Consider the following 72,089-nt stretch of genomic DNA (forward strand, 5'->3'; position numbering starts at 1 on the left):
TCCCATATTTGCTTTCTGGCTTCAGTACTTCATGGTTGTTGTATAAAACTTCAGTAGGTGAATTCAGTCTTTAAGCTTCAGTTTCTCCTCTAAGGATAGTAATGCCAACTGCCACTGGTAAGTTGAAAGAACAGAACTCAACAGGGCGCAATCATTAAGCATTATTTTCCTCCCACATCCATTGATGACCTTGGTGAATTAGTTGTTTATCTCTCCTAGCATGAAATCTCAAGAGAAGTCCCATGACTTTGTAGTCACTCTCTGATTTAAAAAAAAAAAAAAAAAAAGTCCCGAGGGCACTTCTAGTCAAAAGAGTATTTGCTCTCATTTCACGAAAATGTTGGTGCAGTTGAACAATCCAAATTCTGAACTTAAATTGAGGTTAAAACACCTCCCCTCTCACACCTTGAATATTTTGCAGGGTGAAAACCAGCGATAGGGAAGGCAGGTGTGGTCAGCTTCTTGATTTACTGTTCCACTAATTTTCCTCTTCTTCCTATCCCCTAACATTTCATCTCCTCACTTGTTTGCTTCTGGCTCCTCCAGTATTAGGATGGGTTCAGGGAGAGAGGAGATGTGAGAAACTGTCTTCTTAACAAATGGCATTTGTGTTTTCTAAGCTTGGTAGATATTGAATGTTGATTCTTTCCTTGGGTGTTTTAATTTCTCAGAGGTTCCTCTAACTGTACTCCCTCTTTGAGCTCCTGGTTATCCTTTTCTACTTGACCTCTTTTATCCTTGTTCATGGCTTTTTTTTTTTTTTCTCCAAAGTACTTTTCATAATTTGATATATTTGTTTATTGTCTGTCTTTCCTCATGAGATTTTAGAAGGCAAATATTACCTATTTTATTTATTTTTGTATCTCCTATGCCTAAAAAGATGCAGTAGACATTCAGTAAGTGTTTTTTGGAGGAATGAGTGAATAAATGAACATTTGGAGGGAGATCCCCTACAGTAGTTTCGTTATCTCTTTATGTATCTTATTTGCTGAGATTCAAAAGAAGCTCCTGTTGGCTCCTGTCAAAATATCCACAGTTAGTTCCCTTGAAACACTGTGGTTGACAAGTGAAAGTGCAGCTACTTCCCAACTCACCCTTGGAGCAACTATATACATTTGGACCTTTTAAGAGATCAGTCTGGCAGTGTCTCAATATCTCATGAAGGACAAAGTCAAGTTCTCTGAGTCTTAATATACCCTCTATGTGTCTTAAAATGAGGAGTATCTCTTTTCACACATGGATTCCATGCCTCTTTACCACCTCCAAAGAAATTCCCTCCAAAACTCCTCTTTATCAATAGTATTGATTTAGATGTTGAACAAGGATTTGCAAAATTGTATGGCAGATGCTCTTTTGCATGCTCTGTGTAGGTCAGGCAATTTGCCTCAGACCTATCTCTTTTCTCTCATGCCATCAGGGCCTCAGTCAAATCTGAGACAAGAATAGTTCTATTTTGGAATCCTATTACATCTGCCTTGAAAAGCTGTTGTAAATGTGTACTGAGATAAGGTAAATCAATCATTTAACAAAATGTGTAACGTAAAACAAATATTTATTTTTTTCTGTCATTATCTTTCCTAATGTCATTCCTTGCTGTTCCTACTAAAATAATAGGTAGAATCTTAGCCCATAATTACATTTCCATGGAAATTTTAAGCAGAGATAAAAGGAAAAGGGCTAATAAATTCCCTTGAAGATCTGAAGAAGGAAAAAAAAAAGGTGTACAAGAGAAAAGCCCAAAGTCATCATGAATATGTCACATATAAGTTAGAGTTACAGTATTTATTTTTTCCTGACAGAAGTATATCATTTCCTGTTGCTAATTTCTAAATTTCACTTTAGAGGTGCAAGCTAAGCAATTTCAAATTGTCAGAGACACATAAATTACTGACTTACTTTAGCAGCAAGGGCTATTTCCTGGTATCTAGTGATTAGACCTGAAATACATTTTATAGCAAAGTATAAGATTAAATAGTTTCACCTCTAAATGTGGTATGCATGTGATTCTTGTATCCTCCTTAAAAATTAAGTTTCATGTTTAGCAGAGAGTGAAATTCATCATTGACAAAGCATTGCAGGTGAGCTCATTCTCCTATTACCTTGATGTATGGAATTATTCCCTCAGGTTCATATCTAATCAAATGTGACCACAATTCATGTAATACTTTCCTTCAGATCTATGCAGCCTTAACAGTATTATCAGCTAATGAATTCTACAGAGACACCTATAGTAAAAATGTTCTCTAACCAAGTAATTCTTCAGTGAATTAGATTTTTATTCGGAGGTTAAAAGTAGTTTTATTTGAATTAGCAATACTTTGGAAACTTGGCAAATTACCTGGGTATAATAAGCTGTGATGAAAAATGAATTTAAAAATTTCCCCCCAAAAAATAATAAATAAATAAATAAATAAAATAAAAATAAAAATTTTCCCAAAAGCTGGGAACATTTACAAAGAGTTGAAATAAATAATTTGTATTAGAGCAAAAATATGGCTTAAGTTATTTGGAAATATCTTTGAAAACATAGTATTACCAATAAGAATTGTCTTATAAATCTTGTATCCAAAATGGCTTTATGACAAAGGCCGCCTCTTAGAGGTGTTCCAATTCCATCTGTTTTGAGCACCTATTTGAAGACCTGAGACAAACATCTTCATCAGGAGGTCAGGCAAATAGTCATCAAACTTCTTTCATTTCCACCTTTACCAAAACCAATCCATCCAAGGAAAGTTTTTATGAATCCTGACAGTACTTCTAAATCATTGAGGTACAGTAGTCTACAACATGTCTCATAGTGTACATTCTTCGAAACTCCCTTGGTGTCTTTGTGAAGGTTTAGTTTAATCAAGATTAAAATATCTATCCCCAGCCCTTCCAAACCCTAGGGTTAGCAGTCTGCTAACCCTAATCTGCTAATCTGGCAATCAGAATGGGTGAAATGCACTAAAGTGGCAGATACTCAGTTATAATGAGCTAAGTTGGTAGGGTTGACATGATGGTGAGTCTCTTGATGTGCTGAAATACCTGGAACTGAGTTTTAGATGGTGATATATCTTGTGTGTGTCACGTGGGGTAGGAGTGGGGAGAACATTAATCATAATTTCGAGAAAAGCATGTGTGTGGGGCCAGTTTCTTATATTCTGTAAAGAAAGTTTTTTTATTATATTGCTTTATAACTCCCGAGATCCAGAACTGCGACAGAGTAGGTTATCAATATTTTAAAAATTAAATATAGTTATCAAATATCTACCTACTTCTACCTGCATAAACTGGTCATGTTGACATAATATTAATCAGGACATAGAACTCAACCTTGACACCAGTTTCTAAAAGGAAATACACCAGGAAATTTGTGATTTTCTCTGATCTTTAGAACAACCAAGTATTTTCATGGTAAAAGAAGATATTGCATTGATCATGCAGAAATTTCCTAAGTTTTTCTTTACCTTGTCCTTTTTCTCTAGTGCTTTTATTTTTATGTTTATTTCTTCTTATGGTGATAAAATACATATGCAGTTTATCATTAGGCATAGTGTAACTCTCTCAACAAAGGTCTCCACAAAGAAAAGTTTTACACTAGCAACTTAGAAAATAAAGCATTCTTCATATTTTTTTTCAGGAATAAAAGTATCATATACAGATAATTCACTCTTTTACACAAAATGGTAAGTTTTGGTACTATAATATAGTTATTCCTAGCAAAAAAAAAATTGATTGTAATGGCTGTTTGTGAGTTTTAAAGAATTGGTGATTTGTCCCAGGAGCATTATCAACCATGTATAGGCACCCAGATATAATCCTTGTATGGTCAACTCTATGGGTAAATCCTCCTGTAGAAGAGTAGGCTTATTACAGAGTAGTTGTCCAGAAGTCTTGAACTATGTGGTGGAATTAAGCCAAGTATGAAATATTGGATACCTAGACCACTAAAAACAAGAGTGAATTAAAAATGTATTCTAGCTTGTATATTAACTCCAAACCAAGATAAATAATAAAAAAAATATGTTGACTTTATGATTCAAATTGAAAGCATGAGCAAACTTCATGTACTATCAAGAGATTTCCTCTAGTTTCAGAATACATTTAGGTTCATCTTATTCCTGTGCTATAAAAAAACAATTCTTTTTGACATGTCTCTATTTTAACATCATCTGTCTCTCAAATTTAGTTTGATGGTAAAATGTAAAGAACAGATATCTGATATCTTTTATAAACAGTGACAAAACGGTGAATGCAAATATAAACTCACCGTCCCCTTAAGTAGGGTTCATATTTGCATTCAGTTTGATAATCACTCCCCTGGGGGAAGATTTCTTTACATTTATTGACTTATTTTATTGAATACAGTATTTTTATCAGATACAAAAGAATGTCTTTAAAATGTAATATTGTATGTAACTTGAAGTTTAGCACCATTAGTAGATAAACTGCTGTACACTTTTGAATCCTACAAATCTGTAATCAGATTTATGTAGCTATAGGCTGTCTGTAGGTAAATACACATACACAATTCAATATAGTAGGTTGATTGGAGACCCTCAAAAATATTTGTCTGTCTTAACTTCTCATAACCACAAATGTGACCTTATTTGAAATAAACAGTCTTTACAGATGAATTAACCTAAGGATCTTGAAATGAAATCACCCGAGATTGCCTAGAAGGGCCAGATCCAAGCACAGGTGTCCTTACAAAAGTGAGTCTGATGTAGATTATACAGACAAGAAGAGAAGACACAGAGGAGAAGGTGATATAAAGACAGTCTTGAAGAGATTGTAATGATATGTCTGTTTGTCAGGAAATGCCAGGGATTGCTGGTAGCCACCAGCGCTGAAAGAGAAGAAAAAGTGTTGGCCCCTACATGGTTTGGAGGGAATGTAGCCCTGTTAGTACCTTGATTTCAGACTTTGCCCCCATAACTGTGACAATTTCTGTTGTTTTAAACCACTAAGTTTGGGGTAGTTCATTATAATGGCCCTAGGAAACTAATCGATTTTGGTAATGGGAAGTAAAATGTCACTGTAAAAATTACTTAAAAATATAGACGGTTTCAGAATTAGTTAATGGGTAGAGGCTGGAAGAATTTTGAGATACATAACAGAGAAAAGCTTAGATTTCCTTGAAAAGACTGTTGGTAGAAAGATGGACATTAAAAGATGCTTCTGGGGAGATCTCAGATGGAAATAAGAAACATGTTATTGGAAACTGAAGAGGTGTTCCATGTCATAAAGTGGCAGAAAAATTGGCTTATTTTCTATTATTGAGTGGAAAGCAGACCTTGTAAGCAATAAACTTGCATATTTAGCTGAAGAGATTACCATGCAAAGTGTCAGAAATACGGCGTGGGTTCTATTTGTTACATATGGCAAAATGTAAGAAGAAAGAGATAAATTAAGGAAAGAACTGTTGAACAATATGGAACCAGAACTTGAGTTTTTTAAGGAGCTTCTAGCTTACCCAGATTGCAAAGATGCTACTAGTAGGTGGTTTACTGGTAGGAAGCATGTTTGAAAGAGAGGTTCAAGGTTCAATTTTGTTGATTAATTGAGTATATGTATGATCATGGATCCAATTAGCCCTCTCGGCAGAAGTCAGGAATAGATAAAGGATTATTCTTGAAGGATATGTGGAGAACCCTGTGTCTATAGATCCCTTTGACATACATGAGAGGTTTTTTGAGACTGCTATACCAGCAGACACACTGCCAGCTTGGACAGAAGAGGACAGATACAGGATGAAATAAAGGATGGCTCTTGGACTTCTGAGGTTCTACAGATAGGAAATGGACTGATAGAGATCAGTGGCAGGAAATATATGCTACTTTTCAAAGAAAGAAAGAATGCCTCTAAGGGCAGAGTGGCAGAGGCCAGAGGCCAGAGAGGTGGGTGCAGAGGAAGATGGAGATATTGCCAGAGACTTTGAAAAAACACATTTCTATTGTTTTAAGCTACCAAGTTTATAGCAATTTGTTATGACAGCCTTAGGAAACAAATACATTCATATTTTCTGAAACTTGCAGGTATAATTTGCAACCTATTTTAATCATCTTTTCTAACAGTATATCTGGAATTCTCCTCTCTCTCTCTCTCCCCCCGCCCCTCCTCTTATCTACACATCAAAGCTATACAAAAGCAAAGTAGACTAGAAGATAGACTACCGTAATGGAAATCATATTGGGATTTAATTCAAACTAGGTTTAAAGTCTACTCCTCCACTAACTGTGACATTGAGCAGCTGAATTAACCTTTCTTTCTTTTTTTTTTTTTAACCTTTCTGAATCTACTTTAAGATAGAGATAATAAAGTTGACAAGAGATTTAGAATAGAAAATATATATAAATTGGAAGGCATGGTGCCTGCTAATTTTCCTCCTTTCCTTTATCCCAGTAGGAACATTAGGAATAAGCAATAGGAGTAGTAGCCCTGTAATGCTTGCAAATTTTGAACATCTAGAATGGTTTTAATTTGCATGATAATTTATGAGACTTATCAGAAAGTTTTATTTTTTTGTGGTCATTGTAAAGCCTGCTATTATATGGATACATATCTTTATGGCCCCAGGGAATTCATTTAAGGATTTTCCTCCCAAAGGCTACTTATTAAACATATGTACAAAAATGTTTTATGGTCTGAGAGAAAAAAAAAAAAACAACCTCATAAGAGAGGTTGAGAAAGGCTATATCTGCTATAGTCTTAGGGTTTTCTGTTACTTTATTAGTTCTGTCTGTTATATCTGATCCTAATTGTTAAAATGTACAAATTTATGTGTTCTTATAATGATCTTAATGATAGATAAATATCTGTATTTATACTCTGTGGTCAGATTTGAGGTTTTTAATTCTGAAGACACAGGGGACACATGCAGAGATTTTTCATCTCTCTTGAATTAAGTTTTCATTAGCCTCACATGAAGCATGATAAGAATGCTTTGAAAGGTTGTATCTATTTGTATTGATTGCTTCTCCAATTTTTATGTTCTGATCTTAATAGGTACCAAATTCTTAAGTTTGAAAAATTGATTCCTCAGTTAGAGTTATAATGAAAACTCAAATAAATTTGAAATAATTGTGTAGTAAAATTTCCTGAAGACTAAAGATTAGATTTCTACCTCTTTATACAATGTCTTTCAAATATTTCTATTTTCACTTAGAGCTCTTCCTAAAAGTTGGCTACATTATTTCCTCTTCCTAGGGATCTCAAACGAAGTTGCTCATTAGAGTTAGAATGACTGGAGTTGGAATGTGAGTTTTAAAATGAAAAGTATGTGGAAATTTTCTAGCATATTCAAGAGTAAAAAGAATAAGGTGAAGTGCTCTCACATGCCCATGACAGGCATCAACAATGGACTTATGGTCAACCTTGTTTTATCTGTACCTCCACCCAACTTTGGATTATGCTGAACCTAATCTAAGTTAACAGATAATTTCATCTGTAAATATTTTACATAAATATTTTAGATGGAAACTATTTTTAAATACAATCATAACATCCTTATCAGACACAAAGTAACACTAACTATTAATATCGTGAAATATAAGTGTTCACATTTGTCCCAATATTTAGTAATATAATTTTGTACAATGTCTTTTAATTAGAATCCAAAAACATTTATACATTGTAATTGGAAGACATGTTTTTGAGTCTTTTCAGTAAGATCCCCTTTTCTCTCTTGTTTTCCTTGTTAGTTACTGGAGAAATGTCCCAAAGAACTATCTGCTCTGATGTGGTAGCAACTAGCCACATGTAGTCATTTAAATTTTAATAATTAAATGAAAATTTAACATAGAGTTAAATAAAATTTAAAATATCACACTAAAATGCTTTCTAAGTGCTCAATAACCTCATGTAGCTACTATATTAAATAATGCAGGTATAGAACAATTCCATCGTTGTTAAAGGTTCTTCTGCAGATTTTCCCTCAGTAAAGATTTTTTTTTTAATACACCCCTATATGTCATTTGATACATTCTGGCACCTGTATTTCCTATAAATTGATAATTATATCTGACAGTCTTGATGGATTTATGTCCAGTGTGTTGCCAAAACTATATAGCTTTATCAAGAGATACGTAAAATCTTATGGTCTCTTTTTATGATGTTAGTAGCCACTGATGATCATTGCCTAGTTTTAAAAAAATGGTGTATTTTAATTACTCCATAACTTTCATAATTTTTCTCCTTTCCATGTCATTCTTACATGTATAAACATAGTAAGTTTATTGCAAGTGATGCTGCTTATTAGATTTTTCTCTTAGCCTCTAGTACTGTAGAACACTGTCTTCTGGGACAAAATTCAGCCAGTGATCTACCATTGTTGTAGATCTGAGTCAAGTCCACATTTTATAGTATTTCAATCAAGATCATAGCCTACCTTTCTGGGTTGAAAATTACTTTGTACAATAAAATTTCTCCTGAAAGTTTTATGCCTTGAAGACATATTAAATATACATATCTAATATTGATCCTTTCAAGCTTCAATAAAATTTTATTAAAGGGATTGTTTTTTTCAAAGATAAAGACCCACAAAGACAGGAGAGAAAATAATTGCAACAGCATTTTGGAAGTTAGAAGATGGATGAACCAGGACTACCCAGTTAGCAAACGCTAACCTGGAAATAGAAAAAGGAGCCAACAATTTAAAATTTCAAAAAATTCAGGAACTAGGAGTGAAGCAGTATGGTGTTAAAGAATATCTGATGATTAAAAACCAAAGTCCTAGATAATTTCTTCCATTCCATTAGACTGCTTCTCTGTTACATTGACAATATTCTGGAGATTTGTTTGCTAGAAAAAGTTAAACTATTCTTGAACTGGACTGTTGAGAATGAATGTACAATATTGTAACAAGAAAAGTGAATGGACCACATATATATTGCTGCAGGTTTTTGTGCCTTCACTTGACTCCTAAGATGTGGACAACCAGACTTCTCCCACAGGAGACTAGAATATCTGTCTCTGGGAAATTTGCCTCCCCATAAAATATGAAACAAAAAAGATTGACATCCAGGATTTTGTAAAAATTGTCCATATCTCCCTTCAGTGGGGTTCAAGTTTGCCAGTCCTTACCAGACACTCAGAGCTTTCAATTTGCTTTTTGAGCACCCTGTTCCTGCCACTCTCAATCATGAGTAAGCAAATAAATTATGAGATATCTTGAGGGAAAGTTTAAAAGGGAAGATAGAAATAGAAATAAATAAAAGAAAAAGCAACTTGTAAGGAACAAATACTATGCAGAAAGAAAGAAAATAACAGTATCCTAATAGTGATCATAGAGACTATTTATAAGATAAAAATTAGATGATATGGAGAGAAACATTCAAAGACTATCATAAAACTTAAAAAAATGATCACAAGAAAAAAAAAGTACTTTTGTAAGTGTTACAAAGTTGAAGGATTTCCTGGAAATTAAAACAGACCAAAAAAAAAAAAAAAAGAGGGGGTGCGTGCGAATCATAACAAATTAGAATACCAGTGAAAGTCTGGGATTTTTCATAAGCAACACTGGAAGCAAGAAACAATGTAATGCCTTCAGATTTTTGAAGAAAAATGATTTCTAACTGACAGTTCTTTTTTTTTTTTTTTTTAATTTTTATTTATCCATGAATAGTCACAGAGAGAGAGAGAGAGGCAGAGACATAGGCAGAGGGAGAAGCAGGCTCCATGCACCGGGAGCCCAACGTGGGATTCGATCCCGGGTCTCCAGGATCGCGCCCTGGGCCAAAGGCAGGCGCCAAACCGCTGCACCACCCAGGGATCCCCTAACTGACAGTTCTATACTAGGCCTAGCTCTCAAGTTTTATTTTAGATAAACAAGGGGAGATTTATTTGGAAGGTACTAGAAAATGTGTTCCCCAAAAATGTAGACTTTAACCATAAAAATGGGACAGGGCAGAAAACAGGAGATCCAACACAGAAAAAGACAAGGAATCTCTAGAATGAAAAGGATACCCCAGGTTGATTGTTTTGCTCTAGGCATACATGACAGTCTGTGAAGGTGGCAAGTTTGCAAAACTGGTGACCAAGTACAATGTAGAGCTTCATATTTTATAGCAGTCCGTCCCACAAAGTAAACTGATAGGCATAATAGACATCAGTGAAGCAAGCTGTCTCTTCTATTGATGTGATTCACAATATCGATGATATATAACTGAAACTGAATTAGAAGACAGTAAAGAAGTATGTTACTGTCACAGGTGGATATATTGAAACCTTGTGTCTCTTTCCACTAACATTGTGGTAAGACCCTCTGCTCCTCAAGTATTAAAATGCAGAAAAGTCGCCCACAATTATAGCTAAATATTTCTTTGAAAAAGAAAAACCTATTTGTACATGCATAAAATTTCCTCTAAATTAATACCCACCTGAAATCTCGAATATGACCCTATTTGGGAAAAGTCTTCGTAAATGTAATGTTCATTAATTAATATGAAGTCATACTGAATTAGGATGGACCCTAAATCCAGTGACTGGTGTCCTTTTATATGAAGAGAAGAGGACATAAATAAACACGGGAGGAAGGTCATGTGAAGACGGAGGCAGATTGGATTGATAAAGGTCTTAAAGACAAGGATTTGTCCAAGGATTGCCATCAACTACCAGAGTCTAGGAAGAGAAAGGAATCTTCCCTAGAGCTTCAGAGGGAGCATGGCCCTGTTGACACTTTGATGTCAGAAATTCAGCCCTCAGTACTGTGAGAGAATAAATTCCTATAGTTGTAAGCCATCCAGTTGTAGTAATTTAAATGCAGGTAATAAATTTATTTTCTAGAAGTTCAGAATTTCAAGCTTATAATACTGTGGTTATTTCTATAAAAGTTGGACACTGGACTTTTGGTCTATAAGCATTTTATTCGGGATCCCTGGGTGGCGCAGTGGTTTGGCGCCTGCCTTTGGCCTGGGGCGCGAACCTGGAGACCCGGGATTGAATCCCACATCGGGCTCCCGGTGCATGGAGCCTGCTTCTCCCTCCGCCTGTGTCTCTGCCTCTCTCTCTCTCTGTGACTATCATAAAAAAAAAAAAAAAAAATTTATAAGCATTTTATTCCCATTGTTTTGTTTGTTTTGTTTTTTAAAGATTGTATTTGTTTATTTGACACACAAAGAGAGCCAGCACAGGCAGGGGGAGTGGCAGGCAGAGGGAGAGGGAAAGCAGATTCCCTGTGGGGCCGAGGACCTGATGTGGGATGATCCCAGAACCCTGGGATCACAACCTGACCCAGAGGCAGACGCTTAACTGAGTCACCCCCAGGCACACTCCCATTGTTTTGTTTTGTTTTGTTTTAAGTGAAAATCAAATCAGCTAATTTCATTTCAACTTACAGTTGTAGTCACCAAAACATAGTCTTTGCTAAGTGTGAATTCTAGAAACTGGGTCTCTTTTTTATCAGACTTGCAATTCAGACTTTAATGGGATATGGTCAGTGAGAATTGATTGAGGAGGATTAATTTTGACTCATTCTTCCTGTCATTGCTCTCAAGGCCCCTCACAACTGCACACTACAGTATTACCCCCTTCATTTTCTTTCTATTGATAAGATGTAACTGATAAGGTTGCTTTACCTCTAAAACCTCCTGAAAGTTCACATTCCTTTTTTCCATTGTTCTGAGGATTTCACATTAAACATAGTCTACTTCTATGCTCTTAAAAATATTTTTATCTTTTAAAGAATAGAGAAAATAATCCATGAACTAATACCCTAAATGGTTCAGAATATTCACAAAGAATGGAACATTTATATTGTTTCCAAGAGTATATATTTTGAAGATTTTATTTATTTATTTGAGAGAGGGAGTGAGCATGAGAACAGGGAGGGGCAAAAGGTGAGGGGGAAAGAATCTGAAGCAGATTCTGCATTGAGCAGAGAGCCTGATGTGATCATGGGGCTGAAACCAAGTGGTGGGCGCTTAACTGAGCCACCCAGGCATTCCTATTTCCAAGAATATTCTTAATAAAAAATTTTAGGCACATCAGATGTGATTCAAAGGATAGCTTCCAGGTTTAAGCCAGTCTGCTGAATGGCAGCCTGATAGGGAATTAAGGAATTCTCATTCTCCTATTAGCACTTTGCATATCCTCAACTCTAAGTGTATTCCTTGGTGTTCCTTTCAGGAATAAAAGTATAATTATTTTTTCTCCTGCCTTGGGGAACATTAGGAAGCTTTAGAAAGGGAAAACTCTACAAATTCAAAGTGGCATAAGGGGGTTACTACTAAGCACAAATACATATTTTGCCAGTTTGGAATTCTACCAAATGCTGTAATTGGTTTCTGAAGATGCACAAGAATGGATTCTCTTTGTTTGTCTACAGTAGGATTTAGATGTCATGGAATCAATTTCATAATATATAATCCAGGCATAGGTGACAATAAAAGAACAAGAGGAAATATTCTTCTGTGAAATCCCACAGGTTGACATTCTCTTGACTTTGTCCCTGTGGTTCTGGCAGATATCTTTACCAAGCTGATAGAGTTGTTTCCTTTCCCAGATGAATGGATTTCCTGATAGCACTTTGCCAGAAAGTAAATTTTCCTCCATAGCCATAGTTTTGTTTTTATTGTTGTACTTTTTCCTGAAAAAGATAGGTAAGCACACCTGTTGTGAAGAAAAGAGATAAAGGAAGGTGTCATCAATGGAATCAGTGGATCAATTGGCCATGTGGTAGACTGGTATAGTTCTCTTTAGGGGCAGATGGCCCCAACAGATGCTATCTTAGGTGAAGTGTATGGAATGAAATGAGGAATGTAAATGACTACAGGCACATAGAGACACAATAGAGAAATTATAGCACACAGAAGAAATTGAAAAGGAATAGCCAGAGGCATAGGAGGTTAGTCAAAGGTGTCATGGAAATAGAAGTAAGAGAGAAATTCAAGAGAGAGTAATTAGCTGTTATTTGTTCCAGAGATCTTAAATAAGATAGCCTAAGTCTGCCTATGGGACTTGGTAATAAGGGCTCTTTTGATACAACATAAGATAATAACTAGTGTTGTTAATAAGAGGACTATTGAGACAGCAGAGGTAGATTGCTTTGGGCTAAGGGTTGAAGAAGGGGCCGAGAGAAAGTACAGAACAAATGTCAACTTCTGTTTCAGTGATGTATGTGGTGTGTGTGTGTGTGTGTGTGTGAGAAAGAGAGAGAAAGGAAGAATAGAGCCATCATAGTAAATAGATAAATAAGATTTTACTTTTGGCCTCTAGAGTGACTTATGGTGTTCAAGAGGGAGACAGAAGCATATTTAGATGTTGTAAACACAATATAGTAAAGTTCGGACAAATGTAAGCTTAAGAATCTTTGAGAATATGAATAGGAGAGACTATCATCCTGAGCAGGAAGCATTGGTGGTCAAGGAGAGTCTCTGGGTAGGGACAGGCTGGTCCACCTGGATGAGGCAAATTCAGTTTCTTCCACACAGTACTGTTCTAGACAATTTGCTTCATTTTTCATGGCAAGGTAGTTTGATAGAGTTAATTTGAGCATTTCCTTCCACCTTTACTTTCTCATATCGTTTTCCTCCCTTACTCTCACCCACCACAACCCACAATGAAATAGAAGCAAAGGTTAAAGGTAATTGCCAAATTAAATATGAGAATGATTCTCTCTTTAGATACTTTCTTATGGAGTTGATTTTTGGATACTAAAAAGAAGTGGCCTGAGGTAAGAGGAGGGATCATGCTGAGTGGGGACAAAATTTATAATTGGAGAGGGAATATATTTTAGAGCAAAAATAAAGAATTCCTATTGATTGGTATTAGTAGTAGCCTTAGTATCGTTGTCTGATTGCAGAAAACCAGGTTGGAAAATTAGAAGGAACCCAAATGATGAAATGGCCTCAGGAATGGATGTTACTTATCATAATCCAAGTGTAACATGGTTTAGCATTTCTGGACACTTAGGAGCCTCACTACTTATCATGGGGGCAAGAGGAACATGGGCGAATTGTCCCTTGAATAAGGAGGACTAAACCAGGGGGAATATATTATTTTTTTAAGATTTTATTTATTTATTCATGTGAGACAGAGAGAGAGAGAGAGAGATAAGCAGAGGGAGAAGCAGGCTCCACAGGGAGCCTGATGTGGGACTCGATCCCAGGACTCTGGGGTCACGCCCTGAGCCAAAGGCAGATGCTTAACCACTGAGCAACCCGGGGATCTGTAAACCAGGGAGAATATCTGTATAAGCAAGGGCAATAGTGAGTCAACTGCTGTTAGTTAAAACTTTGATGCTTTTATCTATAAAATGGGAATAATAATATTACCTACCACAGGGTATCATTTAGTACATCAAATGACATAATCAATACATCTGCTAGGAGAAATGGATGAATCCTATTTGGAAGTAATTAACGTTATCTGGAAACTTTATATTTTTTATGCTATTTCCAGTATTTAGTAAAAATGAAAACAAAACTCAAAATCCCCCAAAAACCTGACTATAAAAGGGACTTGACTATACAATTGAAATTAAGAGAAAAAATAGAAAGTAGAAACAGACCCATAACTGACCCAGATTTGGGAATTAGCTAAGTAGGATTAAGAAGAACTTTAATTTGTATGTTGAAGAAAATAGATTAACATATAAAGAATTTCATCAGAGAATGTGTAATTATTGAATGTGTATTTATTGAAGTATCAAATAAAATTGTACGCATGAAAAAGGAACTATCTAATACTAAGAATTTAGTACACTACCGGATTAGGGAACTAGAAGGCAGGCTAATAAAGAATATCCACACAAAAGTCCGGAAAGAATAAAAAGATGCAAAATAAAGAATACTGGAAAAGTAACATGTGAAAAATAGTGACAAGGTATTGTAGTTGGCAAAACAATGATAGCATTTCCATTCCTAAGTATATGCCCCAAAGAAATATCTGCATACAGATATGGCAATCAAAAAACATGCACAGTAAGGATGCCTGGGCGGCTCAGCAGTTAAGTGTTTGCTTTCGTCTCAGGGTGTGATCCTGGAGACCGGGGATCGAGTCCCACATCGGGCTCCCTGCATGGAGCCTGCTTCTCCTTCCATTCATGTCTCTGCCTCTCTCTCTCTCTTTCTCTCTCTGTGTCTCATGAATAAATAAATAAAGCCTTTTTAAAAAATGCACAATTAAGTTCATGTAAGAAGTATTTGTAATAGTCCCAAAGTGGAAATAACCCAAATGGTCATCAATAGCATAATACATAATACTAAACTGCACTGAAAATAAACTAAAACTAGACACAATATATTTTTCAAAAACATAATTTAAGCTACATCTTATGACTGTATCTATATGAAGCTCAAAATTACTCATAGCTTATCTATATCTATGTTGTTTTAAACCCAAAGAGTGGTTACCAATGGTGTCCTGTGGAAGAATCAGTGTGCAAAGGGAAGTTTCTGGGGGTCCTCATGAAATTTTGTTTATCACTGAGTTTTGGTTAAAATGGTTTACATAGTTTGTGAATTTATAGAGCTTTACATTTATGAATTATATACTTTTAATAATATAATGTTAGTATTACCATTATAGTCAATAGTGAATTCATATGAGTCTATGTGAAAAGTGGAATTATCAAAAGTTTTTTTAATTTAATAATTAGCAGCTTTGTTTTTCAGATTCTTATCCTGATACCAAACAAACAAAAGTAAAACACCTAAATTAAATCAAGGTATTGTACCAATTTTTCACCTAATCTCTATATTATTATTTACATCGAACACTAGATAGTATGATAGCAGGATATGTCAAAACAAGAGAAAATTTTAAAACAAAAGGAAACAGGGCCTCTTGAATAAAAGAACCGTAAGCATAGAGGCTTAGAAACAATAATATGCACATATTACGAAGCTGAGAAACAATATGTACATATTACGAAGATGAATATACATTTTTGTAAAGAAACCACTCAAGTCTGTCATTTAGCATCATTACTTTTCAACTGATTGATTTGCATTGTGAATTCACGTAGAGCTTGCCATTTTACTCTTTCATGAGCATTGTGTGTATGTTTCTGTCCCTTTATTGGAACATGCATCTCGATAAACCCTACTAGCTTCAAACTACCAGGAATGCTATATAAAATTTAACACTTTTTAAAATGCAGGCCGAGTTTAAATAAGAATGAAAAATCTGTTGGCAATAAATATGAAGACTGAGCTGTAGTAATAAGCTAACTCTCAACCTGGGCTTCTTCAGTATGTTGACTATCTACCACACTCAAAGACTGAGATCTTCATAGCTTCTAGGAAGGGCAAAAGTGGAATAGTTTGGAAGTGGGGATAGTTAAGACTCCTTAAGCGTTCACAACATAGAGAATTATGGGCTCAAAACTCTATACCTTAAGTAAAATAGGATTAAAACAAATCTACCAACCTATCAAAGGAAAGGAAACTGGAAATGGTTTAATTTAGTCTGAGCTCTGGGAGTTTAAGGAAAAGAACTTGTTTCAGAATGTCTAATCACAGGCCTGTCCTACTGCGAGTTTGTGTGGGAGGACGTGAGCGAGGCACCTACTGTTCTGCCATCTTGCATCACTCCAAATTTAAAGTTCAAATTTCTATTATCCATGTGGTCTGGAGATAATAACCTAAATGCTTCTAAGTAGTATTCCAACTTGTTGATAAAATATTTGGGATCAATCTTCAGAATGTATCTAGTGGTAAATCATTTCTCATGATATATCCTAGTACTGTTCTACTCTTAGCCACCACCATAATCTCTCCTCTGCATTATCATGATAACTGCATAACAAATTTCTTTGCTTCTATACTTGACTTTGCTGTTTATTCTCTACAAAGTCAGATCATGCCACTCATCTGCTCAAAACTCTCAGTGTTTTCCTTTATCACACAGAATAAATTCTGTGTCCTTAACCATAGTCTACCGGACACCTTGTGTCAGCCTCCCCCTGATCTGGTCTCCCACTCATTTCTGATCCACATCCTTCCCCTATCCCTTCCTTCATTTTGCACCACACACTGGATATACATTTTTCTTGGGAAATGCTGGATAAGCTTCTTTCTCATAGCCTTTGGCTACTCCCTCTGCGTGGAACACTCTTTTCCCCAGATATTCTTAGAATTGTCTTTCTTTCCTTATTCAGATCTCTACTGTGTTATCATCTGTTATGAGTTGAATTTTCCCTACCACCATTTCAGAAAAGAAAGAAAGAAAAGATTGATATGTTGAAGTCCTAACATCTGGTACCACGAAATTTGATCTTACTTGGAAATTGGGTCATTGCATCTGTAATTAATTATTACAATGGGCCCTAAATCAGTATGATTGGTATCCTTATAAAAAGGGCCAATTTGGACACAGACATGCATATAAAGAGAGCATCTTTGAACATGGAGATGGCATCTGTAAACCAAGAAGAGAAGCTTGAACAGATCCTTCCTTCATAGCCCTTAGAAGGAACTAATTGCTAGTAGCTTGATTTCTTATCTCTAGCCTCTAGAAATCTGAGAACATATTTGTTGTTTAAACTCTTCAGTTTGTAGGGGTGCCTGAGTGGCTCAGTTGGTTAAACGTCTACCTTTGGCTCAGGTCATGATCTCAGGGACTGGGATTGAGACCCAAATCAGGCTCTCTGATCAGGGGGAGCCTACTTCCCCCTCTCCCTCTGCCTGCTATTCCCCCTGCTTATGCTCTTTCTCTGTCAAATAAATAAAATCTTAAAAAAAAACCATTCAGTTTGTGGTACTTTGTTACAATACCCTAGGAAACTCTTACCACATTTAAACGAAGAGGACTTCACTTTGTACTTGATATAAAATAACTCTGTGATTTTCTTACTCTTTACCCCACTCTTGTATTATTTATTCTTGGCATCTGTATTCTTTGTCTCCTTGTCACAAAATGGAAGCTCCACAGGTAGGAGTACTTGATGTGTATTTTCTTATTTTATCAAAAACAATACAAGAAGAAATAGAAAACTTGAATAGAACTTCCAGAATTAAGAACTTGAAATAGTAATTCATATACCAACTTCCAAAAAAGCAAACAGACCAACAAACAAACCCCAAACTGGTCCATTGTTAAAATATTCAATTAATAGATAACTGACATCCTATTAAAATTCTTTCACAAAATAGGAAAACATTAATCTTACCGATCTCATTTTAGGAAGTTGATATATATTCAGTAATGAAGACAAGAATGCTATTTTTGTTTATTAACTTCATGTAGTTCTTAAGTGTTAAGCATTGTTTTAAGGACTTTATAAGTACTAATTCATTTAATCTTTTGCTAGCCAACTGAAGTAGGTACTATACTAATTTCACTTATGAGTAAATGTACAAATAACTTTAAATTATATTAGCAAACCAAGTATAGTAGTGTATTAAAAGAAAACATGATTGAGTGAGGCATATTCTGGTATTTCAAGAAGTATTAATATTTGAAAATAGTTACTATACAAATAATATTTTGTATGTATTTTGTAATAAAATATGTAACAGGGATCCCTGGGTGGCGCAGCGGTTTGGCGCCTGCCTTTGGCCCAGGGCGCAATCCTGGAGACCCGGGATTGAATCCCACGTCGGGCTCCGGGTGCATGGAGCCTGCTTCTCCCTCTGCCTGTGTCTCTGCCTCTCTCTCTCTATCTCTCTGTGACTATCATAAATAAATAAAAATTTAAAAAAATTAAAAAAAAATAAAATAAAATATGTAACAACATATTCATCATATCATTTGGAAATATTTTTATAAAATTTAATATTCATTCATGATTAAGAAAAAAATAAAACCTCATAGTAAATTTGGAGTTAGCTAGAGAAATACTCCTAAAATTTCAGCAAATTTCACACTTAATGGTGACAGGTAGAAGTGTTTTCAATTAAATCAGGAAAATGATGAGCATACCTGCTCTGACCATTGTTATTCAGCATTGTACTTGAGGCCCAAGCAGTGCTGGAATACAATAAAAATAATTAAAGTTGTATTATTTCAAAAGAAACAATCATCAGTATCCTCAGTACACATCAGTAAGTGTTTGTATACCTAGAAAACTTAAGAGAGAAATGTTTGGTATTAGTAGGTGGGTTCAGCAAGAGTGACATATATAAGATCATTAATCCATTGTATTACTATACACAGCAACAACAAGTAAGGTAACATTATAAAAACAATAAAAACTGTAAAGTACTAAGAAATTTTACTGAAAAGTGTTAAAGAATATAAATATAAAGGTATTCATATCCATGGCTGAAAAGTCTTAACTGTATGTATAGGTTAATTCAATTACATTAATTTAATGCAATCAAGATCTTTTCATAGTTTTTACAATATTGAGAGATTGTTTATCTTACTTACAAGGTTATTGAAATGGCCAAGGGTCATTAAGAGAAGATTTAAGAAGAGTAAGCTGAGAATATTTGCCATCCAGATCTCAAGAATAAAGTAGTGGTATTTGTGTAAGAGATAGATAAATGGAATAATGGAACAGAATAGAGAAAATACATTTTAAACCTTGCTTTACAATATATGAGGCACTACAGATAAGTGAGGGAAAGAATTAACTCTACATATATAATGATGGTGGAACAGGTTATCCATATGAACAAATAAAATATGTGCTAATCTCCTGCTATACCCAGAAAACAATTATACAGGGACCAATTCTAATCTGCAATTAGATAAAAAAATCTAATTAGGAAAAACGGAATTTTTGTTAAAATTGGAAACATCTGTGTTCTACAAGACAACAGTAAAATAGGTGAAATGGTAATCCAATGGTCCCTGGTCCAGGAGAAGTTAATTCCAAGATACACAAATGCTTAGCAATGGTAATTAGAATACATAAATTAAAAAAAAAAAAAACTCTTCAACCAAGATTTGCGTATAAAACTGGATAAAAGATGCAGAATAGCAATGCGCAGAAGAAAAAGATATTACATATAGATACATAGATGTAGATGTGGATACACACACACACATATATAGATAGAGTCAATTTACTGTAGTGTTTGCTCAAGATGAAAAGGAGAATGAGATCAAAAAGGAGGAGCACAGACTACTAAATAAATAATTAGTATTTTATTTCTAAGTGCCTGCTGAGCACATGGTATTTCTTATATTTATATATTTCATTTAAATGAAATATATTAACATACACTTTTTAAATGTAGACAAAAGGGTATTGCATGGTAAAAATGCCAAGTGAATGTTAACACTTCACTGGATGTATCATTTGCAAATATCTTCTCTTGTTCAGTTGGTTGCCTTTGTTTTCTTAATGATTTCCTTTACTGTGCAAAACCTTTTTATTTTCATGTAGTCTCAGTATTTTAATTTTGCTCTTATTTCCCTTGTCTGAGGAGACATATCTACAAAAATGTTTCTTTGGCTGATGTTAAAGAAATTACTGCCTCTGATTTCTTCTAGGGGTTTTATGGTTTTTGAGTCTCACATTTAGATCTTAGATCCATTTTGAGTTTATTTTTGTGTATGGTGTAAGAAACTTTTCCTGCGCTCCCCCCAGGACAGGCAGAGGCCGGGAGGGCCTCAGACAGTGAAGACGCTCCTGCCACTGGGTGCCCCCAAGCCATGCAGATCAGTGCCCCCTGCTGCCGGAGCATCCAGGCCAGTGCAGACTGGGAGCTGTGGTAGTTACTGTGGGAGCTGACTCCAGGGATAGAGAGCTGGCCACCATCAGTGGGGTTGTTCTCCTGGTGTCACCCTGTGCCTGGGACGGAGAGGGGCTGCCAGGGAGCAGAGGCCTCATGGGGTAAAAAGCTCCCACTGAGCTGAGCACTTGGCGGGAGGGGGGCAGCTCCCCCAGGTAGGTGCACACACCTGAGACACTGCATGCAGGCCCTCCCCCAGAAGACCAGCTTGAAGGACAGGGGAAGAGTAAGCTCTTGAGCTAGCAACACTGGAAAGCTCCAGGGAAAGTCTAGGGATTTACAGTATATAGAACCAGAGGATACCCCGCCTATTTTTTCTCTTTTATTTTTCTTCCATTTTCCAACACAACAAGTTTTTAGACACTGCACTGAGCAAAATTATTAGAAAAAAAAACTCACCACAAAAAGAATCAGGAACAGTACTCTCTGCCACAGAGTCACAGAATTTGGACTAAATTTCGATGTCAGAAAGCCAATTCAGAAGAACAATTATAAAGCTACTGGTGGCTCTGGAAAAAAGCATAAGGGATTCAAGAGACTTCATGACTGCAGAATTTAGATCTAATCAGGCCGAAATTTAAAATCAATTAAGTGAGATGCAATCCAAACTGGAGGTCCTAATGACTAGGGTCAATGAGGTAGAAGAAAGAGTGAGTGACATAGAAGACAAGTTGATGGCAAGGAAGGAAGCTGAGGAAAAAAACAAAAGATCATGAGGAAAGGTTAAGGGAAATAAATGACAGCCTCAGAAGGAAAAATCTATGTATAACTGGGGTTCCAGAGGGCGCTGAGAGGGACAGAGGACCAGAAACTGTATTTGAACAAATCATAGCTGGGAACATCCTTAACTTGGGAGGGAAACAGACATTCAGATGCAGGAGTTAGATCCCCACCCCCCAAAACCAATAAAAACCGTTCAACACCTGGACATCTAATAGTGAAACTTGCAAATTCTAGAGATAAGGAGAAAATCCTTAAAGCAGCAAGAGACAAGAGATCCCTAACTTATATGGGGAGAAAGATTAGATTAACAGAAGACTTTTCCACAGAGAGCTGGCAGGCCAGAAAAGGCTGGCAGGATATATTCAGGGTCCTAAATGAGAAGAACATGCAGTCAAGAGTACTTTATCCAGTAAGGCTCTCATTCAGAATAGAAGGAAAGATAAAGAAGTTCCAAGATAGGCAGAAACTGAAAGAATATTTGATCACCAAACCAGCTCTGCAAGAAATGTTAAGGGGAACTCTGTAAAAGAAAGAGGACGCCCAAAGAAATAATCCACAAAAACAGGGATTGAGTAGGTATTATAATGAAACCAATTCATATCTTTCAATAGTAGCTGTGAACGTGAATGGGCTTAATGATCCCATCAAAAGATGCAGAGTTTCAGACCAGATAAAAAAGCAAGACCCATCTATTTGCTGTCTACAAGAGACTTATTTATTTTATTTTATTTTATTTTATTTTATTTTTATTATTATTTTTTAAAGATTTTATTTATTCATGACACACACACACACACACACACACACACACACACACACAGAAACACAGGCAGAGGGAGAAGCAGGCTCCATGTAGGGAACCAACGTGGGACTAGATCCCAGGTCTCCAGATCACACCCTGGCCGAAGGCCGCACTAAACCGCTTGGCACCGGGGCTGCCCAAGAGATTCATTTTAGACCTAAGGACACCTACAGCCTGAAAATAAAAGGTTGAAGAACAATTTACCATTCAAATGGTCCTCAAGGGGATCCCTGGGCAGCTCAGCAGTTTAGCACTTGCCTTTGCCCCGGGGCTTATCCTGGAGATGCAGGATCGAGTCCCACGTCGGGCTCCCAGCGTGGAGCCTGCTTCTCCCTCCTCCTATGTCTCTGGCTCTCTCTCTCTCTCTCTCTCTCTCTCATAAATAAATAAATAAATAAATATTTTTAAAAAAATGGTCCTCAAAAGAAAGCAGGGGTAGCAATTGTCATATCAGATAGAGTTAATCCCAAAGACTATAGTAAGAGATGAAGAGGGACACTATATCATACTTAAAGGATCTATCCAGCAAGAGGACAAACATTCATGAATATTTATCCCCCTAATATGGGAGCTGCCAAGTATATCAATCAATTAATAACCAAACTAAAGATATACATAGATATTAATACATTTATACTGGGAGACTTTAACATGGCACTTTCTGCAAATGACAGAACTTCTAAGCACAACATATCCAAAGAAAAAAGAGCTTTAAATGATACACTGGACAAGATGGACTTCACAGATATTTATAGAACTTTACATCCAAATGCAACTGAATACACGTTCTTCTCAAGTGCACCTGGAACTTTCTCCAGAATAAACCACATACTGGGGCACAAATCAGGTCTTAACCGATACCAAAAGATTGGGATTGTCCCCTGCATATTTTCAGACCTTAATGCTTTGAAACTTGAACTCAATCACAAGAAGAAACTTGGAAGAAACTCAAACACGTGGTGGTTAAAGAGCATTCTGCTAAAAGATGAAAGGGTCAACCAGGAAATTAGAGAAGAATTTAAAAGATTCATGGAAACTAATGAGAATGAAGATACAACTGTTCAAAATCTTTGGGATACAGCAAAAGCAGTCCTGAGAGGGAAATACATCACAATACAAGCTTCCCTCAAAAAATTGGAAAAGAATTCAAATACACAAGCTAATCTCACACCTAAGGGACCTGGAGATAGAACAGCAAATGAAACTTACACCCAGCAGAAGAAGAGAGTTAATAAAGATTCGAGCAAAACTCAATGAAATAGAGACCAGAACTGTAGAACAGATCAACAAAGCCAGGAGTTGGTTCTTTGAAAGAATTAATAAAATAGATAAACCAATAGCCACCCTTATTAAAAAAGACTCGAATAAAATCTCAAATAAAAAAGGAGAGATCACCACCAATACCAAGGAAATAGAAATGATTTAAAAAATATTTTGAGCACTTACATGCTAATAAATTAGTCTAGAAAAATGATGCATTTCTAGTCTAGAAATGGATGCATTTCTGGAAAACCACAAGCTACCAAAACTGGAACAGGAAGAAAGAGAAAGCCTGAACAGGCCGATAACCAAGGAGGAAATTGAAGCAGTCTTCAAAAACCTCCCAAGGCACAAAAGTCCAGGGCCAGATGGCTTCCCAGGGGAATTCTATCAAATGTTTAAAGAAGAAACAATACCTCATCTACTAAAGCTGTTCTGAAATATAGAAAGAGATGAAATACTTCCAAACTTGTTTTATGAGGCCAGCATCACCTTAATTCCAAAACCAGACAAAGACCCCACCAAAAAGGAGAATTATAGACCAATATCCCTAATGAACACAGATTTAAAAATTCTCAACAAGATACTAGCCAAAAGGATCCAACAGGACATTAAGAAGATTATTCACCATGACCAAGTGGGATTTATTCCCAGGATGCAAGGCTGGTTCTACACTCATAAAGCAATCAGTGTGATTGATCATATCAACAAGAGGAAAAACAGGAACCAAATGATCCTCTCAATAGATGCAGAGAAAGCATTTGACAAAACACAGCATCCATTCCTGATCAAAACTCTTCAGAGTGTAGGGACAGAGGGACATTCCTCAGCATCTTAAAAGCCATCTACAAAAAGCCCACAGCAAATATCATTCTCAATGGGGAAACACTGGGAGCCTTTCCCCTAAGATCAGTAACACGACTGGGATGTCCACTCTCACCACTGCTATTCAACATAGTACTAGAAGTCCTAGCCTCAGCAATCAGACAACAAAAAGAAATAAAAGGCATTCAAGTTGGCAAAGAAGAAATCAAACTCTCCCTCCTTGCATATGACATGATACTGTACATAGAAAACCCAAAGACTGCACCCCAAGATTGCTAGAACTCATACAGCAATTTGGCAGTGTATCAGGATACAAAATCAATGCCCAGAAATCCATGGCATTTCCTACAGTAACAATGAGACTGAAGAAAAGGAAATTAAGGAGTCAATCCCATTACAATTGCACCCAAAAGCATAAGATACCTTGGAATAAACCTAACCAAAGAGGTAAAGGATCTATACCATACAAACTATAGAATACTTCTGAAAGAAATTGAGGAAGACACAAAAAGATGGAAAAATACTCCATGCTCATGGATTGGAATAAATACTATTGTGAAAATGTCAATGTTACCCAGGGCAATTTACATGTTTAATGCAATCCCTATCAAAATACCATGGACTTTCTTCAGAGAGTTGGAAGAAATCTTTTTAAGATTTGTGTGGAATCAAAAAAAAAAAAAAAAAAAAAAAGATTTGTGTGGAATCAGAAAAGACCCCGAATAGCCAGAGGAATATTGAAAAAGAAAAAAACCAGAGCCGGGGGCATCACAATGCCAGATTTCAGGTTGTACTACAAAGCTGTGATCATCAGGACAGTGTGGTACTGGCACAAAAACAGACACATCAATGGAACAGAATAGAGAACCCAGAAATTGGCCCTCAACTCAATGGTCAACTAATATTCGGTAAAACAGGAAAGAGCATCCACTGGAAAAAGGACAGTCTCTTCAATAAATAGTGCTGGGAAAATTGGACAGCCACATGCAGAAGAATGAAACTAGACCATTCTCTTACACCAGACACAAAGATAAACTCAAAATGGTTGAAAATCTAAATATGAGACAGGAATCCATCAAAATCCTGGAGGAGAACACAGGCAACACCCTTTTTCAATTTGGCCACAGCAAATTCTAGCAAGGTACATCTATGAAGGCAAGGGAAACAAAAGCAAAAGTGAATTATTGGGACTTAATCAAGATAAAAAGCTTCTGCACAGCAAAGAAACAGTCAACAAAACTAAAAGACAACCTACAGAATGGGAGAAGATATTTGCAAATGACGTATCAGATAAAGGGCTAGTATCCAAGATCTATAAAGAATTTATTAAACTCAACAGCAAAGAAACATACAATCCAATCAAGAAATGGGAAGAAGTCTTGAACAGAAATTTCTTCAAAGAAGACATAGACATGGCCAACAAACACATGAGAAAATGCTCTGCATTCCTTGCCATCAGGGAAATACAAATCAAAACCACAATGAGATACCACCTCACACCAGTGAGAATGGTGAAAACTAACAACAAGACAGGAAACAACAAATGTTGGAGAGGATGTGGAGAAGGGGGAAGCCTCTTGCACTGTTGGTGGGATGTGAAGGCTTACAGTCACTCTGGAAAACTGTGTGGAGGTTCCTCAAAGAGTTAAAAATAGAGCTACCTTATGATTCAGCAATTGCACTCCTGGGGATTTACCCTAAAGATACAGATGCAGTGAAATCATGGGACACCTGCACCCCAATGTTTGTAGCAGCAAAGTCCACAATATCCAAACTGTGGAAGGAGCCTCGGTGTCCATGGAAAGATGAATGGATAAAGAAGATGTGGTCTATGTATAGAATGGAATATTCCTCAGCCATTAGATACGACAAATACCCACCATTTGCTTCAATGTGGATGGAACTGGAGGGTATTATGCTGAAGGAAGTAAGTCAATTGGAGAAGGACAGACATTATATGGTCTCATTCATTTGGGGAATATAAAATATAGTGAAAGGGAATAAAGAGGAAAGGAGAGAAAATTAGTGGGAAATATCAGTGAGGGAGACAGAACATGACAGACTCCTAACTCTGGGAAATGAACAAGGGATAGTGGAAGGGGAGGCGGGCAGGGAGTTGGGGTGACTGGGTGTCAGGCACTGAGGGGGGCACTTGACAGGATGAACACTGGGTGTTATGCTGTATGTTGGCAAATTGAACTCCAATAATAAAACTAAAGACTATTTTGGTAAATAAATAAAATAAATAAAATAATATCCAGGCAACCTGATTCTAAATCTGAGCTACTCTACCAATTCCATATATCGGTTTTGGGTCAGTTGTTAAAAATTATCACAAATTTGGGCATCCCCAGTGGGCCAGCGGTTTAGTGCTGCCTTTGGTCCAGGACATGATCCTGGACACCTGGGATCAAGTCCTATGTCGGGCTCCCTGCAGGCAGCCTGCTTCTCCTTCTGGCTGTGTCTCTGTCTCTCTTTCTCTCTGTGTTTCTCATGAAAAAATAGATAAAAGCTTTTTTAAAAATTATCACAAAGTCAAATTAAAGAATCAATCCCATTTACAATTGCACCCCAAAGCATAAGATACCTAGGAATAAACCTAACCAAAGAGGTAAAGGATCTATACTCTAAAAACTACACAACACTTCTGAAAGAAATTGAGGAAGAACAAAGAGATTTAGAAAAAACATTCATTCTCATGGATTGGAAGACTAAATGCTGTGAAAATGTCTATGCTACCCAGGGCAATTTACACGTTTAATGCAATCCTTATCAAAATACCATGGACTTTCTTCAGAGAGTTGGAACAAATAATCTTAAGATTTGTATGGAATCAGAAAAGACCCTGAATAGCCAGAGGAATATTGATAAAGAAAACCAATGCCGAGGGCATCACAGTGCCAGATTTCAAGCTATATTACAAAGCTGTGGTCATCAAGACAGTCTCGTACTGGCACAAAAACAGACACATAGATCAATGGAACAGAATACAGAACCCAGAAATGGGCCCTCAACTCTATGGGCAACTTATATTTGAAAAAGCAGGAAAGACTATCCACTGGAAACAGGACAGTCTCTTCAATAAATGGTGTTGGGATAATTAGACAGCCACAAAGATATAGAGGTAGTGAAACGGCAGGACACCTGCACCCCAATGCTCATAGCAGCAATGTCCACAATAGCCAAACTGTGGAAGGAGCCTTGGCTCCTTCAACAGATGAGTGGATAAAGAAGATGTGGTATATACACAATGGAATATTACTCAGCCATCAAAAATGGTGAATACCCACCATTTGCTTTGACGTAGATGGAATTGGAGGGTATTTTGCTGAGTGAAGTAAGTCAATCGGAGAAGGACAATCATCAAATGGTTTCACTCATATGTCGAATATAAGAAATAATGAAGGGGATTATAAGAGAAAGGAGGGGAACTGAGTGAGAAAAATTAGAAAAGACAAACCATGAGAGACTCTTAACTGTGGGAAACAAAGGGTTGCAGAAGGGGCAGGGGTTGGGAGGATGAGGTAACTGGGTGATGGACACTGAGGAGGGCACTTGATGGGATGAGCACTGGGCGCTATACTATATGTTGGCAAATCAAACTTAAAAACAAATGTAAAATAAAATAAAAAATATCACAAATTCTGGCAAATTTTGAGACCTACTGCTTCTAATAGGTCATAATCATTTCATGGTTGTTTGTATAACACAAATGTAATACCAACCCTATAAAGCACTTACATTGAGGTAAGTGGTAAAATATTAAATTAAAATTTTTGTGTCTGGGGACACCTCGGTAGCTGGGTAGTTTAATGATTGCCTTTGGCCCAGGTCATGATTCTGGAGTTGCTGAATCGAGCCCCACATCGGGCTCCCTGCATGGAGCCTGCTTCTCCCTCTGCCTATGTCTCTTTCTCTCTCTCTCTCTGTCTCTCATGAATAAATAAATAAAATCTTAAAAAAAATTATTGTATCTGGTATATAAAATGAAAAATGGGTTGATTTTTTAAATATTTCAATCTAATTCTATATGACATTACATTTAACAAAGCCCATGTGTTTTGTTTTTATACAATGAGGACTTGTGGCATACTCCATGCAAGTTTAGAGAGAGAGAATAAAATGAAGAATAAAAATAAAATAAATCTCAAAAAAAATTGTCACAAATTTTTGGACATTCACCCTACTCAGAAGGACGTCCTTTCCTCCACCTTTGGTTCTAGGCTGACCTGTGGCTGATGTAACCACTATGGCGGAATTAACACTGTCAGTTACTATCCTAGCCTTTAAGAAGACTGATGACTTTATCTTGGTCTCTGGAAGTCCAGCTACCTAGCTAGTGAGAACACATGGAGTGTTCCTAAGAATTTATGAAGAGGGAGAAGGGCCAGTATGAGCCCAGCTACCTGTCTCTGTAATGGTGCAGGCATGTCATGGAAGCCCAGTTGAACCCTGTATCTCTGCTCAACTAACTACCACTAGGTAGCCCAGTGGATGGCATATGAAGCAGAGCTGCCTCGCAGCTCCAATTGTTCCATACAAATAGCTCTTTTCTCAGAGAATGCATTTTACATTGTTTGATCATTTTTGTTTAAATAGGATAGGATTGCTAGTCACACTAGCAATTTATTCAACAGAAGTGCTTTTGACAGTGCCTCTCTTGCTCAGACTGGGTTTTGCTGACCCACAAAATCATGAGATGTAAAAAATATTGTTTTTGTTTGAAGCCACCAAATATCCAATAGCTCACAATGTAGCAATAGATAACTGGCATTGGATTTGTTACCTGGAAGTGGGGTGCTGCTGTAACAAAAACCTAAAACTTATGGCATTGGCTTTGGACAGAAGTAGACAGACATTGGAGGAACTCAAGGAGACCAATAATAAAAACTTAAAAGTAGATGGATAGTGAGGGAAGTGTATTGATGACTGGATTAGAAATGGTCTTTGTTATTTAGTGGTAGAAAGTTTAGCAACAATGTCACCTACAGTAAATGGAAGATTGGACTATACCTGATGGCTTAGTAATTAAGCAGATTTCAGGGTGCCTGGCTGGCTCAGTTGGTGGAGTGTGTGACTTTTGGTCTCAGGGTTGTGAGTTAGATTTCCAGGCATAATTTGCATAAGGCCACCTGTGTTCCAGTGTCCTCTCACAGATATATTAAGGAAGAACATGTTGACTCTTCCAGTTGAATTTTGATGAAATAAAGTATTCAGAACAGTTTTTCCAGACAGCAAAAGATGATCAAATTGAGTAGTTCTTTCAGGTCAGAGCCAAATCCAGAGCAGTAAAGCATGATAACAGGGATAGATGTAGGACTATGATAATAGGGATAGATGTAGGACTATAACAACTTGGTAAGAATTCAACCCTCTTTTCTGCACACCATATTTTTAAGACTCTTAGGGTTTTCTATAGCAATGTCAGAAGCAAAAATCAAGGCTGAGATAAGATGGTTCAAAAGACAGAATACATACCACAGATATCAAAGCCAAGACATGCAGAGAATTAGCCCCGGGGAGGATTTGGCTCTAACCAGTGGTCTAGGGACATTGACCAGATGGATCTGAGGATTTCTATAGACTACTGACTTATGTCTCCTATTCCTCCTTTTTGAAAAGGAATGTTTATTAATCCTTTGCTGTGCCTTCTATATCATTGTGTTATGCATATATATGGAAGGAGGCATATACCTTTTTCTTTAATTCATAGATCTTTGGATTAAAAGAAATTTTACATGAGGACTTCTATCTACATCTGCACCTATTTTATTTTATTTTATTTTATTTTATTTATTTATTTTATTTTAAATTAATTTTTATTGGTGTTCAATTTACCAACATACAGAAAAACACCCAGTGCTCATCCCGTCAAGTGTCCGCCTCAGTGCCCGTCACCCATTCCCCTCCAACACCCACCCTCCTCCCCTTCTACCACCCCTAGTTCGTTTCCCAGAGTTAGGAGTCTTTATGTTCTGTCTCCCTTCCTGATATTTCCCAACATTTCTTTTCCCTTCCTTTATATTCCCTTTCACTATTATTTATTCCCCAAATGAATGAGAACATACACTGTTTGTCCTTCTCCGATTGACTTATTTCACTCAGCATAATACCCTCCAGTTCCATCCACGTTGAAGCAAATGGTGGGTATTTGTCGTTTCTAATTGCTGAGTAATATTCCATTGTATACATAGACCACATCTTCTTTATCCATTCATCTTTCGATGGACACCGAGGCTCCTTCCACAGTTTGGCTATTGTGGCCATTGCTGCTAGAAACATCAGGGTGCAGGTGTCCCGACGTTTCATTGCATCTGAATCTTTGGGGTAAATCCCCAACAGTGCAATTGCTGGGTCGTAGGGCAGGTCTATTTTTAACTCTTTGAGGAACCTCCACACAGTTTTCCAGAGTGGCTGCACCAGTTCACATTCCCACCAACAGTGCAAGAGGGTTCCCCTTTCTCCACATCCTCTCCAACATTTGTTGTTTCCTGCCTTGTTAATTTTCACCATTCTCACTGGTGTGAGGTGGTATCTCATTGTGGTTTTGATTTGTATTTCCCTGATGGCAAGTGATGCAGAGCATTTTCTCATGTGCATGTTGGCCATGTCCATGTCTTCCTCTGTGAGATTTCTCTTCATGTCTTTTGCCCATTTCATGATTGGATTGTTTGTTTCTTGGTGTTGAGTTTAATAAGTTCTTTATAGATTTTGGAAACTAGCCCTTTATCTGATATGTCATTTGCAAATATCTTCTCCCATTCTGTAGGTTGTCTTTTAGTTTTGTTGACTGTATCCTTTGCTGTGCAAAAGCTTCTTATCTTGATGAAGTCCCAATAGTTCATTTTTGCTTTTGTTTCTTTTGCCTTTGTGGATGTATCTTGCAAGAAGTTACTGTGGCCAAGTTCAAAAAGGGTGTTGCCTGTGTTCTCCTCTAGGATTTTGATGGAATATTGTCTCACATTTAGATCTCTCACCATTTTGAGTTTATCTTTGTGTATGGTGAAAGAGAGTGTGCACCTATTTTAGATGATGTAATATTGAACATCAAGTGAGTATTGAAATGGGGTAAGACTTTGGGGAATCTTGAGAAGAGCTGAGTGTGTTTTGAATATAGGAAAAATTAGAATAATTTGTGCCAAACTGGGAACTATGGCACGTTAAAAATGGCAAAAATTCTACGCCAGTAATTCCAATGAACAGTGAAGTATATTTCCCCACCATTTAAATCTAGGCCTCTATATGAATACTTTGGCTCATAAACTAATAAATCATATTATTTTAATTCTGAGCATAGTCTATTTTATTTTAAATATTTTATTTATTATTCATGAGAGATACAGAGAGGCAGAGACATAGGTATAGGGAGAAGCAGGTTTCCTGTGAGGATCCCAACGTGGGACTGTATCTCAGGACCCTGGTATCATGACCTTAGCCCAAGGCAGGTGCTCAACCACTGAGCCACCCAGATGCCCCTGAGCTGAGTCTTAAAAAGAACTGGCAGCTCTTCCCTTAGTCTCTAGAAGTCCTCAACCTCCATATAACGTGTCTCACTACCCTGCTGGGGAGAATCCAAAAAGCGTCCCTCATATTACATAGAGAAGAAAAGTACTGCTGTCTTCAGCCTTCCAACCTCCTTGTCAAGTTATCAAGCATATGCTTGTACCCATGTTAGATTCCTCAGACCAGCTCAGTCACCAGCCTAATGCCACTGAGAGATCCAATCTGTGCCTTGAATAATAGAAGAAATTATGAGAATTTTTCCTGCCTGATTTCCTGACCCACAGAACTGTGGCATATAAAATGATTGTTGAAACTACAAAAATTTTGGAGTCATTTTTTGGATGGCAATAGATAACTAGATCGTAGATTAGATATAGAGATGATAGAATAAATAACTAAGAATTCTGTTTATCTGTAAAAGTGGTGTTTGAACTATATTATCTCTATGTTAAAACCCTCTAATTCCTTAGGCTAAGGATTTATTCCAGTTTATCCCCTTCACTTTCGAAGCATCTTTCTTATGTGCTTTGCCGAATCTCTAGGTCAAAGCAATACAGTACAGAATAGATAACTAAATCCTTGCTAGGCATTAACGAGGGTGAAGATATTTGGAGAACTGCCTCACAGTTTAAACCAGTTGAACTGTGAGAATGCCCATGGTTTTAGAAACAGTGTTTCATCATGTCATGGCCTGTCTTCTAAGAGTATGGTTTCAGTCCCCTGACACTTTTAAAATAATCACAGTCAAACAGAATCTAAGCTTCTGGGATATATGTTAATTGCTCTGCACTAGTGAGTGTAGATAAGAGGAGCTGAGGTTCCCTTGAGATCAGGAAAATTGTGAAGGGTCAATTTCAAAATGAGTATTAATAGGTAGGTTAAAAATAGTTTTTTTTTTAGAAGAATATACTTAACACTCTTTGAACATTATTAATTAAATAGGTTGACGGTGCTAGTCATAATAGCAAATTATTCAACAGAAATGCTTTTGAGTGCATGATTTCTGCTCATTCTCTTTTACTCTGGGAATATTTATTATAAAATACCCCTTCTATCCATGTATTTCTCAGAGAAATAGAGGACACAAACCTATGATGAACTGATAATTATCAATGGTTTACTTGATATTTTGCAGTGCTTGTTGTTGTCTATGATTTCCTATGAAAATCCAGGCCAGTGTTTTAGATAGAATTTAACTCAAGGTTTATATTTTTATTAACTACAATTTTTGCTGCTTTCATAAATAAGGATCAAATGCAGAATTTCTTCTTGAAAGAAACTGAACAGTCTACACAAAAATGGTGCTACAATAGAGACAAAGAAATGAGAGATGTCAAATTTGAACTTGTAGAACTCTGAGCAGTGAGATTAAATATATTCTCTGGGTCACTATTAAAATGCAAGACTGTAAACAACTCACTTCATTCTCTGAAGTGAAGGATAACTTACGTGAACAAGCTTGAATGTTGTTAGTTCACAGTTTGGCATTTGTACTTGAATAATAATTTTTTTCCTTATTTGAGAGTGGACTAAAACTGCTTTATACTTTCTAAGAAGTATATTTTTCTGTAACATCAACTATCCCTCCTTATTTAATGCAAACTTAAATGTATCTGCAGGTTATTAGAAGCTTGGAGATGCTTGAAGACAGCACAAATATATATTAGAAAACAAACCAAATATGTATTAGAATAAGTTCTGTATGAGCCATAAAGAGGCATCTATTCATTATTAATTTCTGGATGACATTCATGTTTAATTTTCAACCATGACTAATACTTGCAGTCAGAAATGTATTATTTTTAAAAGTACCAATTTGATTATATAGAACATTTCAACAAATTTTTAATGTTAACTGATTTTCAATATATAAATTATACTATCTGCATATATGAATAAGTTGAATTGAATCACTGATTAATATTTTGGAGTACCTACCCCTTCAAATAGCAAATAGGGATAGTGAAAAAAAAGATCTATCACCATAGAAATTTTAATAAGTAGCTGTTTTTTAGTTTATAAGTATATTGTTTTAGTGCTTATGAATTCTACAAGTATGGATGCCCTTGAAATAAGATTTTGAAAGGATAGGTTTTTGAGTTTTTTTTAAATGATTTTATTTATCTATTCCTGAGAGAGACAGAGAGAGAGAGTCAAAGACAAAGGCAGAGGGAGAAGGAGGCTTCCTGTGGGGAGCCTGATGCAGGACTTGATCCCAGGACCCAGGGATCATGTCCTGATCTGAAGGCAGATGCTCGTACTCTGAGCCACCCAGGTGTCCCAGGTTTCTTGAGTTTTTAAATTATTTCCTTTCCTTAGCAAACAAGGAGCTAGAAAAAGGAGGGAAAGATGGAAGAAAAAAAAATCACCAAAACATACTCATAATGATGATTTTCATAATAACAGGAGACCTTGTAATGAATAATCAAATAATTGATAATCTAATAGGTATGTGATTTAATTTGTAAATAAGGATCCATATACACACTCACACATATACTTCTCTCCTTCTTAGTCTATAATAGAATTCAAATTTAATCTAAACCAATCAAAAATGGCATTAAATTCTCAGACTTAAGGTAATAAGAAATATTACTTTGTAAGAAAAGATGGTTATATCTAATAGTTTGGATTATAGGAAGAAGTTCCTAAAGACACACAATCACAGAAAATGCTGGAATGTGCTTTATTTGAAAATGAATCCTTATGTACTGCTGCTGGGTCAATGCCACTGTATCAAAGCATTGTGAGGCTACAAAAAATAATCCCCAGAAATGGGTTTAATAACAAGGAGCAGTGAAAATAGCATGGATAAATATAAATAAAAATAATAATTCAGCATTGAATTTAAAAAGTTTTAGTTGGAGGCATATAGTTTATGGAGCTCTTGGAAGGAAAATACTGCTTCCTTTGTGAAGGATCCTATGAATTTTCTTTGAAAAATCTGTGAGAATATTTTGGTGGTAGGAGCAGGGCACAGAGCAGACTGCCAGATATTTTTGAAAGTGTTTGGGTGAAGGCCCCGTATGCTCTGCTGTGGGGAAGAAATTTTGCAAGGGAAGTACATTCCAGAGAGGGTGCTAACGGGAAGGCCGCTTGGCACAGGACGCTGCTCTTCTCCAGGCTGCCAGTGCTCTTCTGCTCCATGTTCTTTCAGAAAGTAGCTCTTTGTGAAATGCAGGTCCCTACATTCTGATAATGAGAGTTTCTGTAATTTGAGTTTGGACAGCAGGGATACTTCCATTGCATATTCCAAATTTTTCAAAATCAGTTTTATAGGTTATAATTTGGACACAATTTCATTCAATAATTTGTGAAAGTTTAAGAACATTTGCTTCACTATTTAAAATTAAATGTACTAGTTACAGTTCATCCCCCCCACCCCACCCCCGTAGAACCAGTTAACCCCTGATCAGCTTATTCTGTGGTTACAGTTTTGTCTTATATAGAATATATAATTAGAATCATACTATATATGCTTTTGGTGAGTCTGACTTTTTCTCACTTAGCATAATGCTTTTAAGATTTATCTTTGTAAATACTCATGTATTGTGTGTATAACAGTAGTTCGTATCAGTAGCTAGGTTCTTTGGATTGCTTTGATTCCTTTTTGATTGATGCTGTTGAATACATATTTCACCATTGTTTACCCACTCACCAATTCATAGGCCTTGGGATGGTTTTCAGTTTTATCCTATTATGAATAAATCTGCTGTGACCATTCAAGTATAATTTTTTGTGTAGACAGATGTTTCATTTTTCCAATGAGTACAATAGCTGGGTTGTATGTTAAATGCATGTTTATCTTTATAAGACACAGCCAAACTGCTTTCCAACATGACTGTAATTTGCATTCCTGCCAGCAATGTATGAGAGTTGCAGTTGCTGCATATTCTTGACAAAACTTGGTATTTTAGTTCTTTTTAATTTTAACCATTCTAAATTACTTTTAGTGGCAACTCATTGTATTAATTTTCATTTTTCTGATGACCAATGATGTGGAACATAATTTCATGTGCCTATTTGACATTTGTAAATATTCCTTGGTAAAGCATCATTCACATTTTTGCCCTGTTTTTAAAATAGTTTTAGATTTTACATTTAGGTCTATGATCCATTTTGAGTTAATCTTACCATATGTTGAGAGTTAAGAGGCTGGATTTATCTTTTTGTCTATGGTTATATAATTGTCTCAGTACCATTTGTTGAATAGACAATTCTTTATTCATTGAATTACCTTGGCGTCTTTGTTAAAAATCAATCGACCATGAATAGAAGAGGTTTTTTTTTTTTTTTTTTTTTTTTCCTGGATTCTCAGTTCTCTTCCAATGATCCTATGTGTTTCTTCTTTTGTTAAAACCACATCTTTAAAGTTATAATAGCTTTATAATAATTCTGAAATTGGGAAGTCGAAGTCCTAGATTTTTATTTCACAATTATTTTTGCTATTCCAGTTTGTCTTTCCAATATACATTTTAGAGTCAGTTGGTTAATTTATGCAAAAAACCTTGCTATGATATTGAAAAGTATTGCAATGAATCGGTATATTAAATTAGGGAGAATTGCCATTTTAATTTATTTTTCCATTCAAGTGATACTCTTATTTGGTCTTTTAGTAATTTTCTCAAATTTTTAAATAGTTTTCAATGTATAGACCTTTCACATGTTTTTAAGATTATCTCTAGTATGGTATTTTTTATTTTCAACTCCCAATTTTATGGTTAGTTTATAGTAATAAGTTAATTTTTGCATACCAACCTTGAATATTTGACCTTCCTAAACTTACTCAATAATTCTAGTAGGTTTTTGCACATTCCTTATAATTTACTTTGGGTATGGTCATGTTATCTGTGAATGAAGTCTGTTTTATTTCTTCATTTTCAATATTTATGAAATTTTGGCCCATTTTTTTCCTTATTGCAGTGGTTTGGACTTCTATTATTAAGATGAATAGAAGTGGTAAGAGCAGATATCCTCACCTTGATCTTGAAGTATAGGTAAGCATTCAGTGTTTCAACATTAAATATTATGTTAGCATTGTTTTTTTCATAGATGTTCTTGATTGGGTGCAGAAAATTCCCTTTTATTACAAGAGTGATGAGAAATTTTAAAAATCAAGAATGGATGTTGGATTTTGGTAAATACTTTTTCTACAATTATTGAGATGGTTATGTTTTTCTCAACCCCCCCTTTTTTTTTATTTTCCAGTCTGAAAACACAGTGAAGTGCATCCATTGCTCTTGAATGTTGTATTAACCTGTATTCTTGAGATAAATCTGACATGGTCATGGGGCATATTATTAACATATTATTAAATTTAATTTGCCAATATTTGGTTGACATTTTACATCTGTGTTCATGAGGGATATCTATCTGTAGTTTCCTTTTGATGTATGTAATGTCTTTTGCTGGCTTTGATGTAAAGGTAATGCAGAATTCATAAAATGAGAGGGAAATATTTATTATTTTTTGAAAGAGTAGGGTAGAGTCTATGCTTATGATTTTGCTTTTCAGCATTTTTGTGGCCTCTTTATTTTATTTTGTTTATTTTGCTGTGTAATACTCTTTTCTGCCCTTTTCTCCGTAGGAGGTGCCTCGTTCTTGACTTTCAGTTTGATTTTTCTCCCTTAGGTAACTGAGTACCCTTAAGTGAGTTACAGGTTTTTTTAAGATTTTATTTACTTATTCGTGAGAGACCCAGAGAGAGGCAGAGAGTGAGGCAGAGACAGGAGAAGCAGGCTCCATGCAAGGAGCCCGGTAGGGGACTCAATCCTGGGACTCCATGATCACACACAAGCCAAAGGCAGATGCTCAACTGCTGAGCCACCCAGGTGTCCCATGAGTTACCTTTTTAATGTGTTGGCTAGAAGTCTGGCAAAGCAATTGTCTCTACTGCAGAATCCGGGAGCTCTTCAGCTCAAAAGAGCAGCTTCTCTCCATCCATAGCATGTAGGTAAATGCAGACTCTTAGCTTCTCAAAGAATTCACAGGGGGTTAGGGTTGTTGGTTGTTTATCAGCAAGGAATAGCAGGTACTCTCCTCTGTAGCTGCTCATTTATTCAGTCATTCATAGATGTTTAGTGAATGTCTGCTATATATCAGACAGTATTTCTAGCACACAGAATATACTAGGAAACAAATAGAAAACAATTTTCTCTTGCATGAAGTATACGTTTATCAGGGTTTAAGGGTGATGAAAACATTAAGTATAATGTAATTTAAAACTACACAGTATGTTAAAAGTGATAAACACTATCAGATGAAAAATTACAGCTGTTAAAGGAAACCTCAAATGCTAGGAAGAAAGAGTTTGCTGTATTAAATAGGGTGGTTAGGTTTATTCTCCTCGAAGAGGAGATAATGTAAGAAAAAAGTTGAAGGAATTGAGAGGTTAAGCCAAGTGACTTTCTAGGGAGGAATATTAGAGGGGTAGGAACAGTAGAAGCAAAGGCTCCAAGGCAAGACACATGGCCTCCTCTGTTCCCTGGCACCAAGTCAAGGCAAACCAGCCTCTGTCTTCATAGAGATGCAGGCTTTGACATCATGTATGGCTTGGTGGTTTTGTTATTCACCAGAGGGAATTGGGAAGAAGGGGGGGGGCGGTCCACAAGTATATACAAGCTGCCTCAGCTTCTCAGAACTCTCCTATAAAATATGTTTTGGAAACATTGTCCGAGAACAGATAGTAGGATTTCTAGCCCAGTGTGGCACTTTAAACATTCTAAAATGAGATACAGAGAAAACCAATTAGTCTGTCACTGACAGAGATTATTAGGTATCATTTATGGTCAGGTGTCCTGATGACAAATAGCAAAATAAAAGCAAAATGATGATTAGTATTTGATTTGTTGCAATAACACCTAAGCAGAATAGATTCTGTTTTTTAACTTTAAAATAGCCAAGCAGAATCTCTTATCTAAATGCAAAAATACATTATTTATGATTGGCTTTCATCTATTTAAAGATTTCAAAATTTAGATTTCTGTGATATCCTTAGGATGTATCAAGAACATTAGGAAGTAAGATAAACCCCAAAGCAGTATCATTTATGAAAGAAATATAACATTGGGACTCTGAATATTAAACAATTTGTATACCTGGCATTTTCTTTATTAAAAGTACACTCCTCTAGACTTTTTTTAAGGAATGATTAGAATCATAATTTAGTACTAGTGGGTTAAGTTTTTTATTTTTTCTCTTTTGGTAACAAGCTAGAATAATTTGTGAATCTTTCAAATTCAGAATAGGGAGTGAAAATTAGATTGCATTATGAAAAATGCAGTAGTTCATTTGACAGCTATTTTAAAGGTAAACCGGTATTTTTCAATAATTTTCTAAACTTTATATATTAAGCATAATTTTTCTTGAGTTTTAAATATAAAGGTGTTCGTAAATTCATATACACTATATAAATTAAACACGTGTATATATTCTTTATAAAGTCACTGAGTAACACCTCATACCTAAGCTTACTTTGGTTCTCAATGATAAGCGTTTAAATGTGCAACATGAATCTCCAGGATCAGAGTTTTCACATTTGAAAGAGGAATTGTGTTGGGCTTTTTGTATCATATGATGGAAAAGTTAATTATTTTGTGTGGACTTGGGCATATTTATTGTTTACCAATGCTTTAGAGGTGTGTGTGTGTGTGTGTGTGTGTGTGTGTGTATTACCCACGTTCTTATCGAGTCAATTAAAATAATTTAAAATTCTGACTCAACCTGGGAATAGATAATTTACATTAAATCCCAAGAATAATGATAGTTCCATTTTTAGAAACCAGATTAAAACTGCTTTGAATAAACAACTCACTGAAAACTACTAAAATAAGTAGACATAAAAACAATGGCACAAAGGTCAGTGGAAGTGAGAAGCAAAACTTTTCAACCTACAGTTTAGTGAGAAAATATTAAATTTTTAAATAAAAAAAATACAGTTTTTTTCAGTCTTGACACTCTTGTATTAGTTTGCTAGTAATCAATCAATGATTGATTACTAGTTTAGAGCATATATTATGTGGCTTAAACAACAGACTCGGTGTCTAACTTTCTAAAGGCTAGACGTTTGGAATGAAAATATTAGCAGGGTGGATTCTTTTTGAGAGTGGTTTATTACAAGGAAAAGATCTATTCCAGGCCTCTCTGCTTGGCTTGTTGATGGCTGTCTCCTCATTGTGTCTCTCCACATTGTCTTCCCTCTATGCCCGTTGCTATCTCTGTCTTCATTTATCCCTCTGTGTAAGGACATCACTCATAATTGATTTAGGGCCCACCCTAATGGCCTCATTTTAACTTGATTACTTTTTCAAAGACCCAAATAAGGTCACATTCTAAAGTACTGGGGGTTAGAACTGCAACATATCTTTTTTTGAGAGGACACAATTTAGGCCATAACAGCTTGTCTTAGGAAATTAAAATAAAAGATTAAAAAATTAATTTTATCTGCCATTACAAAATACAAAAACCCTCAAGTTAGCTATTAGCTTGATGTCATACTTTAATTTCGATACTAGGAGAGGTTTTCTTGTCATGGCTAACTGCCTTTGTCTAGCTGGTTGTTTTGTTTCCCTATCACAATCTCACCGTACAAATCACCTATGCTCATCTAGAGCAGAGTCAGAAAGCACATGATTGTACTGAGAAAATCCACTCCAATAATTACAAAAGATTATGTCAAACGACTATTTCTGCCTCATGGATACAAGGAACAGTTGTCTCCATGTTTGAACACAGTGTCAGGCTTGGCATATTTCTGAAGTTTGCTTAAGCTTAAAGTCTTTCAAGGCGAATTAGTAGCTGCAAAATTTCTAAATTGAAAATCAGGAGATCATCTTCCTTTCCGAATGGCATTTGTCTTTCTCATTATAAAAAATAATGTGTTTTCATTTACTTTATGGTATTTTACTAATGCAGATCTAAACAGAAATGCAAATTACATTATTTATGTTTGGAAGGTCTCATTCCAGACAACTTATTTTACTTTTGGCCTCTATTTCTTGAGTAAGTTTTAACTAAGGTGGCCTTACTCTTCCCTTCTGCAAAACTGAACTTTAGACAGGTTTCTTTTTGACTGAAAGCCTCTGACCTCCTTTTTTTTTTTTTTTTTTTTTTAAGCCTTTACTTCAGAAAACTTGCAGGTGTAAGTCTTTCTCTCCCTTATTGAGATGTAAATCTTCTATAACTCAGAAACTGTGTTTCTTAAGGAGCCATCCATTTGTAATGTAATCCTTAAGAAAGAGAGGGCTTGTGTGTGAGGGTGGAGCCCAACTTCTGCAAGTGACAAGTAGGAAAGGCAGACAGCCTAATGACATTGAGCAAACCTTGCCCCCTCCTCAGGGTCTTCTAGTACTTTTCCATTGTCTTACTCCAGCTTTTAGAAATATCCTTCTGCCTTTATTTCAGAACATTTAAGTTTGGGCTCTCTCCCCTATTGCAGTAGTCTTGAATAACATCTTCCTTGCCATTTTTAGCAAGTGTCTGATGCAACTTTTCTCTTCCACAGTTTTGCCTGGTTCTTTATTTGGGGTTCTTCTATGAATAAGAAGACCTACATGACTATGCCTTATTCTGCACTTGAAGTGACTGCAGTTACTTTTCTTTTCTTTTTTTTTTTTTTTGCAGTTACTTTTCATTGTAATTTAAAGCTATTAATAAACCTAAAATTAATGTCACAAATACACTATTTATGATTCACTCAGAAATTCTTCTTTTATTCTATGCAATATTTTATTTCTGTTTCACTAGAAAGATGGAAAGATATTTAATGTTAACTTCAAATATAAATATTTTTGACTCCAGAAATCTGAGATTCCTCTCCATTTACCACCTAAAAATTTCTTAAGTTCTCTCTCTCATGCCCAATTTTTATAGCTCCTCATATATTTAAGGCTTCCGTCATTTTTCATTTAGGCTAAATATATTTTACTTGAATCTGTACTTTCTCCCTACTCCCACACAAATTTATTTTCTACCTCTCAAAAGGGTGATTTTTCCAAATTGGAAGTCAGGATATGTAATTCTTAGAGTTACTATTGCCCTACACTGCCCTGTACCTTTATGTGAATTAGATAAGATGTCCTCTTCTTCAGCTAAAATAGAACTAAGTAATAGACTAGGAACTAAACAACTGTACTTGGGATGAGCTGGGGAAAGTGGGAACTTGAGCAGTTTTCCCTTTGAATAAAGGGAAAAGGATGGTAAGGGATGAGGAGGAACAGACTACTTGTTGGTTGCCATAGCAAAAGTAGAATACTTCAATGGTGAGTGCTGGCTCTTCCTAATGTAAAACTGACCAAGTATAGCATTACCGATAGCAGGACTATTGGCTTTAGATGCTTTCTCACACAATATGATACACAATATAATATGATCCTTGTGTTATTTGTGAAGTATTCTTACCAAATAGTTCTAATAAAGACTAATTTTAGGTATAATTTCCAATTTATAGAAAAGGTAGACAACCAAGAAATAAATTTTATACAGGACCACAAACAGGAAAATCCAAAAGTTAAAACATTTATAGTATAGCTTGCCTTCTATCTTCAGTAGTGGATGCCATGAAAAAAGTTGGTCCATTCTACATTAAAATGAATTCAAATGCTATAACAATCAAACACAAGGCATAAGTCATAATTGATTACTGGTTTATAAACTAATGGACAGTATTGGTTGGAGCTCCTGGGAATATGTGTACATGGGCTGGTCATTAGATATTATTTTGGGGTTATTATTAGTTTTTTTCAAGTAAGATAATAGTACTACTAGTATAGAAGGAATTATTTAGGTGTAAAATGTCATAATAGCTGCAATTTACTTTAAAAAACTCATGTGAAAAAATAATTGAAGCAAATACAGTAGTATATAAACAGTGTTAAATTTACATATCTATAACCACAACTATATGGTCAGTTAATCTTCAACAAAGCATGAAAGACTATCCAATGGAAAAGAGTCTCTTCAATAAATAGTGTTGGGAAAACTGGATAGCAGCATGCAAAAGAATGAAACTGGACCACTTTCTTACATCACATACAAAAATAAATTCATAATGGATTAAAGACCTAAATGTGAGGCAGGAAACCTTCAGAATCCTAGAAAAGACCGTAGACAGTAACCTCTTTGACATCCTACCATAGCAACTTGTTACAAGATAAGTCTCCTGAGGCCAGGGAAACAGAAGCAAAAATAAACTATTAAGGCTTCATCTAGATAAAAAGCTTCTGCATAGTGAAGGAGACAATCAATAAAACTTCAAAGACAACCTACAGAATGGGAGAAGATATTTGCAAATGAAGTATCTAAGAAAGGGTTAGTATCCAAAATATATAAAGAACTTTAGAAACTAAATACCCAAAAAATAAATAATTCAGTTTAAATGGATAGAAGACATTGATAGACATTTTTCCAAAGAGAGTTGTAAGGCCGAATGTCTATTTAAGAAGGAGTTTTTGGGGAATCCCAAGTCAGCAGATACGAGAAAAACAAACGGACTTTGGAGGAATTTGAAGCCCCTGGGATTATAGCTACAACAGACATTAAGGACCACTCAGGTCTTAGCCAGATTAACATAACATCTCATGGTTAAGACCTACTAATCTCAATTTCTATTACCCAATATTCATGTCTGGCTTTTAGTAAAGTTACAAGGCATAACAAAAGGCAATAAAACCCATCAGTCTGAAGAGGCAAAACAGTCATCAGAACCTGACTCAGATATAGCAAAGATATTATAATTATCAGACAGGGAATTTAAAATAACTATGATTAATATATTTAGGGCTATGCTGGAAAAAGTAGAAACGTGTAAGTTCAGATGGGCAATTTGAGAGATTGATGTGCAATCTAAAAAAGAAGCAAAAAGAAGTGCTAGAAATAATATTTTAAAGGAAAACTAACAGAAATGAAGAATGCTTTGATGGGTTTATAAGTAGACTGGTATGACCAAAGAGTCACTCTGAATTTATCTGGGTAATATTAATATTTATTCATTTCTCAGATGTACATCAGTTATTATTTCCTCAAAAATGTCTTCTGTGATCCAACTTTTCTTGATATCTTTGTACCACAATGACTACTTATCTACAAGGATATCACAAATTATCTTTTTAGACATCAGCCTTCTCTAGTAGACTGTGACCATGGTGTATGCAATATGGATCACTTTGTTACATTTTCTGGAAGTCAGGACTAACTCATCATAATACCATACAAATGCTGAAGAATTGTCAGTAACTGTATATTTTATTTTCTAAAAACCTTTGTAGTAAAAAAAAAAAACTTGGTAGTCTATATTATAAAGCTAAATATCTGAGATATCTAACTTGTATTTTTAACCATTGTTTGGCATTCACAGTTTAATAATTGGAAAATTTCTCAAAAACTGTGCTAAGTTGTTGTGACTTGAGATGTGGTTCAAAAAATATGAAATTTGATTAGAATGTTGTAAATTTTGAATGTACATCTAATTATTTTTCCCAAAGAAATCACTTCTTCAGAGGACTTGCTTGATATGCAAAACAGATTAAATTATAGGCTTTTATTTCTTCTTCCTAGCTTTGACTTCAGTCATATTGGGTGTCAATTCTCTACAGGTCTTTCATGTTTCTGTTATCTTGTGAGCAGATACACCATCACTGGTCTGGATATTTGTATTTGCAAGGATATTTGTATACCGAATAACCTAGTAAGATGGAGATAGTACCTTCTTCCAAAGAAAAGTGCAAACTTTTCAAACATACTTAATGCCAACGGTAAAGGACTGAGGATCCTTAATCTGAGAGTTTCTCTCTTAGAATATAAACCATTGTGTGTGTGTCATCTGGCCCTCTTTGCATTGTTGTGTGGGAATTGGGGCTCAGAAACTCAGAGAAATACTGACAGTCTGGTTACTGTTCTTGCTGTGAAAAGTAAAGTGGCCTTTATCTCTGGCTCAGGAGTCTCAGTTTTCTGCCAGCATTCATGATCCTGTAGCAGGCTAACTTACTAGCTTGAAAGGAGGATAAAATACTAGGTCCTTCACAATTCTTAACATACATTATAGAAAAAAAAAATGCCTTCAGTTGGAAAGTGGGTGCTGCTGTTTAAGCAACAATTATTTAATTAGGGCAAGAATGGATTCTTTTGAAACTATGAGGAATGGCTCACCCCAGGAAGGAGGTGATCCCACAATAACTTAGTATAGTCCTGTTTGGGACTGTATAACACACTCTATAAAACTACTGCAGCCTATAACTCAGAGCCTTGGAGTGGGGAACAGAACAATACACAGCGATATGTTTCCAAGACTCCTTACTACTATTTTTGTCAAGAAGCTAAACAGATGAAAGTATTAAATGATTTAAAGTCATATATTCCAGTTGTAGTTGGTGGCATACATGGATAAAACATGGAGTAGACAGGCTTGACAAGACTTTTATTTCTACACTGGGTGAAAATGAACCTGAAAGTAAAGAGAAGGAAGAGAGAAAGAAAGGGGTAAGGATGGGGAGGGAAAGAGAGAGAGAGAGAGAGAAAAAAAAAAAGCCAGCCAGCCAGAAGTGGTGGGGGAAACAGTGAGAGAAGTGTGGTAGGGAGGAAGTAGGTACATAGAGCAACAGAAAAACAAAGGATTAGAGGAGGGAAAGAGAGAGAATGGAAAGATAGAGAGATGGGAAAATAGATTGAGGGAGAGAGTGAGAATTAGTAGTAACAGCAAGCACAGGAAAGAGAACAACACATTGACAAATACCCCTATTTAACTGTCTGGATAGGCAAGTTTATATTGTGAACTTGCTAAAAAAATGATGTTTTCACTTGTAATTCATTTTCCTCCCTGGCACTATTGATCTAGTCTGAGGAGTGACCATGCCAGGGACCATGCCAGTAAATGTGAAATTACATTCAAGGTACCTAAGATTCAAAATCATGGCTTAAAATGTTCACTCTTCTTACAGTGGATCAGCAAATATTCCTATTTCACTCAAAACTGCATTTTGATATTCATTTCCACATACCCTGTGGTAAAGTCAACCCTGAACAATAATTGCATCTTTTATCTGCAAATCATGTGACTTTGTTGACTGAATTGTGTTGTGAAGGATCCAATAAGGAGGAATAATGAAGAGAAAGAAAAAAAATGAATATTATACACAGTTTTATTAAATAAGCCATCAAAATATGTGATTAAATTATTGAATCTTTGAGAATGTTTTATCACAGAACTTTTCACTAGTGTTGTCCTACAATAAATATGATTTAGTTGTTAAGAAAATAAGGTACATCACAATTGACAGTTTTATTCAGTTAGCCATGTAAATTTCTAACTGAAAAACATTAAAAAAAAATTCCAAGGCAGAGGTCCTGATGAGATTTTAGCCATAAAGAAACTAATGACAGGTAAAAAGGTATCAGCATCCTCACTGGAAGTCTTGGCATATTTAAAATCTAAATTAAATGGGTTATGAATGTCAGTGATACACTAACGATTAACAAAGAGCTCAGAAGATATTAAATAACTGAAGTGGAAAGATAGGATGATTGATGCAGTAAAGGTATTAAAGGACCAAAGGACTGACAAAAAGCATGTTTCAGTGTTATTAGATGGAGTGTGAAAATCCTTGAAACAAATGTGGAACACCGGAGCTTCTGCTTGAGTTGGAACATTGGATTTGAAGAGGTATTTAGGGGAGATAGAAAGTGTATTATTTTAGGAGATGATACTCATTAATATTAATTATGAATGTTACTGCATTTTGTGTTTAGAGCTTTGTGCGAAGTATTTACTTTTTGTCTATCGTTACCGTGATGCTACAAGATAAATATTATTATCCATGTTTTATCAAATAGAAACCAACACAAAGAATCTCAGGGTGAGGTTGAACTAGTTAATGGTGTGGCAGAGATTCAAACCAAATTCTGTATTCTTCCACTCTAACAAAAGAAAAATATTCCAAGCCTTCAGATCGACTCCTTTCAGTGAGTCAAAATAACTGCATTTTTCTATTGCTGCCGTAACAAACTTACCACACTTAGCCAAACTTAGTAGCTAAACTTTAGTAGTTTATTTTTAATTTTTTTTTAAACTTTAGTAGTTTAAAACCATACCTGTTTTTCTGTGTCTTTAGATTGGAGGCTCCCATTTCTGGGTCTGCTCTTACCTGGGGACTGCCTTTGCTCCTAGAAGTCACCATCATGCCTTTTTGCGTGGTTCCTCTATCTTCAAACCAGCAATGACAACTGAGTCCTTCTCATGTTTTGATCTGTCTTACTTTTTCCTCTGCCACCAGCTAGAGAAAACATCATGCTTTTATTTTTTTTAAGATTTATTATTTATTTATTTATTTATTTATTTATTTATTTATTTATTTATTTATGATAGACATAGAGATCGAGGCAGAGACACAGGAGGAGGGAGAAGCAGGCTCCATGCTGGGAGCCCGACGTGGGATTCGATCCCGGGTCTCCAGGATCGCACCCTGGGCCAAAGGCAGGCGCTAAACCGCTGAGCCACCCAGGGATCCCCCAACATCATGCTTTTAAAGGGCTGGCATGAAAGTCAGCTGATTTGGAACTTGTTACGTTTGCAAATGAGGTACAATTTTTATTTATTATTATTATTATTTTAGGTAACTGGGATTTATAGTTTTATGTTTTTATCCAGCATCCCTTCAAATCTGGGACATCCCTTCCTCTGGGAGTGTCCCAAAGTTTTGTCAGGCCCTACTTGTCTTTCTAAAAACATTCTTTGAATAATTATTCAGTGTAGTTCCTAACTTATCTCAAACTTAACCCTACTTATTTCTCCCTATGTAAGGCCTATTTCTAATTAGAAAGCCTAAAGTCAGGGGTCTTAGCAGGAGAAACCTGGTTTGTTTTGTAGCCCATAACCGTCTCCTCCTAATTTGCTGGCTGCTGCTTCTTACCCCTCCAGTGTCAGGCTAAGAGAATCAGGAAGAATGGGCATGGCCTTGCATGATACATCTATAGTGTTTTCTAGGTGATACTCAAAATTGCCATTCCCTTTTGTAGAAATTCTGTGAGATTACTTAGAGATTCCTCTGGTTAATTCCACTTTCTAATATTGAGTAAGCTTACTTTGAATTCCCGGCCATTGTTCTCATGTGGTCCATCCATCCTGCCCAGTCATCATCCAGTATATGCTTAGGGTTTTTGCCTTCTCAGTGATGTTTTCATGCTTCAGCCTCATTCTCAAATTTCCAACATCTTTTACTCTATTCTTCTTCAGAGATAATGACCTTTGATTCTTATTTGCCAAAAAAAAAAAAAAAAAAAAAAAAGGAAGCCATCAGAACAGAACATCCCCAGCTCCACATCAGCCATCTGTGCCCATATGTGCTGACTCCCTGTTTTTACTGTAGAGGAATTTTCCATGCTTCTCAGAGGACACCTGCTCTAAATGTGTTCTATATCCCAATGCTCTCACCTCCTCAGAGAATCCCTTTGCCCCTCTCTTTCCTGCCTTATCAGTATTTCAGTCTTTGTTACATACTGGAAGTTTCTCATTGGCCCACAAACTTTTTTTCTTTAAAGAAAACAAAAACAAAACAAAAACCTTCCTTCCCAGCTACTGCTTACCTAGCTATCCCACTCTACAGGAAGCAATCTTCAAGATAATCATGTATTATTACTTTCTGCAAATCAGTGTCCTTTTCTCAGACTACCCCTTGATTCCTTCATTTTCCCTACCTTCATAATTTTTCCAACATCCAGTCACTTCTCCCCATTTCCAAGTACCATCGCCCTGGTCCAGTGCTGTATCATCTCTAACTTTGGTTACTGGATGGCCTTCCCGTTACCACAATCAGCCTGATTCACAGTTTTTTTCTTAGCACAAATTATTCTAGTTCCTATCATGTCACTTCACTTAAAAGCCTCCAGTGGTTCTGCCTTTTACTCACAGAGCTATAAAGGTTCAGAATGGCCCACAGACCCTGCATATTCTAGGCTTCTCTATCTCCCTGAATGTATTTTAACCTATTTCCCTCTTGTTTTACCTGTCCTGACAACTGTCTGTTTTCTGCTCTTGAATACCTGAAGGCAATCTTGCCTTATGACTTTTGCTGTTTACCCTCCCAGAAAGATCTTTCCCATATTTCCCCATATCCCTTCCTCATTCCTTTAGGTCTTTTCAGCTAGACGTTGCTTGAGACCTTATTTAAAGCTTAAAAGACAACAATGCTCTCCAGACTTTTATCTTTCCTCACTTCTGTCTGTTTATTGTTTTAAGGAGTTCAATTTGCCAACATATACCATAATACCCAGTGCTCATCCCGTCAAGTGCCCCCTCTGTGCCCGTCACCCAGTCACCCCATCCCCATGCCCACCTCCCCTTCCACTATCCCTTGTTCATTTCTCAGAGTTAGGAGTCTCTCATGTTCTGTCTCCCTCTGATATTTCCCACTCATTTTCTCTCCTTTCCTCTTTATTCCCTTTCAGAATTTTTTTATATTCCCCAAATGAATGAAACCATATAATGTTTGTCCTCCTCTGATTGACTTCCCTCAGCATAATACCCTCCAGTTCCATCCACGTCAAAGCAAATGGTGAGTATTTGTCGTTTCTGATGGCTGAGGAATATTCCATTTTAAATATAGACCACATCTTCTTTATCCATTCATCTTTCGATGGACACCGAGGCTCCTTCCACAGTTGGCTATTGTGGACATTGCTGCTAGAAACATCAGGGTGCAGGTGTCCTGCTGTTTCAGCATCTGTATCTTTGGGGTAAATCCCCAGCAGTGCAATTGGTGGGTCGTAGGGTAGCTCTATTTTTAACTCTTTGAGGAACCTCCATACTCTTTTCCAGAGTGGCTGCACCAGTTCACATTCCCCCCAACAGTGCAAGAGGGGTCCCTTTCTCCACATCCTCTCCGACATATGTTGTTTCCTGTCTTGTTAATTTTCCCCATTCTCACTGGTGTGAGATAGTATCTCACTGTGGTTTTGATTTGTATTTCCCTGATGGCAAGGGATGTGGAGCATTTTCTCAGTGCTTGTTGGCCATGTGTAGGTCTTCTTTGGTAAAATCTCTGTTCATGTCTTCTGCCAATTTCATGATTGGATTGTTTGTTTCTTTGCTGTTGAGTTTAATAAGTTCTTTATAGATCTTGGATACTAGCCCTTTATCTGACAGGTCATTTGCAAATATCTTCTCCCATTCTGTAGGTTGTCTTGTAGTTTTGTTGATTGTTTCTTTGCTGTGCAGAAGCTTTTTATCTTGATTAAATCCCAGTAATTCATTTTTGCTTTTGTTTCCCTTGCCTTCATAGATGTACCTTGCTAGAAGTTGCTGTGGCCAAGTTCAAAACAACACAGGTGTTGCCTGCATTCTCCTCTAGGATTTTGATGGATTCTTACCTCACTTTAGATCTTTCATCCATTTTGAGTTTATCTTTGCGTCTGGTGTAAGAGAATGATCTAGTGTCATTCTTCTGCATGTGGCTGTCCAGTTTTCCCAGCACTAATTATTGAAGAGACTGTACTTTTTCCGGTGGATAGTCTTTACTGCTTTGTTGAATATTAGTTGACAATAGAGTTTAGGCCCGATTTCGGGGTGCTCTATTCTGTTCCATTGATCTATGTGTCTGTTTTTGTGCCAGTACCACACTGTCTTGAGGATCATAGCTTTGTAGTACAACCTGAAATATGGCATTGTGATGGCCCAGGCTCTGGTGTTCTTTTTCAATATTCCTCTGGCTATACGGGGTCTTTTCTGATTCCACACAAATCTTAAAATGATTTGTTCCAACTCTCTGAAGAAAGTCCATGGTACTTTGATAGGGATTGCATTGAATATGTAAATTGCCCTGGGTAACATTGACATTTTCATAATATTAATTCTTCCAATCCATGAGCATGGAATGTTTTTCCATCTCTTTGTGTCTTCCTCAATTTCTTTCAGAAGTGCTCTGTAGTTTTTAGGGTATAGATCCTTTACCGCTTTGGTTAGGTTTATTCCTAGGTATCTTATGCTTTTGGGTGCAATTGTAAATGGGAATGACTCCTTAATTTCTCTTTCTTCAGTTTCATTGTTAGTCTCGTAATGCCACTGATTTCTGGGTATTGATTTTGTATCTTGCCACACTGACGAATTGCTGTATGAGTTCTAGCAATCTTTGGGTGGAGTCTTTTCAGTTTTCTACGTACAGTATCATGTCATCTCCAAAGAGGGAGAGTTTGACTTCTTTGCCAATTTGAATGCCTTTTATTTCTATTAGTTGCCTGATTGCTGAGACTAGACTTCTAGTACTATGTTGAATAGCAGTGGTGAGAGTGGACATTCCTGTCGTGTTCCTGATCTTAGGGGAAAGGCTCCCAGTGTTTTCAAATTGAGAATGATATTTGCTGTGGGCTTTCATAGATGGCTTTTAAGATGCTGAGGAATGGTCCCTCTATCCCTACACTCTGAAGAGTTTTGATTAGGAATGGATGTTATATTTTGTCAAATGCTTTCTCTGCATTTATTGAGAGGATCATTTAGTTCTTGTTTTTTCTCTTGTTGATATGATCAATCACATTGATTGCTTTACAAGTATCGAACCAGCCTTGCATCCCGGGGATAAAACCCACTTGGTCATGGTGGATAATCTTCTTAATGTAGTGTTGGATCCTGTTCGCTAGTATCTTGTTGAGAATTTTTAAATCTGTGTTCATCGAGGATATTGGTCTGTAATTCTCCTTTTTGGTGGGGTCTTTGTCTGATTTTGGAATTAAGGTGATGCTGGCCTCATATAAAACGAGTTTGGAAGTATTCCATCCCTTTCTATCTTTCAGAACAGCTTTAGTAGAATAGGTATTATTTCTTCTTTAAACATTTGATAGAATTCCCCTGAGAAGCCATCTGGCCCTGGACTTTTGAGTCTTGGGAGGTTTGGATGACTGCTTCAATTTCCTCCCTGGTTATTGGCCTATTCAGGTTTTCTCTTTCTTCTTGTTCCAGTTTTGGTAGTTTGTGGTTTTCCAGAAATGCGTCCATTTCTTCTAGACTGCCTAATTTATTGGCATATAACTGCTCATAATACATTTTTTAAATCATTTGTATCTCCTTGGTATTGGTTGTGATCTCTGCTTTTTCATTTGTGATTTTATTAATTTGAGTCTTTTCTCTGGTGTTTTTAATAAGGCTGGCTAATGGTTTGTCTATCTTATTAATTCTTTCAAAGAACCAACTCCTGGTTTTGTTGATCTGTTCAACAGTTCTTCTGGTCTCTATTTCATTGAGTTCTGCTCGAATCTTTAACAACTTTCTTCTTCCGCTGGGTGTAAGTTTCATTTGCTGTTCTATCTCCAGGTCCCTTAGGTGTGAGATTAGCTTGTGTATTTGAATTCTTTTCCAATATTTTGAGGGAAGCTTGTATTGTGATGTATTTCCCTCTCAGGACTACTTTTGCTGTATCTCAAAGATTTTGAACAGTTGTATCTTCATTCTCACTAGTTCCCATGCTTTTAAATTCTTCTCTAATTTCCTGGTTGACCCTTTCATCTTTTAGCAGGATGCTCTTTAACCTCCATGTGTTTGAGTTTCTTCCAAATTTCTTCTTGTGATTGAGTTCAAGTTTCAAAGCATTAAGGTCTGAAAATATGCAGGGGACAATTCCAGTCTTTTGGTATCAGTTGAGACCTGATTTATGACTCAGAATGTGGTCTATTCTGGAGAAAGTTCCAGGTGCACTTGAGAAGAACGTGTATTCAGTTGCATTTGGATGTAAAGTTCTGTAAATATCTGTGAAATCCATCTGGTCCAGTGTAGCATTTAAAACTCTTGTTTCTTTGGAGATGTTCTGCTTAGAATATCAGTCATTTGCAGAAAGTGCCGTGTTGAAGTCTCCCAGTATTAGTGTATTATTATTTAAGTATGTCTTTACTTTGGTTATTAATTGATTAATATACTTGGCAGCTCCCACATTAGGGGCAAAAATATTCATTTTTGGTAGGTCCTCTTGTTGGATATATCCTTTAAGTAAGATATAGTGTCCCTCTTTATCTCTTTCTACAGTCTTTGGGATAAACTTTAATTTATCTGATATGAAGATTGCTACCCCTGCTTTCTTTTGAGGATCATTTGAATCGTAAATTGTTCTTCAACCTTTTATTTTCAGGCTGTAGGTGTCCTTAGGTTTAAACTGAGTCTCTTGTAGACAGCAAATAGATGGGTCTTGCTTTTTTATCCAGTCTGAAACCCTGCGCCTTTTGATGGGATCATTAAGCCCATTCACATTCAGAGCCACTATTGAAAGATATGAATTTAGTGTCATCATAATACCTATTCAGTCCCTGCTTTTGTGGATTATTTCTTTGGGTGTCCTCTTTCTTTTATAGAATCCCCCTTAATATTTCTTGCAGAACTTGTTTGGTGGTCACATACTCTTTCAATTTCTGCCTATCTGGGAATCTATTCATTTCTTCATCTATTCTGAATGAGAGCCTTGCTGGATAAAGTATTCTTGGCTGCATGTTCTTCTCATTTAGGACCCTGAATATATCCTGCCAGCCCTTTTTGGCCTGCCAGGTCTCTGTGGAGAAGAGAAGTCTGTTGTTAATCTAATATTTCTCCCCATGTAAGTTAGGGATCTCTTGTCTCTTGCTGCTTTAAGGATTTTCTCCTTATCTCTGGAATTTGCAAGTTTCACTATTAGATGTCCAGGTGTTAATCGGTTTTTATTGGCTTTAGTGGGGAGGGGGATCTCTATCTCCTGGATCTGAATGTCTGTTTCCCTCCCCAAGTTAGGGAAGTTCTCAGCTATGATTTGTTCAAATATGCTTTCTGGTCCTCTGTCCCTTTCAGCGCCCTCTGGAACCCCAGTTATACATAGATTTTTCCTTCTGAGGCTGTCATTTATTTCCCTTAACCTTTCCTCATGATCTTTTAATTGTTTCTCTTTTTTCCTCAGCTTCCTTCCTTGCCATCAACTTGTCTTCTATGTCACTCACTCTTTCTTATACCTCATTGACCCTAGTCATTAGGACCTCCAGTTTGGATTGCATGTCATTTAGATGATTTTTAATTTCAGCCTGATTAGATCTAAATTGTGCAGTCATGAAGTCTCTTGAATCCTTTAAGCTTTTTTCCAGAGCCACCAGTAGCTTTATAATTGCGCTTCTGAAATTGACTTTCTGATGTTGAATTATAATCCAAATTCTATAACTCTGTGGGAGAGAATACTGTTTCTGGTTCTTTCTTTTGTGGTGAGTTCTTCTTTCTAATCATTTTGCTCAGTGCCGAATGGCTAAAAATGAGTTGTACTTGTTAGAAGCTCAAACTCTTCTCTCTGTGGCGTTCCAGCTGTTCTCTCTTTAAATCTCAGGTCAAATTCGTAGGTTTTCAGGATGATTTAAAAGTTATCTAGGTAAGTTGTGGGGACAGGTGACTTGGGTACCCTACTCTTCTGCCATCTTTCCCTACCCCCCTTCTGTGTGTTTTTTAGTTATTTTTGATTTATGATTTTTCCAGCTTAATTGACATATAATTAATATATAACATTGGGTGCAATTAAGGTGTAATGTCAATTTGATACATTTATGTATCACAAAGCAATTACCACTATAGCCTTTGCTATCATTTCTATATCATCACATAATTTCCATTTCTTTCTTAAGTGTGAGAACATTTAAGATCTAGTCTCTTCACAACTTTCAAGTATGCAAAATACTTTATTATGAATTGTATTTGTCACACTATCCATTAGATCTCCAGAACTTATAACTGGGTGTCTGTACTCTTTGACCAGTATCTCCCCATTTTCCCTATCTCCCAGCCCCTGATAGCCACCATTCTACTCTCTGTTTTTATGTGTTTGTTTTTTTAAAATTCCAGATATAAATGGTATAATACAGTATTTGTATTTTTCTGACTTATTTCTCTTACGTAATGCCCCTGAGGCCCATCCATGTTGTCACATATGGCAGGATTTCCATCCTTCTCCTGGCTGAATAACATTCCATGTTGTGTTTGTGTGTATGTATGTGTGTGTGTGTGTGTGTGTGTGTGTATACCATATCTTCTTTATCCATTATTTTTTATGTAGCATCTATTACTTTCAAATCATATACATTTTTATTTTTATTCTTTTAGTATGTATTCTGCAATAAGCTCTAGGAAGGCAGGGAATTTTATTTATTGTTATATTCCCAAAAAGGCATGGAAAAGCACAGGTGGTCATCTGCCTGTCTGTGTATCTACCTATATTTGCTGTGTATCTACCTAAATTTGCTGTGTAATTTGGTGCCATAATTTTTCCTTTAAGCACCTGTGAAGCTGCATTTTTGCCATTTTGATACAGTATATTGTGTTACCATTTAGTTCAAAATATTTAAAATTTTCTTTTGTGACTTTTTCTCTCATCTATGAATTATTTAGAGCTTAGTTATTTTTTAATCCTTTGAGATTGTCTTAGAGATCTTACTGGTTTTAATTACATATTTATTATGTTTTGGTCATAGAATGTATACTATATTATTTAACCTTTTAAAAATATATCAGGACTTGTTTGATGGACTAGAATATGGTTATCTTGGATAATGCTCTATACAATGAAAAGAATATGTGTTCTATACTGGATGTAGTGTTCTATAAATGTCTTGTAGGCAATGTTAGTTGATAATACTGTTCTTTTCTTATATCATTAGCAATTTTGGGCTAATCTAACAACTCATAATAAAGAAGTATTAATTTCTCTGACCACGACTTTCGGTTTGCCCATTTCTTCCATTTGTTGTATCAAGTTTTGCTTCACATTCTCTGAAGTTTTGTCTTAAATACACACATTTAAAATTGTTAGAAATTTTGGTGAATTAGCCCTTTTGTCATTGTAAAATATCATTCATTTTTCTGATAGTTCTCCCAGAGTTGAAGTTTATGTCCTCCTTTTTTATATATATACATACCAGCCTTCTCATGATAAGTATTTATTTTGCATATATTTTTTCTATTCTTCCACTTTCAAACAATCTGTGTCTTTATATAAGTGTATACTCTTCCAGCTATCTGTAGTTGAATCTTATTTCTTTTAAATTCATTGCGATATCTGACTTTTATTTATTTTTTTAAAGATTTTATTTATTTATTCATGAGAGACAGAGAGAGAGAGAGAGAGAGAGAGAGAGGCAGAGACACAGACAGAATGAGAAGCAGGCTTCCTACAATGAGCCCCGATGTGGGACTCCATCCTGGATCCTGGGATCACACCCTGAGCCAAAGGCAGGTGCTCAACTGCTGAGCCACCCAGGTGTCCCAATTGACTTTTAATTAATCCATTTATATTTATTGTAATTATTGGCATGGTTGAGCTATTGTTAGGGTTTATCTTGTTTGTTTCTTTTGTTGTGTTTTCTTGATACTCCTCTTATTTTAATCAAACAATTCTAACTTTTCTCTTAGCTCCATATCTAATCATCTCTGTGAGCTTGTGTGTTCACATGAATCTTTAGGGATTATGTGTATCTTAAACATTTTACTATATATTAATTATTTGATGCATTTAATGAATTATGTTGTAATTTACCAATGGTTTACTTTCATTTGCCCCTTCTCATCCTAGGTAGTATGATTTTCATTCATTTTATTAATATGTATGCTATATATCAACAATACAACGTGACTTTGTTTTACAATTCAAAGGTCTTTCAAGGAAACTATTGAAAATAATGTAACTCCTTTATATTTAACCAAATATTTATCATTTTAAATGATCTTCAGATCTTGTTGTTCATACATGTTTAACTGGTCTCATTTCTCTTTAAACTGAAGAATAAGTTGCCAAATTCTCTCAGCCTTTGTTTATCTTTGTTTTATGTTCATTTCTGGAGATCTTTTTTGCTAGATAGATTATGTTAAATTGACAGTTGTTCTTCTCCTTTAAAGATATGTTCCATTGCCTTCTGGTTTGTGTTGCTGCTAATGAAAAGTTAGCATTTATTCTCATGTTTATTTTCTTGAATTTTGGTGTCATTTTTCCTCTGCTGTTAGAATTTTCTTATATCTTACATCTTTGCTGTTTGAAAATTGTGGTATAATGTTTCTAAGTATGATTTTCTGTTATTTTATCCTGTTTAGGATATGTTGATGTCTTTGGATTTATGCACTTACATCTTTTTATCAAGCATAGGAAGTGGTTTGTGCAAAATGAGAAAAATTATCAATACTTATAGCCTATTTAAGAGGACAAAATCATGAGAAAGTATATCTGTAATGCTTACAGTGTTTGCGTGAACCTTGAGATAGGAGAAAGGATAAGAGCCAATTTAAACTATGCTTAAGCATATCAAAGTTATCATTAGAAAGGATATCATCTAGATGAACATATAGAGACTATTGCTATAAAATATTAAGTAAAAACTTGAATTATTCAGAATACATTTATAGGAAAATGGGTATGAAAGATATGTAATTACAGAATTTTACATGCATAATTGTGTCAATACAGAGCCTCAAGTGAACTGTAAAAAAAATTTCCTCAACACTGAGAGGCTTATGGATTTTAAAATATAAGATGTTATCAAATTTATTTAATTACAGATGATATAAATGACCCAGGGAGACTATGGTGATATATCAAGGCATGATAGGAAAGCATAGATAGAAGACAGACTGGATTTGCAGTCTTGGATGTTCTAACTGTATCACTCTTACTGCTATTTTTAAAGGAACATAGTTTAGGCCTTGAGTAGGATTTTATAAAGAAAACACTACAAAGAAATAGGAATTAGATTATCAGTCTATATTAATCTTTTGCTATAGTTAAAATAACAGATATTCTCTAATTTTATAATAATTGGAATCAAGGGGCTCCTGGGTGGTGCTCTTGGTTAAGTGTCTGACTCTTGGTTTCAGCTCAGGTCATGATCTCAGGAGCCTGGAATTGAGCCTGGCTCCACATTTTGTGTGGACCCTGCTTGAGATTCTCTCTCTCTCTCTCTCTCAGCCCCTCCCACTCATGCTGTCTCTCCCTCTCTCTTAAAAATAAATAAATAAAATCTTTTTTAAAAATTGGAATCAAGATGAAAATAAGAATAACATGCTGTATTTAAACCTTAAATTTTAGCATTTCTTTTCCCCCAGATTTTATTTATTTATTAATGAGAAACACAGAGAGAGGGGCAGAGACACAGGCAGAGGGAGAAGCAGGCTCCATGCAGGGAGCCCAATGTGGGACTCCATCCCTGGTCTCCAGGATCAGGCCCTGGGCTGAAGGCAGTGCTAAACCGCCAAGCCACCCCCACCTACCCAAATTTTAGCTTCTTAAAGCAGCATGATTACTGAAATAAATCTTTCAGAAAGATATGATAGGCAGGTTTAAAAATTCTTTATTTGGTTAGTGACTTAAAATTAGTTTGAGCTTATTATGTGAAGAAAATCTCTTCCTCCATCATGAGGTGTTTAATGAAAGAAGAAAAATTAAAGCACTAGATTATCCCAAAGTAGCATGCTGTTACTACTGATATTTTAAAACATATCATATGCTTCAGGCAAATAAATTTAATTAAAGAATCCAAGTGCCTTCATAGATGAAGTTGCATTATTCATGCTTTTACAATGATCCTTTGAATCTAGGGAAAATAAATGAATAGTGACAGCATAATAACCAAGGCAGAAAAGAACACAGATTTAGTATTGTGATGCCAAAGTAATTTCTTTAAACAAATGGACAGTTCAGCCAATTGCCAGTAAGTTCAGTAAATAAAACCACTTGTTTTACTCAACTGGAGTTTTGATTATTAAAAACTGTGAGTCTGATATTTTCATGTAGGGGGAGAAATCCCTCATTGGTATTTGAAAGCATAAAAGAATTAATGGACTTACAACTTAAAGATCATTCTAATCCCTCATACAAAAGTTTCCAAAAAGCCTCTTTGGCCCTTTACCTAAGAATTCTTTTCTAAGCATCAGTTTCTTCCTATGAGATAAAAGAAAAAAAAATGGAGAATCTAAAGTCTTTCTCAGTCTTAGTCTAGTATTTTCTCTTTTATTTTTGGAATTCTGCTCCATCCAGAGCACAACTGTTCACAATTTGTTCTCAATAAAAGTTCAAGTGGCTGTAATACATGCATGGAAGCTTTAGCTGGGGTCAGTCAAAAATGAACATAAATATAACATTTTAGAGCAAGCAGAAAATTTAAATTCTATAATCCAATAGCCAATTTTATGTGATGAAAACAAGGAGGTGAATTTCCTAACTTCAGACCAAGGGTTCATCCTACTGTATTAGAATGCTTCAATAATTGGCTGCATTTTAAGGAACATACAAAATTTTTGATGAAACCATAATATTCTCTATTAATTAGCAAACTTTCCATAAGGTTCCATTAATTTCTGCCAGTTAGAGCACTGGTGGCTAACAGTGTGTTTTTACATCTATCTAGTCGGTGAACTTTTTCTGTAAATTGCTAGATAATAAATATTTTAGGCTTTGTGGGCCAGATGGCCTGTCACAACTACTCAACTCTGCAAAAGCAGCCATAGACAGTACATAAATGAATGTGCACGGCTGTGTTCCAACAAAATTTTATTTACAAAAACAGGCGATGCAAGATCAATCTGACCTGAGGTTTAGAATAATGATAACTTCATATGTATTTCATAAATATGTACTCTGTGTTTATATTATATGATTTTTGTTAACATTTTGTTAAATGTTTGCCCTCCCCCCCCCATTTACACACAGAGGGTAAACTTCTTAAGGGTAGGAATTTTGCTTCATTTGTTTTTCTATGGTCAAGAATTTTGGCAGAGCAAATTTTATCCATCAAATATGATAGTTCTCATGACCAAATGGAAACCGCACAGTGAATGAAAACATTTCCAAAAGTATATTCATTCAGTTCCTGATTTCAAGAAATGCTTACAAAAAAACCAACTTTATTATCAAATAAGTTTGTAGAATATTGCATGATATAGACCTCATTTGATATTTATAAGATGTTTTAACATTGTGAAAGCCATGATAAATGCTTGATATAAAGAAATCAATTGTTTCCCAAGCCCATTTGAAAAACAGTAAGTTTAAATTCACCGTTAACATCTTGAATAACATGTTTCTTCTTTCTCGATTTTTATGTCTCTAGACACTGTTATTTATGAATATGAGTACTAGGCTCTCTGCTACCCACTGGTACACTACAACTTCCTAAAGTTTATTTAGCAAACACTTTTGAAAGTGTTTTGAAAGTAAATGAAATGTCTTTTTTTAAAAAAAAAATAGAATTTGTTTATAAAGCAGTTTTTGGCTCACAACAAAAAATGGAACAAAGGTACAGTTTCCATACTTCCTCCCACTCCCTGCATACACAGACTCCTCTATCATCAGCATCCCTCATCAGAGTGATGCATTTGTTATAGCTGATGAACCCACACTGACACATCATTATCACACAAAGCCCGTAGTTTGCATTAGGATTCACTCTTAGTGTTTACATTCTGTGGGTTTTGACAAATGTATGATGACAGATATTCACCATTAAAGTATCATACAGAGTAGTTTCACTGCCCTAAAAATCCTTTGTGCTCTACTTATTCATTTCTTACCTTCCCCTTAGCTGTTGGAAAGGACTGACTATTGTTTGCTTGTTTGTTTTACTCTTTTCAGAATGTCATATAGTTGGAATGACATAGTATGTAGTCTTTTCAGATTGGATGTTTTCACCAATACTCATTTAAGTTCTTCTATGTCTTTCTTGGCCTGACAGATCATTTCTTTTTAGCACTGAATAATATTCCATTGTCTGGATATACCAAAGTTTATTTATTCACTTATGGAAGGACATCTTGGTTGCTTCCAAGTTTTGGCAATTATAAATAAAGCTCTTATAAACATCCGTGTGAAGGTTTTTATGTGGACATAAGTTTTCAGCTCCTTTAGGTAAATACCAAGGAGTGCAGTTGTTGGATCATATAGTAATTTATGTTTAGTTTTATGAGAAACTAACATACTATCTTCCAAAGTGACTGTATGATTTGCATTGCTGCTAGCAATGAATGAGAGTTCCTTTTGCTCCACATCCTCACCAGCATTTGGTATTGTCATGTAATATCATTTAGTCTTATTTCTTGAAAAAGCTAAAAAAGTCAGAAAATCCATTTCCTTATTTTCAGTTGTATTGTGCTTAAATAACAGCATCATATATGATTGCAAAAGACTGCTTCAAGGTATGGGAATAATACCTTTGAATAGATTAGCATTTTATGACCCTCTTCTTCCTTCAGTTGAAGATATTCACAGTCTAAGATGCTGGTGTTTGGGGCTGATGCCCTGCTCATTGTATGTCTTTGTCTGATAAATAGCAAGGACTTTGTGATATATGTATTTGAGAGAGATACCCAAACATACTTGGCCAGCTATTACAGAAGTAGAAAAATGAGCAAAAATTCTGGTGATAAAAAAATTAGCAAATGGGACAGAATTCTTACAGTGTTAAAGTAAGAAGAAAAGTAAATTATTTCTTAATTATTCACCTTGGCTGTATATTAATTTAGTTTTGAGGACTGAAGATGAACAAGATTTGACCAAGTCAGAATTCTATGATTAGAATATTAGTGCTTAGACTTCTCACCAAATTCTCTATCCAGAACATCTGATCTTCATATTATAAGACCATTTCTTAATTTAATTCTTGGTCTTATTATATGATCACAGGTATCAGGGAAACAATTACTACTTATGTAGAACCCCTCTAAATATTACATTAAAAAGCTAGCAACATGTGAAATGAATATAGCAACCTCTTAATATTACTGGGATTTAAGTATATCAGACATCTTCTTTCTGTCTTTTGACAAACATGATGCCAAGCAGGCATTAGAAATACTTTGCAACTTGATGCACGAGTCTAAGGAGAGTTAGAAAAATTGAGTATTTTTTTTTCTGAATTATGTCCAGAAGATTGATCATTTTGTAGTGTTTTTTGTTTACTTCCTAATTATTTAATCTTCTAATAAACAAGGGTGGAGGAAGAGAGTACAGTAGCATTAAGACCCAGGTTAATTAGTGCATATCACCTCTTACTAAGCTCAACCACCATGAGCGCATGGGATACCTTTCAGGTTCCTGCCCTCAGTTTCCCTTGCAGTTTCCATGCTTCTTTGGTTGTCAGATAAGAGACTAATTTTAATAATGGTTTCTAGATTCAGACTGGAGGCGGGGTGATGCTGGTGAATGCAGGAGAATGTTTTGAATGTGCAACTCTTGATTTAGAAGTTGAAAAGTAGAACACACCCTCAAGTACTGACTTTTTTTGATCTAACAATTTAGGCATTATAGTTACTTCTGATTTTTAGTCTGGGACCTCTGAAGGTTAAGTAGTGTTTCCTAGAAATTGCTTCAAAGAGAAAAGATGGATGAAAGAATTAGGGTCTAGGGCCTTAAGAGGCAAATGGAAGATAATGAAACATAGGGTATTAATCAAACCAATCTGTATATAGAATCTTTTATAGATGGGCCATATTAGGAAATGATGGCAGACATAGAATATGAATTATGGAGGGTATTGAAAATCATGAAAAGTTTGAATTGATGGGAGAGAAACATGATTATAAAAATAAAGTAACATGAAGAACATCTTAGGCAAATGTCATGGAAGAAATATAGCTTTTTGTTTTGATCATTATTTCAAAACACAAATCAGTTTTCAAATTTTATTTTGGCAGACATATAATTATTTAATTTTTAGTATTTCTTTTCAACTTAATGGTCAATTTTCTCATTTGGATATGACTTGTGTTTCTCCTTACATGATGTAAAAAGATAGTTATGTAGTGAAAACTCAAGAGATAAGAATGACTGTAGAAGATACCTTTAAAATTAGACATTGGATATTTTTAATTAAGAATAACATATTTCACAGTTCAAAGTGGAAAGAAAACCATCTGAGAGAAAAATTAAAGATTCTGCTTTGAAAAAGCAAGTGCATTTTTGCATCTCTTTTTATGTACCAAGAAGTTGCTAAATGTCTCAGAAATAAATGAACAAACGCTCATGTCACACTTTGAAGGTGTGGTAACACAAGAATTAGGAGGTATCAGCAGTACTAGTGCTGAGAGTAGTGAGCAGTGAACAGAAAAGTAATAAATTATTCATTATTGGCCTAGTTAGGAGTAGTTTTGCACGACTGTGTTCCAGGGAGCTATCCAAAGCGCAGTTGTGCTTATGGTAACGAAAATGTGAAGGTTTGGTAGCTCACTCGTGAAAGTAGATTGTTTATATTTTCCACATCTTCACAAAGGTTCTCCTGACAATTTATTGGTTATTATTGTAAATCAGTAATCAATGTGGAATTCACTGATAGGTTGGCAAGGGAAAAAAAAACCTATTTCTTTGTTATACTCATTTGTTCAAATAAATCCTACAGCAGAAATATGAGGGTCAGATGAAAATTCAGCATCGCTGTAGCTGACTTAAGGCCACTTAGTGATTCCAAGGTTCCAACACCATTAGATTTCCTTTCTAATGTATTTCTGCCTTCTAAGGAGCATGTGCAAAAATTTAAAAAAAAAATTATTCTTTCCATGTGGAGATCCTGGGCAATTGAACCAGTCTTCTCATTGCATTGAGTTATACACAAGACCCTGGTTTTCTTTCAGTCTCTCCTGCAACGTCTACAGAATCTTATTTGGACCATGGACTTTTTTCATAATAGGAAAAACCCCATTATTCTCTCTCTAGGAAAACGCACAGAGAGGCAGATATAAAATATCAATCATACAATTCCCAGAGGTATGATGGACTCTCCCGACTCATCCATGGAACCCAATTTGATAAACAGTCTTCTGTGGGATGGGCCAGAGTGAGACCCACATAGGGGGCACTGTAGTGAACACTGCTGGTGCTTTGTCCAGATCCTCCTGTCTAATTTATTTCTCTGGGCCCTTTCATATCCAATACTGCTGCTCCTGCTTGCTTGTTCTTAGAGAGCTGTCCTCAGCCACTGGAGCCACCTCACCCACTTTTACAGAGAGCTGAAAGTACCTGGGAGCAACTTTTGCCAATGACTAGGATACAAGATAATGAATACCTGCTTCTAGCCTCAGGTTGGGATGGATTCTGAGGTGTGACTTGCATTCAGAAATACCTTGAGGGATCAAACTAAAGCCACCTTCAGTAGGACTTTACATGTATTCATATCCTCCCTGGCTTTTTCCCCTTTCCTGTTCTTATTGCCTTACCAGTTTCTTCAGGGAGCTTTTATTTAATAAATCACTTGGCATGCAAAACAGTCCCTCAGGATCTGCTTTTCACTCTGAACTTAACCATAACTATATAATTTAATTATCCAAACTAGGAAACATATTTGATTATGTATGAGGATGCTATTGTTAGTTATGCTGGAAAGGGGTATATAAACATCAATGGTCCAGGTCAGATTAGGACACATGTTCATGCTAGAGCTACAATGGCCCTTTCAAAGATAACCCTTCAGAAATCCTTTTATTCAAAGCTTTTTAAAGATATGGCATATTGCCGTGTTACACTCATTGAACCCTGTTTAACATTTTGCTCTTTCTAATATGTCACCAATATAAGTCATTATTAGCTCGTGGTTAACATTTTTTTCAAAACTGCCTCTCCCCAGCTCCTACTCCACTACTCTATTCTTCTCCCTTCATCCTACCCCTGTCTCCCACACTGGGTTATAGTTACAAATCTGTCTTTCCCCCCCGAAGCAGCTTTGCTTCAGTATCCTCTGGGACTTAGCAACAACCCCAAATTTCTCCTCATATATTCTTCAGAGAGCTCAAAAGCACAGATGCAAATTGAGTTCTAGCAATAGCCCAGAGCATCCCATATTTCCCAAAGGAATGTAGGCAAATTAACCTTTGTAAGTGGTGATTAGTTACATGTGACTTTGTGTCTGTTTTGCCTTAGTTTGAATACACTTTTAATCTGCAAATCAAATTTAAGGAATATGTAATAATGAGATTCAGCCGAGATTCTGGTGTTTGTGATTTTAAAAATTATTTACAGAATTTATTTTGAGCTGATAAAATCATATCCGAGTAGACAGTGTACGCATTCTCTTTGGTTTTTGTTTAATTCTAGAAGTGTCATATGAGTTTTCTATATGATTGCTGAAACAAAAGGCCTCTCATTGAAAATAATCCTGTTGCAATTATATTTTTCTAGATGAAAAGATTCTTGTCTCAAATTTTGTTTCCTTTTGCAAATTCTGTGATGATGTTCTTGACATAGTTTATATTATAAATGATGCGAACAATTAAAGATAGCTTAGCTATAAGTCTAAATGGACCTGTAAACTGAATGACCCAGTTTTAGAGTCATTCATATGATTTCAGTATGACAAAATGTGCTTGAATTGGTTGTAAATATGGTGCTATTTAACCGAGTCAGTGTAAATCACTTCTCAGAGGTAAAAATGATTGAAATTTAGACCTTTGTCACATTAATGTAAAAATTTCTTCCACAGCAAACAGAACTTAGCTCTCATCAAATCAGCATCGTGATACAGTTTTAAAGTGGATATAATATAGTTTTTAAGCTTTAAAGTTGTAATTCATTTGCTTTAAGTAATATTTTTTATTACATGTTAATGAAGATACTGTGATTTCAAATGTGAACTGATGAAGTCTTGTAGTATAGATTAGAATCTCATAATCAGGTGCAGCAACTTGCTGTATTCTTTTCTCAGCCTGAAGTAAATATCATTGTGATTTTACACATTACAGAACAATATTAACTTAATTTTGTTAGTGGATTGGGTGTGTTTCCAAAACAATGATATAAATAAATAAACTCAGGAGGTAGAGAATATAAACTAAAATGAATTGAATATGCAGAATGATTAACTCATTGTATAAGAGTCAAGCATGGAATATTGGCAGTTTTTTGAAACTTCAGTGGAATGTTATGGTTTGGTATAATAAAGCAATTAATTGAAATATTAAAATATACATTGATTATTAAAGTGCATATGTGGTAATAGAAAACTTCATGCACATTAGTTGTTCTTGAAATAATTCTCTTAAGACTTCACAGTATTTACACAAGATTAACTGTATCCAATCTTGTTGCTAAAGTGCTTCCTAAAAGGAAAGTATTTTATTTTATTTGCTTATGTCAGAGCCAAAGGTCTCTTAGAAAATAGGATACTAAATTCTTTAAGAAACTACTAGTGTGTTAAATTACAAAGAACTATTTTTTTCTATTGTCATTATCCCAAGCGTGGGTCACAGTTTTTCTGAGTTGTTTATATACAAAAACAAGCATAGTGGTATTTTCCATGATTAGATGTGGTCAGTATTTGTATGCATGACTAAGCTATTGCTCTAGACAAATTGAAATAGATGTGTTTCTTTAAGAATTCTGATTTCCTGTCATAGGATCAGCAGTAGAGGAAGAAGACAAGCAAAAATGAAAATATTGCCATTCATTTTTCCTCTTTTCCCAAATAGTCAGTAAATAAGAAAAACCGGATCATGTGTTTATAACCAATTAACATTGTTTTCATATGTAAGGGAGATATATAAAGAATTTTGACAGAATTATTGAGGGAATGCATGCAAATTATATAGCTGGCTGGCTTTTAAAAATTTCAGAGTTTAGCTTTGTTATGTAGATGTAGAATTGGTCCTCCTTTTAGACTACCCTTGTCAATCATGTTAAAATTTGAACTTAATCATATCACAAAGCCTCATTCAGCAAATTCTATGATGCCCATTCTTTTTTCTTTTTTTCTGTTGTGGGTCAGCCATAAATAATGGCAATATTTTTTAATAGCCAAACCTTTAAAGCATAAAATAATGGATTAAGAGAAGTCAAGCTTGTTAGTCATTTTATCAACACTTTTGACACTTGCTTATTTGACTCCATCCCATATCCATTTGCCCTTCCCTCACTTCTGTTCTATTTACTAGCTGTGGGAAGTTTATCTGCTAATTTTAGAAGTTATGTAAGTTATATTTCTACAGCTTCCTTTTTTTTCCCTTTTTTTAAAAAAAAGATTTTATTATTTATTTATTCATGAGAGATACACAGAAAGAGATAGAAGGAGAGAGAGAGAGAGAGGCAGAGACACAGGTAGAGGGAGAAGCAGGCTCCATGCAGGAAGCCTGACGTGGGACTCGATCCAGGGTCTCCAGGATCACATCCTGGGCTGAAGGCGGCGCTAAACCGCTGAGCCACACGGACTGCCCGCTTCCTATATTTCAAAATTTAAGATTATTGTATCATATGGAAATTGAGGTCTCAACTGTATCATCGATGGCAGATTTGTCAGCCTGATTTGTATAGCTCATTTGAACTTTAAAGTTGGTGTTATACACAGAGTGAAGTGTTCTTTGTAATATCAGATCTGAAACCTACAACAGTGAAACAAATCTTTTCTTATTTACATTTGATTGTTCAGTTCTCCTTCCATTTCATGACTCTTTAATCATTTTGATTAAGTAAGATAGAATTAACATTGAAGCCCCATGCATGTATTGCAGGCTTACTGAAAAATACCAAAAATAAAACTGCCACCTTTCCTTAGATGCAGATGCCCCTTTGTAGATGCAGCACCCAGTGACGAGATCAGTCATTTTCTTTAATTAAACATGATTAAAAAATGGAAAATAAAGCTCTTTATTGATGATAAAGCATTATGAAGTTTATGTGTAATGGTTTTGTGGTCATAGGCTTTTTGTCTTATAAAATGTTAATTATATTAACTGAACTTATTAATGGATATCATAAAACATCTCTATTTTAATGCTTAACATGATAAATTTGAAATAATTTATGGTAGATTGTAGTAACCTTACATTTGGGGATTAGTATTATTTTTTCAGAATTATAAATTGCCTTCATGAAATAGAAGGATTCAGTTGGACGTTGCTTTAAACTACACAGGGATAACTTAGAAGAAATCTAATACCAGTTTTGCAAGTTGCTTTTCCTTTGCTTTGTTTAGAGGACAAGATATAGTGCTCTGAGGGACATTTTTACTCCGAAAGTATTTCTGTCATAGTATTTTAGAGCTAAATAAGCTCTCAGAGTTCATTTTATATGGCAAATTCTTAATCATTCTTTAAAATTGATTACGATGTTTACTTTCTGTGCACAGTTTCTCACCACCCAGGACCAAGATAAGTGCTCCCTTTTCTGCAGTTTCTTGGTAAACCATATAAGCTTCATCATCATTCTGTCATGTACCTATATTTATGCATCTTATTTGTACTTATATCACCAATTTTAAGTACAGAAAATGTCATAAAGTAGTTGTTTAATGAATGTCTGATGAATACATACATGAATTAATGAAGAAATTTTGAAATGAATTGCTAGCAATATTAGTGGTGACTTTGATGTAAGTTGTATGCTTGTGAAATTTAGCTTCTATTATCTTCTTGGGTGATCTTTTAAGATTTTATATCTTTTGGATTTAATCACCAAAAGATACTTTATACAGATCATTCTATTTAATTACAGAATATGTTGTAATCGCTTGATTAAAATACATAAATCCCATCCTGGATTTAATGGGAAATTGTCTATGTAGTTCCTCATGAATGAACCTATGAAAAGAATTATTTTAAATTGCATGTTTTAATAAAATTTGTAATTATCTCATTAGAATCATGTATATGACTAATTATAACTTATTCTTATAAAGAATGTAATAAAAATTTAGCCTAAATTATTTTTTATTTTCTACAATATACTATTTTAATTTTATCTGGTGTTCATTAACTCCAAGTGAAAATTGGTACACAGTACACTTAACAATTATCTAAGGTTGATTTTAAAGTAGGTATTGACTTCAGAAATTAGAGTGAAATTTGGAGGGAAAAAATGTAGGAGAAAGAAGCAACACCGTGTAAAGTCTTTCATATATTTCTTTATGTCAAGAAGGATTTTTCTCAACAATTCTAATAATTCTATCCTTTATAGAAACTTCTCTTTAACCCTTTTTTTTTTTTTTTTTTTAGATTTTATTCATTTATTCATGAGAGACACAGAGAGAGAAGCAGAGATGCAGGCAGAGGGAGAAGCAGGCTCCTTACAGGAAACCCAACGTGGGACTCAAACCTGGAACTCCAGGATCAGGATCTGAGCCAAAGACAGATGCTCAACCTCTGAGCCACCCAGGCTTCCCAATCCTATTCTTCTGGATTGGAAATACCAGTTCTACTCCCTTCCTTTATAATACAATTATCTGCAGTTTTTAAAGAGTTAACTGATAATTTGGGGAAATGGTCCAGAAAGCTACAAGATTAACTCAAGATTATTTATAGTCTTTGAATCAAAAAGTACTCATGGAATGTTTACTGTATGCCATGTGTTGTATTAATAAATGGGGATATGACAGTAAGGGAATTTTGAGGACATCTTCCCTCCAAGAGTCTTCATTTTACTGTAGAACATAGATTGCACTATACATAATTGCACTATAAGCTAGAAAGAAATGCTAGGGATATGAATAAAAGGCCGTGGTAGAAAAATAAGTAAAATGTTTCTTTCTGGGAAGGGGAAAGGCTTTTTTTTTTAAGTACATGACATTTTAACTGGATGTTAAGTTATATGGGTTAGTGATAAAGAAGAGCAAGGGCTGTAGAAGAGGGAAGAATATTTGTCACATAGGAAATAATGTGGGGAAAAAAAGGAAATAATGTGGAGGCATGAAGAAGCTTGGTAAATTTGGGGATAAAATGTAGTTCAGCTTTTCTGAATAGGAGATGAGAAGATGGGAAGCATTTAAAGGTGAGACTGATAGGATGAGCTGGTGACAGATGGTAAAAAAGTCCTGTTTTAAAGATGTTTGGCTTCATAGTGTGATCAGTGAGCGCTCACTGGAAGAGTTTAATTAGCTAATCCAGATTAGAGAAGACTAAAATGTGCGCCAAGGAAGGGATTGTGGAGACAGGGATGAGGGTATGGATTTGAGTTATTTAGAAGGTATAATAGGGCTTTTAGATCAAATTAGATGTTGAGAGCAAGGGGAGAAATCTAGATTTCTGGCTTGCTGATAATGAAGAAAGAGAATAGAATAAGAGGTGGAGGGTGGTACAGAGTATGATATAATGATTTAGGTACTGAAAATGATGTGCTGAGGTGCCAAGAAGCCATCTCGTTAGAATCAGGAGGCAGTCATGTGAAGGATAATACGTTAGAGAGAGGTTATTTGCCAGTTTGGTAAAGTGGTCAAAAAAATAATTCAAAAAGAAAATGAAATTTCAGATTGCTCTTGAAAACAGCATAGGTTCTAAATGGTTGAAGCACTAAGAGAAAAAGAAAATATTGTAGATCCTGTGAATTTTATGAAGAAACGTAGAACTAGAAATTACAAAGGCATATTTGGGTAATGGTAAGTATTAAGAAAGATGTCAAAATTGTCTAGGGACCAGTGGGAGGAAAGCCTTAAAAAGTAGATTGGCATTCATGGGGTTAGGTTTTTAATTTCTTTCTAAGCATTTTAGAAGTTTTAAAAAATGTACTGTGTAGATTTTGAAAGTTAAAGAAGTGACTTGATCAAAACCCCATTTTATGTCACTAATGGCAGTAATAGGAGCATAGGCAGAAAAGGAGGAAGAAGAAATAAAGTCAGAAGCTTGAGGTAATGATAGCTTCAAACAAAATTGTGATAGTGCAATTACAAATGAAGAGAGGGGTATAAAGAGTATTGCAAAGATAAAGTCAATGTGGCTTAGCAAATGATATGAGAAATAATGAGTAAATGGAGGGCTGAAAATAATTCTGAAGGTGTGAGATGTGAAAGCCATTGGTGGACATAGGATGACATTGGGGAGTAAAGATTAGGATTCATCTCTTGTATTCACATTCTTTGCACAAATGCTATGTGCCTGTCCCTGTATTATGTTTAATATATAGAGATAACAAAAGAAATGGTGAAAAGAAAATAAATGGAAAAAAGAGCTGCTGCTCTTAAAGGTTTTATATTCTAGTGAGGGCAACAGAAATGTAAAGAATATCAGAACAAAGTGTGATAAAGGCCACTACAGTGCTATGAAGCCTGTGCTTCTGGAGCTCATTTAGGGAGATGCTGGGTTTGCAATTCTAGTGGACATCTAGGCAGAAAGTGATAGCTTGGAATTAGAAAGAGGAGTTATGCCCAGGAAAGAGGGTGAGGATGCATTTAAGGTCTTATTTTACGTGACCATCCTGACACTTTTGGCATTGCTAATAAAACCCTCTTTCAGAACCTTAGATAAAACTGTTCCTTATCATTTTTTATTCCTGTCTAAACTCCTGTAATAACCCAATAAATCTTCCATTTTCTGTTATTTTTCGTCTCAGGAATCTCACAGATATCCAGGGTTTTACTCTTATGTTCGTGTTTCCAAATGTCTGTCTCTAGCCTAAGATTATCTTTTGAGTTCTATGTGCATAAAATAACTGTTCCCAGATATCATTACTTGTAAGTCTTAGGTGCATTCCATATTCAAATACCTCAAAATTTACTCTGTATCTTTATCCTTGGACCAGTCCCTCTTACACTGTATGCAGCTGATACTAATCATCAGCCCAGTTGTCCAAGTTAGGAATCTAAGAATCATCCTTCGTCATTTTATCTCATTATTCATTTCCAACAGTTGTCAAGTCCTGCAGAGTCAGACTTCTGAGTAGTTCTTTACCAGTCCTCTCTTTTTTCCTCCATTGTCATTGTAATTATTCATTAGCAGGATTCTGCAGTGGCCTTCCACAAAAATCTTATTACTTCCAGTTTGACTTCCCTCACAATCTGTGAGCCATACCTTCGTGGTTCCACCAAGAAAATGGGGGAGTTGATTCAAAGCCAGATACTCTGAATGGAGGTACCATGCCTTTATTCACTGTAGTTTGTATGCTCTAACCTTATATTGCTTTTATATTATAAGCTGCTTTGACTCTTGAACTATGAAAACAGCAAAATTTTTTTTTAAATTAATTTTTATTGGTGTTCAATTTACCAACATACAGAGAAACACCCAGTGCTCATCCCGTCAAGTGTCCGCCTCAGTGCCCGTCACCTATTCCCCCCCCTCCCCCCCCCCGCCCTCCTCTCCTTCCACCACCTCTAGTTCATTTCCCAGAGTTAGGAGTCTTTATGTTGAAAACAGCAAAATTAAAACCAGTGGTTTAGATCTATTCATTTCAATATTTTTTCACTGTAATCTTTTTGATAGAATTTTTATACTTTATTAAATATAAATATAGATGAATTTCATGTCAATCTTATCTTAAAACTTCAAAACTCATTATTTCTTCACTTAGCCTCTTTTGACTGGGCCTAGATAAACATTCGCTTGTTCCCTTATCTAGGCCCCACCCAAAGATAGGCCTTGTAATTCTTGAAAACATGATATTAATAAATTACTACTTTTTAACCAAGGGAATGAAATGTTCACACAGCAGGTGTTGCATCATTTTGAAAAATGTTCTGCTAAA

Source organism: Vulpes lagopus, chromosome 13 (genome assembly GCF_018345385.1).
Source record: "Vulpes lagopus strain Blue_001 chromosome 13, ASM1834538v1, whole genome shotgun sequence".
NCBI lineage: Eukaryota > Metazoa > Chordata > Mammalia > Carnivora > Canidae > Vulpes > Vulpes lagopus.